This window comes from Silene latifolia, chromosome Y, assembly GCF_048544455.1.
Source record: "Silene latifolia isolate original U9 population chromosome Y, ASM4854445v1, whole genome shotgun sequence".
Classification (NCBI taxonomy): domain Eukaryota; kingdom Viridiplantae; phylum Streptophyta; class Magnoliopsida; order Caryophyllales; family Caryophyllaceae; genus Silene; species Silene latifolia.
Genome location: NC_133538.1, coordinates 260,847,740 through 260,919,828, shown reverse-complemented (window position 1 = coordinate 260,919,828; position 72,089 = coordinate 260,847,740). Strand labels below are relative to the sequence as shown.

Below are 72,089 nucleotides of genomic sequence, written 5' to 3'. Positions count from 1 at the left end.
TAGAAGGATACCAATAAATCACCTCCAAGTTGTGTCAAGCTAGGGTACATTTGTCCTCAATCGTTAAATGTTTTTGTCAAGAATAGACTCCCTATGGTGTTAGAAATACTGGAGGATCGCGGAATTCCCCTTCTTGCCTAGACAAGAAGAAGGGTGGTCCCCTCTCTACCATGCACAAAAGTGGATACGATGGAAAAGGGATCAATAGTATTTGAGTTTTACATGGGAGTTTGCTTTTGTTGTTGTTTTTCCCCCCAATTTCTTGTGGCATTTTAACATTTGAGAACACTTTCTTTTTGCCATTTCTTTTGATGTTTGACATTTCAATACTTGACAACTTTCAACTTTTTGCATTTTTTTTGAACATTTTCAAAGCTACCTCATTTGTAGTGAGGATGCTTATATTTGGAGCATAGGAGTTTTCATTTTTGTTACTCCTCTTTTCTTTTGATGCAATTGCAAAAATTTTCATTTTCTTTTCAATTCTTGAACTCAAATATTGAACAATTTTTGTACCCATTCCTTTTTTGATGACAAAAATATGGTAGAACATGGATGATGGTTGCATGGTTTCAAGGGTCACCTTGGAATAAACAGTAGCCAAGAAGTTATCACACCACAAGGTACTCTTGACTAGGATTTAATCCATGGGTCAAAGGATACTAGTATGACATATCCTAGGGTGTTTTACAAGTATTCTTATAAGCAAATTCTTAAGAAGAAAAAGTATCTACAAGGGCCTATATACACTTGTCAAGCTTCCCAAATAGATGCTTTCACAAAATTTTTTCTAAATGCAACTAACATTTATACAACTTAATGCATATGCTTCTTTCAACTAGTATGTCATATAATCTAAATGCAATCCTATAATCACATTGTTTATACCGCATCAATTAAAATAAAGCCACATAGTCATTAACATAAAGAGAAAAAAGGAGATTGGAAAGATCATACCATGCGGTCTTCAATATCCTCATGTCTCGGATTTGGCGTAGTCGATCAATGTGAAAAAGGATAGACAAACAAACAAGTATATATAATATATACAATACTACACTGTAACACCCCCCACATACCGAGGAGCCTTAACCAGACCTTCCTTAGCATATAAGGGCATTACCATCTCGGTTGCCCGAGGTAAGTAATCATCAAAAGTCGATAAAAGAACAGTTATAGTTAAATTTACAAGTGTTACAACCAATTAACAAAACAAAGATACAACTCGTCAGCTATACACTGTCTCTATCAGAACTCGTGACGACTCAGCCCTGCCAGGACTCCAGCTATCAACCACATAAACACCTGCTAAGACTGACTGCTCACCATAAGGGATCACGGCAGACACATAAACAAACAAGACAACCACACCAGGTCAGCAACTGAGGTAAGACACAACACAAACCAACAACACACGTCAATGCAAAACTAAACACAACCAGTCACACGCAATCATACCCACTCCAATCAATCTCCGTCACCGACTGTCCACTGGACCAACCCTGCCAGTGGGTGACCGCAGCCGTTCCCACCTAAGCCCCGCTCATCATACCGAGCGATAACCCTATCCCATTAATGTGCACATCCCCTCCCATGGCAGGTTCCACGGAGGGCAAAACTAGGGCGTGAAGCCACTCCCGCAAGTGACTCCACTCAGCCGAGGACGCACCTCGAGAACCGGAGACAATCAATTACAGACAGCTGCAATACAACAACAACTAATAAACTGTAGACACCAACCGACTACTGCATATACTCTGCCACACAGACACAACAACAACACAACAACCACGACTCAACAACCGACACGCTAGAACATCCACAGAAACTGAGTAGGCGAACTTACCTTTAAGCGACTGCAACGATTCCATGCCCATACACGCAATACCCAGCAATCAACCAACACCTATATACACAACACAACCATCTATCACTACCAAACTAACCCTAACTGAAAAGACAAAGATACGGATGATGATGACGACATACCTACAAGAGGAAATCTGGCAAAGAACCGCTACCCGAGTCAAGCTATGCACTCCTAAGGCACAAGGACCTTCAAAGGCTCCCATGGAAGGTATATGGTGAAGGGAAGGGAAGGAGGCGACCTAAGGATCTGAAGAAATGAGGCGGAAATGATTTGCGGTTTTAACAAAACACGATTATAAACCCTCGCCGAAAAGACGCTACTCGATCGAGTGGCCCACCTACTCGATCGAGTGGCCCCTACTCGATCGAGTATCCAAGCTACTCGATCGAGTAGCCTCTACTCTATCGAGTAGCACCCACAACTCAAAACACAGGATAACTTTGGTACGCACTTCTAAGGACTATTACTGCTCCCAAGGTCGGTCAAAGCTGGTCAACGGGTCTCTAAAAGGGCGGGTATTACAGTCTCCCCCCCCCCCCCCTTAAAAAGAACTTCGTCCCCGAAGTTCAACTCACCTATCCTAAAGCACAAGGTACGGAAACAAAATGACATCACTACTCTTCCGACATAGATCACTACTCCTCGGAAATGTTATCCTCCATTTCATCATCATCAACTGTCTAACGCTCCATATAGCTCGACCTATACAACCTACTACTTGAAATACTAACCTCGCCACATGGACCAACACAACCAACGACTACACTGCTACTCACAACTCTTAGCCACGCACTACGAGATTACACGTTCACTAATAACAACCATTAACACGAAACATGTCACATTAATACAACTATGTTATCCAACGATAAGATTCTATTCCCAACACATGACATCATAACTATCTTTCTATGACCGTCTCTTCATAACAAACTATTCAACCTTTACTTCAACATACAAATTACTCAGCGAACACGTGAGAACAATTATAGTTTCGTACAAGAAATGTAACCGAAGTAATAGAAAACATCATAAACGAACAACAAAAGATTGCAATATCGGCTTTTTTATTTTGCGACATTACTCTTCCCCTCTAAAAAGGAACTTCGTCCCCGTAGTTCACCACCGAATTACTACACATATTACTTAAAACTTACCTCTTGACATGTACCCAACACATGTGATTCGTTATTGACATTACTCATTACTCATACAACTATTAATTCATAAAAGCATGTGCAACTTTATTCGAATAACTAGCCACAGTCACGAATGCATGTATATATCATTTGTATATGTATATGAAAGGACACAACTCCGATGAAATATAATTAGTAGACATTACGGATGTAAAATGAATGCAATAAGAACCAACTACTACTTGCACTGTTCGTTACGAATACGCATCCAAAACACAAACACGACTCCCACATATGAAATTAACGGTTCAAACATGTTACTAATCATAAACAACCCTATTAAACCTCAAAACATGTAACGATATTAACATTAAAACGATTTTAAATAACGAAATGTTCCTGTAACAGTGCTACTCGATCGAGTATATAGGGTACTCGATCGAGTGCTCGCTACTCGATCGAGTGCCCGCTACTCGATCGAGTGTCTTGGCTACTCGATCGAGTAGCCCAAGATCAGAATACTCCCTCCTCGTTACACCTGCAGCTACTCGACCTAGTGAGGGGCACTCTGTCGAGTGGCCACAGGTCAAAACCTTCGAGATATTCCCATCATAACAATATATATATATATATATATATATAAGATGTCAGATAAACGCGAGTCGGGATGACAACCCGACCCCTCAAAATCCTGCAACCAAGTTAAAGCTAAGCAATTTCGGCCTTATGGCCATCCATACACACCAAGCCTAAAAAAAATAACTAAAAATGACTACTATCATCCAACACAACCGAATCATAAACCAAGAGAAAGAAAAAGAGTATCACTCCTGCTGTTGCTGCTCATCCATCATCTCATGTCCACCACCATCCCCTCCCGAGGTGCCTGCTACTGATGACCCAAGACCCGCATCGACCCCTGCTCCAGCGCCTGGACTCTCATACCATGGGGTCAAACCACCAAAGGCAAAGGACTGAGGTGTCCCCCATGCCGCCATGTCCACTCCATAGGAGTGGAAAACCCCACTACAGTCCCCAACCCCGCTCCACCACACCGGATGTGGTCCCTCGGTCCCAATACCCTGAGCATACGCCATCTCGTGCATGTTCCGGAGTGTCAAAGTAGATGACACTCTCTCTGCCAAGTAGCTTGAACGCGTCTCTGGGATATCAAGGTAGGGGTAACAAGGAAAAGGGTGTTGCTATGGTGCTGCTGGCTGTGATCTGGTCTCTGTTGTCCTCTCCCTTACACGACGAGGTCCTCTCCCTAACACGACGAGGTCCTCTCCCCAACCTGGGCCTATCCGGCGCCGCTCTCACGTTCTCCCCCTTCTTCGGCTCAGCACCACCCGAAGGATCGTGTCGTTAATGAGGTATGTTTGTATCTATCGAGGTGCATCCTTATCCTCCTCATCAGAATCAGCCCCATCCAAAGGCTCAGTCGGTGGAAGGTGCTCAGGAGCCGGTATCCTCATCCAGCTCATACCCCACACCCTCCATGCCAGGCTACCATCCACCAAGGTTCTCAACCATTTCAAGTCGAGGTAGTAGTCTCTGTCCATGGTAGGCACCAGTGTGGCTAGGGGAACGTACTCAGTAGAAGCCTCAAAGGAGGCTAGCTTTTTAGCTAACCGCGTGGCAAGAGCACCACAACTCAAGTACCGAGTGGTAGAAGTAGCCATCAAAGCAAGGCTAGCACATACCATGGCAGAAGCGTTGAAGACCACCCTCTCAGTCTGCTCCGTGTTAAGGTAAGACATCAAAAGCAACAACTCGTGATTGTTCAGCTTACTCATATCCGGCCTCTCATAAAGAAGATTTGATATAGAACGAAGGAAGACCCTCAAAGTGACATGTTGAACATCGTTAATCAACATGTTACTGGCGGTGGGAGCTGACTTCCCCGACAAACAAGGCATAAGGCGGCAAACCCCGCACTCATATGGAATCTCACTGATGGAATCCTTGGGAGGCTTAGCCAAACCAAGGTGAGAAGCAAAGAGGTCCATGGTCAACACAAAACTCGTGTTCATAAGACGGAACTCAACATACTGTTGAGCTGGCTCGTATTTAAACGAGCTCATGAATTCCAAAGTCTGAAAAGGATAGGTATGCTTCCTCAAGCGATACAACCCCGTGAACCCCAAGGTCTCAAAAATATGACGGACATCCGTCTCAATCCCCAGGTCATCAAGAAAGGTGGTATCCACACAACGGGTGGGTCTCATTTTGCGTTTCTGTAACGCTACAAACCTCTCCCTATGTTTGAAGTCCACGAAGAATACCGAAGGATACTCGGGTACAAATGATACGACCCGTCCGCTACCCTCCCCAATTTCGGGCTGAGAAGCCCTCCCCCTCTTGCTTTGGCGGGTCCCCAGGTTTAGTCTCGGCATCTGTTTCAGCATACAATTTACACATACTTGCATAGGCACTTAAAACATTTAATTTACACAAATTGAACATTGAATAATCATCTATGTACACAATTTCACCAACCAATTCCCAAATTATATATATAAATTCAGTTCATAGCATTTCAGACGAACTCTATAGCTATGAAAATTTTAGCATGGATAACATGATTTACTCGACTACTTCAACTGTCAAGACATGGCTCAAATATTACTCCATATATACTTGAAAACAGGCGAAACATTCATGTATGCTCATAGAAAGGCAACTAAGTACACACCATCACCGACATTCAACATTATGAACAAGCTGCTCAATTCAAATAGTCAGACGGTCTCTACAGCTATAAGAATTGTGACATATTTAGCAAGAATTGACGTCATCACTACTATATTAAAGGTTTAACTCTTACATACATCTTCGTATTCAACACAAAATCCCAATTATAGAGAACGAATTCCAATTTGGGGCACTTTTAAGACAGAGTTTTAAGGCAAATTTTAAGGTGAGAATCACAAAAATCATCTTCCTACATGATATAGGCAATATATACTACTCAATTTCATCACTCAACCATGTATAAGACACCCAAAAATCAATTTTATTTCACTAACCCTAGAAAATTCGACCCAAATTTGCAATTTCTATTCTATTTTAGGCACAATAATCATCAACAATCATGGAAGGGAAGCATGTGGATCATATCACAACAATTACAAGCAATTTTTCATCCAGATATATCGAAATTTCAGATTATTCTAGCATTCCAATAGATTCTAACTGATGAAAACGTGAAATTAGGAAAGAAATTCATGCCTTTATCAAATAGTAGGTGAAAGAACGAGATCAAACAAAGAAAAGTACCCAAATTAATCACCACAACCACAAAGATATAAGAGTTTTTGAGAGGTTTGAGAGGTTAGGGTTTTGAAATAGGAAGAAAGAATAAGAAGAATGAGAAGGAATAAGGGTTTTAAGAAACCCGTAAAAGCCACTGTACTGTAGCCTACTCGATTGAGCGCTTAGGGTACTCGATCGAGTGCCCTCTACTCGATCGAGTAGGCACTATCGTCGAGTATCCGCAGAAAATTCCTACATCTCGACGTCATAGCTTCCTAACTAGATCGAGTGAGGTCTACTCGGTCTAGTAAGCACTCGCACTCGTCAAGTAAGGTTGAGTACACGGTCAGAATTACAAAATTAGCTGAAGATTCCAGCAAAACAACATTACGTGTCGATTCCAAACCAAGTTCGGAAATCGTCACTGGTTATCGTACTCACTCATATATTATCATTACTACTCAACTATATCACACGGTCTCATCAGATAAGATTCATATTATGTTTCGCTACAGCAAACTTCACACAACATGGTTTACCTGCTACTGAGTCATCCGTATACGCAATTATGTCTTTGTATCATGTCTAAACTCGTCTTACCACATTGCTAGCAAACTTATACTTACGTTAATCAAAACACATAATTAACGATAAATTTTCCATATGTCATCCAAGTGCTTTACCATCATGTTCAAGTTTCAACATAAACAAATTATTCTACACAAATTAATCACCACACAGCGAAAACTTTCAATCATTAAACATTGCATATACCCACTACTATCTTGATGTTTCTCATACTATATCTTAACACTTCTTTAGTTATCATTATTATTGCTACGGTAAAACTTATAAACTCATATAGGACCACCATCACCAACGACCTGAAACAAACACCAAAATTACCACATTTCATACTACAGCATACACTTCTACACTTTTCACGCACTTCTATCACATAAAACCTTATACGTTCCTCATTATCGTCACATACGCTCCTCCACTCCATCACCAATTCACCATACACGATTCTAACGTAACTATTATAACAATATCAATTTCAACAAAGACTCAACCACAAACAATTTCCAACATAATCAACATACACGTTAAGTACATACTTACTGACTCCATATTCCCATACCCAGTGACTGGCTTAAGCACAATGAGGCCAAGATTTTGAAATGAGGGCGCCTACTCATCCAAAATCTAGCATCAGCTGGGGCTCCCATTACACATACACCAGGTTCATTTTATTAGACTCGCTACGTTCATTAGGCTCATTGGTTACAGGTTCCAAAATCGTCTCTCTGATACCACTTTGTAACACCCCCACATACCGAGGAGCCTTAACCAGACCTTCCTTAGCATATAAGGGCATTACCATCTCGGTTGCCCGAGGTAAGTAATCATCAAAAGTCGATAAAAGAACAGTTATAGTTAAATTTAGAAGTGTTACAACCAACTAACAAAACAAAGATACAACTCGTCAACTATACACTGTCTCTATCAGAACTCGTGACGACTCGGCCACCGCCAGACTCCACTATCAACCACATCAACACCTGCTAAGACTGACTGCTCACCATAAGGGATCACGGAAGACACATAAACAAACAAGACAACCACACCAGGTCAGCAACTGAGGTAAGACACAACACAAACCAACAACACACGTCAACACAAACCAACAACACACGTCAACGCAAAACAAAACACAACCAGTCACACACAATCATACCCACTCCAATCAATCTCCGTCACCGACTGTTCACTGGACCAGCCCTACCAGTGGGGGACCGCAGCCGTTCCCACCTAAGCATCGCTCATCATACCGAGCGATAATCCTGTCCCATTAATGTGCACATCCCCTCCAGTGGCGGGTTCCACGGAGGGCAAAACTAGGGCGTGAAGCCAGTCCCGCAAGTGACTCCACTCAGCCGAGGACGCACCTCGAGAACCAGAGACAATCAATCACAGATAGCTGCAATACAACAACAACCAATAAACTGTATACACCAACCGACTACCGCATATACTCTGCCACATAGACACAACAACAACATAACAACCACGACTCAACAACCGACACGCTAGACCATCCACAGAAACTGAGTAGGCGAACCTACCTTTAAGCGACTGCAACGATTCCATGCCCATACACGCAATACCCCACAATCAAGCAACACCTATATAGACAACACAACCATCTATCACTACTAAACTAACCCTAACTGAAAAGAAAAAGATACGGATGATGATGACGACATACCTATAAGAGGAAACCTGCCAAAGAACCGCTACCCGACTCAAGCTATGCACTCCTAAGGCACAAGGACCTTCAAAGGCTCCCATGGAAGGTATATGGTGAAGGGAAGGGAAGGAGGTGACCTAAGGATCGGAAGAAATGAGGCGAAAATGATTTGCGGTTTTACCAAAACATGATTATAAACCCTCGCCGAAAAGACGCTACTCGATCGAGTGGCCCACCTACTCGATCGAGTGGCCTACCTACTCGATCGAGTGGCCCCTACTCGATCGAGTATCCAAGCTACTCGATCGAGTAGCCTCTACTCTATCGAGTATCACCCACAACTCAAAACACAGGATAACTATGGTACGCACTTCTAAGGACTATTACTGCTCCCAAGGTCGGTCAAAGCTGGTCAATGGGTCTCTAAAAGGGCGAGTATTACATACATTATAAAGGAATGAACATGTTTTTGGTTTTTTCAATTTTTCAAATTTTTATGTTTTTTTATTTTATGAAATAAAAAGACATGTTTTTGTATTTTTCAAAAAATTTCAACTTTTATCATTTTGTAATATAAATTCCCATCCCCCACTTTATTTTAGACATTGTCCTCAATGTACATGTAGGAGTAGGAATGAAAAAGAAAGTACATGTTTTTTGGATTTTTGAATAAATGCAATGATATGAATGAATGCATGCTCTAACTAAATGCAATTTTATATGAGATATATAACAAATGAATGCAATCTAAACTATATTATATGATGCATGTTCTCACCTATGATCAAACCTCCCCAAACCGATTTAAGCATTATTTCTAGTGTAGGAGAAATGAGGTTGGGTCATTAGTGACTATGTATGAATGCAATTAACTATATGAGTCATGTGAGATATATATTACAATGCAAACTATACTATATGAACCAACTAATATAATTGCAATATGGAATATAATGCAAATGCAAGTGAAGCGTAAACTAAATGCAATGCAACTATACATAAGAGGTAGGGAGATAAGAGTATCATACAATTGGAGATGGTGTGGTAGGCATCTCTCATTCGTCATCATCACCATCATCGAGGTATTCATACCTGCTAGAACCTCCTTGGTCATACCCTCCTCCTTGACCATAGGATCCTCCACCTTGACCGTATAATCCTCCACCTTGACCGCTAAAGCTCCCGCCTTGCTTCCCTTGATTAGGGAACAAAAGGTGCGGTTGAGCCCAAGATGGACGAGGGCCATTGGGGTCTATATACCCTTGTTGTGCCATTTGGTAGTATTAGGGATAGAGGGCCAAATAATTGTCTTCTTGCCCTCTGTGTACCCCGAGATCGACCCGTTGCATAAGGCTCATCAAATCATTCACATCCGGAGCATTGGGGACTTGTGGTCTAAATTGCACATACGGAGTGGGGTATGATGGGATGGGTACATAAGATGGTGGTGCAATACCCCTTACCGGCATCGCACGAGGTTGTTGAGGTTGGCGAGGTGCTTCTTCTCTTTGAGGTGAGCTGGGGTAGATCTCAATATCGAGGAGGTAGCTCAGAGCAGGTGAGTACCATATCAATCTCAGGTCGGTAGCGGGTATATTCCACCCCATAAGAACAATATAAGAACACCCTTTTGTAAACCACTCCACACTCCCGGTTTGAGTGTAGGTACACCACCGGTGGTGATTGAAGATGGCATCCTCATCAATTAAAGTGCTACCCTCAAGTTTCACATAAGCCCCATGAAAGTTAAACCCGGGACAAAGATCGTTAGCCAACATTGTAATTAGACCTCCCATCACGAAGGTCTTGATTTGGGAACTCCCTTGAGCAAAGTCGAAGAATCTTTTGAGCATCTCAAGGGGGGTGTTGAAATTATAAGGCCGCGTCCCTCGAACATTTAGATAGGACTCTAAAAAGGTCAAATCAAGGAGAGTGCACCTATATTGCTCAAATCTCCCATTAATAGTGCCGGCAATGAAGCTCTTGGTGATTCGAATCAACAGATGTTGAATTGCGAAGGTATAGCATTGATTCAAATGTATGAAATCCCTCCGAGAGATAGCCCTCCAAACACCGCCAACATCAAAGTCGGCGGGTTTGTCGGTGTTTTCTGTTGGCACAATAAGACCAAAAATATTCGCAAATTGATCGAGGGTTAGTCTATGGTCGTGATTGCACAATCGGAATTCCATACAAACGGTTCTTTACGTGTTTGTGACGATGCAGAGGCTACTCAAGAATTCTAGGGTAAGGCTAAGGTAGGTCTCTTCGTGGGCATAGAATATTTTTCCAAGCCCCAAACCATCAAAGAACATTTCAGTATGGTACCTTGTGCCTAGGACCTCTAACACTTTGGTATCAATGAATTGAGTTGGCTCAAAATGCTTACCTAGCAATGTGACGAAATTTTTGTGGTGCTCATTTGTTGTGAAGATCACTTCCGGGAGGTAATAAAGTTGCTCCACCCCTCACATCATCACATTGCGATGGCCTCTTACCGGCATCCCTCCTTGGGCGGATGAAGAAGTGCCATTGCGATGGCCTCTTAACGATTTTCTTGGCTTTTCCCTTTAGGTTGATCATTTTTTAAGTGAAAGAGTTAGGGTTTTGGGGATTGATTTTTGGGATGGAGTGTTTGGGAGATGAAGATGTGAGTTTTAGGGTTGATAAGGTAAAGAAATGAGGGATGGTGGGGGTGTTTATATAGAAAAAGGGGTGAGGGACGAGCGGCTGAGGGTCGGGCTCGGGCGGATTTCACGAGGTTTCAAAGGAATCCGAGCGTCCTGATGTCGGGACGAGCATCTCGCAGGGGGAATCTGAGCGTCTTGGTGAGAATCCGCTGGGATTCTTAGTCAGTGATTTTGGCTCTTCAGAGATCGGCTGAGGACGAGCGTCTTGTTGTTGAGACGATGGTCTTGTGCAGGATGAACGTCTTAATTAGAATCCGCTCGGATTCTTTCCCAATCTAAAATTATTTTCATGCTGCTACACGGGACGAGCGTCTCTCCTCTGGTACGAGCGTCTTCTTTTAGGACGAGCGTCTTTCTTGTAACCCGCTCGGATTTCAGGTCAGGACCAAACAGTACCCATAAAGAGGTTCTGGATGAGCGTCTTTCCCTTGGGACTAGCGTCTCGTGCCGTCTTTCTCACTCCTTTATTCTTTTCTTCCAAAAATCATTCCCTTGCACCCTTTTGTGATTCCTTCTTATCTTTTTCTGAAATTATGCTCAACAAATGGGTAAGAAAACCCTCTCTCACTACTCTAATGAAAGAAATACGAAATTATATGCAATATTATACAATTTTATACAATGCAAATATTATGGGGAGGGATATCTAACAATTGGTGGTTTAAGATAGGACTCCACCAAACTAGTTCAAATTGTCGAAATTCTTTGTCCATAGAGCTCAAGGCTCTTAGAAGGAGATCAAAGGCTTGAGAACAAGCCCCGAATAAGCATAAGTAAGGTTTGCTCAACTTCAAAGCAAAGCTTGGCCAAAGGAGTTTGTCATTCATTTTCTTTTTCACCTATTTCTTAGCACTTGAGTATTTACGATGCTTCAAACCAACAAGCCCATGATTATTGTCAACATAAGGTATGAAGTATGGTTTATACTTGTCCGGAGACTTCCACTTACTGTAATACTATGGTTTTATGAGTCTATAGGTACTCAATCGAGTGGGGCTTACTCTGTCGAGTAAGTTGTTTTTGACGCAAAATAGTAGTCTGGTTGTAGGGTACTCGATCGAGTAAGTTGGGTACTCGATCGAGTAGGGGGCACTCGATCGAGTAAGTACCTTACTCGATCGAGTAAGTGAGTTTACGGGCTGAGTTTTGACATGTTTTGTTAATGATGCGAGATTGATATATAATGAGTTTCGTCACTTTTCTTAAATCGTTTTATCATTCTAAAAACCTAAATTGAGAAAAGGAAGTTACGTAAGTTGATTCATCGCATCATTAGCAAATCCCCAAGGCTAGGAGAGTCGGATCATCTTGTTCTTTACGCCGCTGTGATCATCGTGTCAAGGGTAAGTTCCTTGTATAATTTTTATAGCATTTGGTTGAGTTTCTTTAAAACCCTAATTGGGTGATTTTGAGGATTTTGGGTGATTTGCATGTGTGTGGTAGTAATTGAGTGTATACATGTTATAGGAGGAGGATTCGTAGAGGAGAATTCTGATTAGCTGCTAGATCGCCTGTGGTGGTTGCTTCTCCAGGTAGGGTTTCCCTACTCGGTATTAATTACATAATGAGTGGTGATTCTGTTGTAGTTAGTGTTGGTGATTGATTCAGACGGTTGTGATTTCGTATTGTTGATTGATTCAGACGGTTGTGATTATTGTTAAAGTATACTGCTGGTGTTTATGACGGTTGTTGATTAATATCGTTGATTGTTGTTGTATCTGTCTGTTATCTTCGGGGTGCGTCCCTGGCTGAGTGGAGTCACTTGCGGGAGTGGCTTCACGCCCTTGATTCGCCTCCTGTAGAACCCGCCACAGGAAGGATGTGCACATTAATGAACATGGGTTTATCGTTCGATGGAGATAAGCGGGGCTTAGGTGGGAACGGCTGCGGTCCCCCACTGGCGGTGTGGAGTATCTGTTGCGATGGGTATTCTGGCAGGGCTATACACTTTAGTGTGTAGTCAGTTGTGTGGAGATTTGAGATGGAGACTGGGGTTTGTTGAGCTGTTTGTGTTGTTTGTGATATTGTTCCTTTATAGAATTTGTTTTTGTGTAATTAGTAATGACCCCGTTTAAATGTTTTAAAAACTGTGGTGATCCATTCGGGGGTGGTGAGCAGTTATTGAGCAGGTTTGGTTGATGCGCAGGGAATAGCTGGGTTGAGTCATCACGAGCTATTTTAGAAGTCTTCCGCTGTGTCGAACGTTGTTCTTTAGCTAGTTAGTTTAACATTTGAGAACATTTGTATTTTCTTTCAACAGTTTTGGAGTTTAGTTGTATCACTTAAACTTTGTAATCATTTAAGTACATTTCGTTATTGTCTATTTGATTATCATTGCCTCGGGTAACCGAGATGGTGGCGTTCTCATACCTTTAGTGGTCCTGGTAAGGCACTTGGAGTATGGGGGTGTCACAAAGTGGTATCAGAGCGACGATCTTGAAACCTGTATCCAATGAACCTAATAAATATAGAGAGTCAAAATAAAATGAACCTGGGTAGAAGTTGTAGGAGCTAATGCAAAGACTTGGGAGACGTCCTAAAGTCGCGAACTCGCCCTACAATTTTGAACCGGTCACCATGGGATATGAGTCGGGATCGCTATTTGTTTATTTTATGAATTGTGTACCTATATAGTGATGTGTGGCATGAATCGGTGTGATTTTGTATGTTGTTGGTTGAAAGCATGTTGAATAATAGTTGGTTTATAATGTTGGTTGGAGTCGTCGGAAAAGTATGTGAGAATGATGAATAATGTGGTGGAAAAAGGAAGTACGAACATATATGATAATATGTGATGAATAATGATGTTGCAGGATGAATGATTTATAATGTGTCTATACTAGCAACATGTGATTAAGGGATGTCTTATGATTTTACATAATTTTGTTTGCGTACACTTAAGTAATAAGTTCATATACTTGTCTACTGTTGTGTTATATGCACTTGTTAGATGAAGAATGTGGTATGATGGATGAATTGGTGAAAAAAGATGAATAATCGTTGCATGATAATATGATTTATGATTAAGCATGTTGTATGGTGAAAGTGATTTTAAGATGTTGTTATGCTAGTAACATGTAAAAAGGGGACTTGATGTCATGTATTTGTGATTTTGTTTACCTAAAGTTGTAGAATAAAAATATGCGAGTAATATATGATGGGTAAGTTGAATGATATATGTGCATTGAGTTGTTTGTTACTTGGCTTTTGAAGATAGTAACATGTGGTTAGGGATACTGATTTTACGAGTATTGAGTTGTTTTTGTCTACCTTGTTGTTGTTTAAGTTGATTGAAAGAGAAAATCGATAGTTATGTCGTCTGATTACAGCGAAGTTGTCTTTAAACTATTATAACTTGAGATGCATAAATTATTTTAATGTGATTCCAATTGGAGGTGATAGCTTCTTTTGTTACGATTCTAACGATAGGTCACACACCCAAAACGACCCAAAAACGAGTGAGTTATGACCGTTTTACAAAAATTGGACAGTGCTGAGAAATGCGTAGGGTACTCGATCGAGTGGACCTCACTCGATCGAGTGCACCTCTTGTTACTCGATCGAGTAACCCTTACTCGATCGAGTAGCCCTAGTAATTTGTTTTACGTGCTTCTGACCTTCACCTACTCGATCGAGTAAGTCACTCACTCGATCGAGTGACCTGTACTCGATCTAGTGACCCCTGTTTTGGGTCATATGCTTATCTTTTGACTTGGTTGCCTATTATGTTTAATTCAAAGGTGTTCTTTTGCTTCCTTATGCTTTGCTTTACATGTGTGTCGGTCTTGATGCGTAAGTTATCCAATCTTATGATGTAAGGAGTGGCACCTGTGGTGAGTATGAGTTCGGTGGGGAGGACATAAGTTATATGCGGTTGTGATAGGTAGTGGAAAAGAAAAGGAAGATTGATAAGACTTATTAAGGCATGGAGCATGTTTTGTGAGATGAGATGAGTGATATGGTTGTGTGTTGAGTAACGTAAAAGTAAGTGAATGTGGGCAAGGGATGATGTGAGTCTAAGGAACGTGAGAATGAAAAGATTGAAAGGAAGAATGTGGATAGTGGCAACTTGAGATGTGTAAAGAATTATGGAGGGAGATGGTTATGAATCGTGTGGGTTAAGAATATATGTAGTGAAAGGTCGTTTTAGAGGGATGGAAAAGAGTGGTATATAGTGAATTGAATGGAGACATGTCGCGACGTGGATTTGCAGATAGTGAGTGAGTTTAGGAATTTGCATTATCAAGAAGTAATATTATGAAAGGGAGAGATTGGAGATCAGTGTGAGTAATAGCATGAGATGGTCTGGGCTGATTTATGTTAAGTGTGAGTAATAGCAGGATAAGAAAAGATCGATGGTAAGAAAGATTGAGATGGTACTAATATGAAATAATGGAATTTGAGTTTTGGAGCAACGAAAGGGTAACTGGATTACTAAAGAGTTAGGTAGAAGGAATAAGGAGTTGAACTATTAATTGGTATTGTTGAGTGTAAAGAGAAAAAAAGGATAAAAGTAAGTTGAGAAAAATGTTGACCAGAGTTATGTGATATAGAAGTAAGGAATCGTCGAGATTTATGATACTATCATGAGGATGTTAGTTAAGAGTTATATAGGAGTTTCAGGACAACATGATTAGTCATGAGTTTCGGGGAATTAAGGAAAGTAAGAAGCCGGGTAACGAATTTACATGATATGAGACCTTGGTGGTGAGTTGGGTGACGATGCAATTAAGGATGGAATTGGGAACAGTGTTGGGGTAATTTTGTTAATGGATTTGATGTTCGTTATATGGGATGTTAACCAAAGGTAGGAAAGAAACTGTGATGTTTAGAGATGAGTGTAAAAGGGTTGTTATACGAGCAGTGGGGGTATTGTGGTGTTGTCACTAGTGGTTAAGGGTGATAGTCAATTAGAAATATATCAATTCTAAAGAGGTTGATTTGGTAGAGGACGGATTGATATGTACATTTGTGGGGAAGTATAAGATGTGGTCTTAGGAGGCGGTTGCTAGTGGTTGAGTATTAGCTGTCTGGTTATATTTGGCAGGGGATGATGGTTACGCGAATGGATGATTGTGTTATGGGCGAGAGGTAATCTTTATCAGGTGGTAACTTATGTGATCAGGATTGACTAGTTAGATGTGATTACGGGTCTATGATGTGTATAAATGTTTGTGTGAGGTTCTGACCTCACGGGAGATGGTATGGTGTGATAGTTATAAAGTTGTTATATACGAATGTTTTGTGATATATGTTGGATACGGTAAACTAATGGTATGATGTTCAAAAGTGATAGTTTGGGTGATCTGGCATGGCTAGTTATACTTGTATGTGTATTCCTGATATATGTTTATTCCATAAAAAGGTATGGATGATATTCATGAGATTCTTGTCTGTTTATTCCGTATAATATGTTGTGTTATGAGCCAGTAAAGCAGTTCTGAGTAAGCTTTCTTGCCCGGAAAGTTATACTGAGTCAGTGTTTATGGGAATTTTATGTGGTTGTGATATCTATCGACGTGGTTGTTGTGCCTCGGATGGTGATCCGGGCACGGTACTTCGTGTTGTGATGCATGTATTTTCGCGCTGCGGTGCAGCTGTTGGTGGCGGTGTTGCGATGCCGTCACTGGTTGTGGTGGAGTAGGCGGGATGATTACGATTCGAGTTTTGAAAGTACATACCAGATATACATAGATTTTTATTTTGTTTGATGTTGCTTTCTGTGAGTTTCGGGTTGTACATATAGACGATTGTTTTGTTTATTAATGTTTCTTACCAGTTTTAGTTTGGGAGTAAGGGTAGAGTATGTTATGGAAGAGAGTTGTGCATGTTTTCGTTGTTGTCATGGTATAGTGACATCCTGTTGACGGGACACAGTTGCGAGAGGTTGTTGGAATACTTGTGATGTTCTTTTAGAGGAGGCGTTGGTAGACTTAGTAATGGCAAGTGAATGGTGGGACATGTGTTGTACTGATCTGAAAACTGCAAGTGGTTCATAATCTTTTATTGGGACAGTGAGTATAGTGTTGGAAATTAGTATCATGGTAAGTTATGGATGAGTTTTGCGGTAGTGAAAGAAAAGAACTTGAGGATCTAGTGTGAGTGTGTGTAATAATTGTGGATCATGAGTTATGAGTATGGAGATAGATGCATGTATAGAGGACTGTGTCGTTTTGGCGGTAATAGGGAACAGTTAACGTTTTGGTTAAGCTAAAGATTTTGTGGTATAGGTTAGGTGGTGTGCCGAGTGAATTGAGGTATGAGAACTGTTTAAGTAAGAGAGCCTTGGATATAGGAATGGTGAGTGTTTAGAGTATAGGCGGTTATCTTTGATATGCAGTGGTGATGAGGATAATGAGAAGATATAGCTAGGATTTAGTATAGTGAGTTACGAGGACGTAACATTTATCTTAAGAGGAGTAGGATGAGATACAAGAGAGTTTGTTGGTTGTGCATGTTGTAGTACAATTGGAAGTAGAGTCTTGATGTAGCATAATGAATGGACTTGTATATATTGTGGTTGATATTGTTAAAAGGGCCATGGCCGTGCTTGTAGTAGTGTGATGCTTAGGAGTGTGAGAATATGTCAGTAGTGTTGATAGTTAGATGATGATGATTATGAGTTCCATAGTTTTGGCAGTTGGATGATGATGTTTATAAGTGTGAGTAAACTTCGAGGACGAAGTTCCTTTTAAGGGTTGTAGAATGTAACATTCCGTTTGATGTTTATGAGTGTCTTGATATTGGATTTTCTATTGGATAATATGTTAGTGAAACGGAGCTAGCAGCGTTTGTGGAGGGTAGTTACTAATGTATGGAATTAGTGTCGAGAGAGGCTATAATGTGGTGGATATGATATCGTGGGTCATGTTGTGGGGGTAGACATAGTTGGTGGAGTTGGTGTTGGGAGTCCATGTTTGATGGGTTGGAGTTTTGTTTTGAGTTCTTATTTGCGTTGTTATGTCTTGATCGAGTTAGTATGTTTTGTTTTTATTTATGGGTTGAACTTCGGGGATGAAGTTCTTTTTAAGGAGGGAAGACTGTAATACTACGGTTTTATGAGTCTATGGGTACTCTATCGAGTGGGGCTTACTCTGTCAAATAAGTAGTTTTTGACGCAAAATAGTAGTCTGGCTGTAGGGTACTCGATCGAGTAAGTTGGGTACTCGATCGAGTAGGGGGCACTCGATCGAGAAAGTGCCTTACTCAATCGAGTAAGTGAGTTTACGGGCTGAGTTTTGACCGGTTTTGTTAATGATGCGAGATTAATATATAATGAGTTCCGTCACTTTTCTTAAATCGTTTTATCATTCTAAAAACCTAAATTGAGAGAAGGAAGTTACGTAAGTTGATTCATCGCATCATTAGCAAATCCCCAAGGCTAGGAGAGTCGGATCATCTTGTTCTTTACGCCGCTGTGATCATCGTGTCAAGGGTAAGTTCCTTGTATAATTTTTATAGCATTTGGTTGAGTTTCTTTAAAACCCTAATTGGGTGATTTTGAGGATTTTGGGTGATTTGCATGTGTGTGGTAGTAATTGAGTGTATACATGTTATAGGAGGAGGATTCGTAGAGGAGAATTCTGATTAGCTGCTAGATCGCCTGTGGTGGTTGCTTCTCCAGGTAAGGTTTCCCTACTCGGTATTAATTACATAATGTGTGATGATTCTGCTGTAGTTAGTGATTGGTGATTGATTCAGACGGTTGTGATTTCGTATTGTTGATTGATTCAGACGGTTGTGATTATTGTTAAAGTATACTGTTGGTGTTTGTGACGGTTGTTGATTAATATCGTTGATTGTTGTTGTATCTGTCTGTGATCTTCGGGGTGCGTCCCTGGCTGAGTGGAGTCACTTGCGGGAGTGGCTTTATGCCCTTGATTCGCCTCCTGTAGAACCCGCCACAGGAGGGATATGCACATTAATGAACATGGGTTTATCGCTCAATGGAGATGAGTGGGGCTTAGGTGTGAACGGCTGGGTCCCCCACTGGCGGTGTGGAGTATCTGTTGCGATGGGTACTCTGGCAGGGCTATACACTTTAGTGTGTAGTCAGTTGTGTGGAGATTTGAGATGGAGACTGGGGTTTGTTGAGCTGTTTGTGATATTGTTCTTTTACAGTATTTGTTTTTGTGTAATTAGTACTAACCCCGTTTAAATGTTTTAAAAACTGTGGTGATCCATTCTGGGGTGGTGAGCAGTTATTGAGCAGGTTTGGTTGATGCGCATGGAATAGCTGGGTTGAGTCATCACGAGCTGTTTTAGAAGTCTTCCGCTGTGTCGAACGTTGTTCTTTAGCTAGTTGGTTTAACATTTGAGAACATTTGTATTTTCTTTTTAACAGTTTTGGAGTTTAGTTGTATCACTTAAACTTTGTAATCATTTGAGTACGTTTCTTTATTGTCTATTTGATTATCATTGCCTCGGATAACCGAGATGGTGGCGTTCTCATACCTTTAGTGGTCCTGGTAAGGCACTTGGAGTATGGGGGTGTCACACTTACCATCTTCCTCTTCAATTTTGGTGATGATGATCGCATTTTGATTACTCAATACTTTCAAGGTAGAAAGAGAATTCTTATGGCATTGATGATCGGGTTCTTTAGAAGTCGAAATTGTGGATGCCAAATTTCCACAAGCAAGTTCATTTGCAAGTTTCTTCTTGAGCTTTTTCACCAAGTACCCTTTATATGATGTTTTGACCTTTTGGAGAAGGTCCACCATATCATCTCCAATAATCATAGGTTCCATGATGGGTGCGAAAACGTCTTCATGGTCAATAGGAAAGAGACATTCATCTTCCTCGTGGAAGCATACCTCAAATTTCTCAAGGATAGGCTCCTCAAGTAGAGTGATCTCACAAACTTCCCTTTCCTTACTCCATGAGTTCTTGCAAAACACGATCTTGTCATCATGGCTATCTTCATAGGAATCATAATTGGGGGCTTCATCTTTCTTCAATAATACCTCCTCCACCATCTTAATGTTCACATCAAAAGACACACCCTCATACTCACAAAGGCTAAGAGGATTTGGCTTACTCAACCTCATGTCTTCTTCATCAAATACCACACTTTCATACTCACAAGAGCTCACGGAGATTGGCTCTTCCCACTTCACATATTCTTCATCAAAGGTCATTACCTCAAATTCACATTCATGGTCAATGCTCAATAATTCGTGAGGAGTGGTTGCTTGGGTTGCCTTTATTTGGGCAATTCGAATTTCCAACTCCTCACCTTGGGTAACAATGCCTTGAAGAACATTGTCCCTATTTTGGCTCTCCTCTATCATTTGTTTGAAGAAATTTTGTTGATCTCCCATCATTTGGAGAATCACATTTTGAATGGGTTCATCTTCTTGTTGTGGGTGGGTGTGAAAGTGGTTGTATTGTGGCAATTGAAATTCATTATGAAGTGGATATTGGATGTGGTGATTTTGGTGGGAAAATTTGGGGTAGTAGTTAGGATTTTCATTGTATGAATCGTAAGGTAGGTTTGTGTTGACTTGTTCCTCAAACTCCTCATACCAATAGTTATACTCAAAAGATCCACCCCATACTCCATATGTCAAGTCTTGAGCCATCATCATAGCTAAGACAAGGAAACAACTACAAAAATGGAAACTACAACAAAACGGTGAGAACGATCCTTGAGGAACAAGTTCCTCAAGGTTAGAGCAAAAATTAAAATAGACAAACAAGTAAGAACTTAATCATATAACACCGTCCCCGGTAACGGCGCCATTTTGACCGGTGAGATTGTCGTCGGGTCTCCCAATCAAACACATTTACATTTCTCAACAAACAACTAGTTAGTGGTTAAGTCGAGGTCAATCCATGGGCAGTGTGTTTTGGGTTCTAAGTCTATCTATCTCAATTTATGCTAGTGTCACAATTGATTTGGGTTTGTAGTTGTGTTCTAGACTATTGAAAGAAATAAAGTAAATAGAGGTGTAAACAAGTATTAAAGAGTACTAGGATATCATGGGGTCATAGGAGATTCATGGTATTGATCATACAAACATGTTTACAAAGTTTCAAGCAATTAATGTTGTGGAGGAACCGAGTTGGTTTATGTCTTACGATTCATAGGAAGAGTTGGGTCCCGGAGCCGAATCGATTAGATTGTACAACACCTACAAGTCGACTTACTCTCCTCCTATCCACTTCTATGCATGGTCTAACAAGACTCGAGTTGGTTTATATCTTATGAATCTTGTTGAATAGATAAGAGATGGGTAAAATGCAAGGATTCATAGGCTTAGCATTTCATCAAACATAACATGTGCATAGGTTGACATCACAACAAGCAAGCAAATTAATTATGATAACATATTAAATTAAGCATGATAAATCCCCATGTTTATTTCCCTTAATTACCCACTAATCCTAGCTAAGGAAACTGCTCACTTATTATCATGGAAAATATATCATCAATGGTGTCAATCATTACAAGAAGTATATACATGATAAGAGCTTAAGGAAATAAACAATAAAGAGTAAAGAGTAAAGGAATTATACCAAACTTGAGATGATCCAAATAATAAAGAAAAGAATAAAATAAGAGAACTTGATTGATTGATGGAAAGTTGTCAATTCTGCAATAATAACCCAATAATCTTCAATTACCCAAAAGTAATAAACTTGAACAATAATTAAAGAAAGATTAATGTGTGATTTTTAGAAAGATTAAAGAGTAATCTATTCTAATCAAACACCTAATCTAATCTAAGAGAACTTCCTACTATGGGAACTTCCTTCATAATCCCCTTTCATTATTACAAAATGGGGTATTTATAGTAGTGCATTACTAGGTTAAGTAAGCATAAATTAGTAATTAACAATGCCAAATTCTAAATTAGGGAAATGCAAGTCTCTTCAAGGAGATGAGCATATTGTGCTAGAGTCATCATTATCTGCTCGGACCAAGGAGGGAGACGCTCAGACTGTGGGTTGCGACGACGAGCGGTTGATGGTTGGGACGCTCGGATGAAGAGACGGGAAGACGAGCGTCGCCTGCTCGGGAGGCTCGGATTCTGGGCAGGGGAGACGAGCGTCTTCTTTGTAGTCCGCTCGGATTGTTCCTCAAAATGGTCCTTGCATTTCCTTCTCTTGCATGCTCTTTATTCATGTGTTGTTGGTCTTCGTTCTTGCCTCCTCTTTCACACTAGTTCATCCATTATCATCAATAAGCTTCCAAACGTGCACGGGAGGCGGGAATTCCCGCCTAACTGTCTTCTTTCCTACAAAACATACGAAATGCACTAGGAAAGCAAAATAGAAAGCATTTAACGGATAAAATGGCTATGGAATGTTATAATATTATGCAAAATAGGCTCAATTAGGGGACTAAATGTGCGCTATTATGAGTCACATTATGTACATAATATGTTTCATGTGTCTCAACTACGAAAGTACGTGAGTGATCCTTCTCATGTGTTAGAGGTTGAGAACATTGAGTTATATGAATCTTTGTCCTACCTTCAGGTGCCAAAAGAGATCCTAGATCGCAAAGTTCGCAAGATTAGAACTGGGGAGACGGTGTTGCTTAAGGTTTTATGATCCAATCACAACATTGAGGAAGCAACTTGGGAGGCAGAAGAATCTATGAAGGAACTCTATCCATTTCTTTTTGATCATGTATGTGTGGTTACGGGGACGTAACCATGTTTCTTTAAAAGGAGGGGGGTAGGAGATGATCGCATAAGGTTTTGATACGGTTTTTGGTCAGTTTTGGTAAAGTTTAGTGTTTGTTTTGCGTTATAATGAGTTGTGTTTAAGTTTTGTGTGACACCCCCATATACCAAGGAGCCATAACAAGACCTTCCCTAGCATATAAGGGCATCGCCACCTCGGTTGCCTGAGGACAGTAATAATCAAATGTCGATAAAAGAATAATTAAGTTACATTACAGCAATTAACAAACTAAGATATACAAAGATACAACTCGGACTACTATCAACTATGTGATCTACACTTCTGTCATGATTCGTGAAAGACTCATCCCGCCAAGTATCCAGCTATCATCCAAGACATCACCTGCTAAGACTGATTGCTCACCATAAGGGATCACGACAGACACAACAGAAACAAACAAGAAGACAAAACCACACAAGGTCAGTAACTGAAGAGACACTAACCACTAACATAACAATGTAGACATAATAGCACACACACCATCCATATCTCCACCAATAAATCATCGTCACCGACTGTCCACTGGACCAGTCCTGCCAGTGGGGGACCACAGTCGTTCCCACCTAAGCCCCGCTAATCATACTGAGCGATAACCCTGTCCCATTAATGTGAACATCCCCTCCCGTGGCGAGTTACAAGGAGGGTGAAACTAGGGCATGAAGCCACTCCCGCAAGTGACCTCACTCAGCCGAGGACACACCTCGAGAACCAGAGACAAACAACCACAAACTGTTATACCACTACAATGATAAACAACACAACGTAACTGGTCGGACTATTATTTTAGGTTACTTGTCGTTAGGAGTACCTAGACCAAAACAATATTTATAACTTCACAAACTACTCTACTATTAGTAAAGAGGTAAGTAAAGGTCGGATCCCAAGGGACGGGTATTGATGTAGGATTTTCGATTGCAAATGGTCGTGTCTAAGGGTGTCACAATTTGGGTTGAGATAAGAGATCACTAAACTAAATAACAATGTAAATAAACAAGCAAGATGATTAAAATGAGATGTAGACAATTGATTAAAAGCACTAGGGTGTCATGAGTTCATAGGGGATTCATGGGAATTGATCATACAAACATATTCTCAAATTATAAGCAAGCAATTATTGTTGTGATAGGATCGAGTTGGTTTATATCTTACAATCCTAGGATGGTTTGGGTCCCGGAGCCGAATCGATTAGATTGTACAACACCTACAAGTCGACTTAATCCTCCATACTCAACTATATGCATGGTCTAATGAGACTCGAGTTGGTTTATGTCTTACAAGTCTCATTGAATAGGTAAGTGATGGGTAAAAAATGCAAGGATTCATAGGCTCGCATTTCATCAAACATAACATGTGCATAAGTTGAGATCACAACAAGCAAGCAAATAAATTATGTGAACATATTAGATTAAGCATGAATCATTCCCCATGTTGGTTTCCCCTAATTCCCCATTACCCTAGTTAAGAGACTACTCACTCATTATCAAGTTTAACATGCTAACAAGGTTGTCGATCATATTAATAAGGCAAAACATGATGAGTGAATGGAAATGATTAACAATAATTAAAACAAGAATTAAGATAAGAATAATAGAAGTACTTGATGATTGATGGAAGGTTGTCAATCTCCCAATAATACCCAAATAATCTTCAATTACCCAAAATAAATGATGAACAATAGAGAAATTAAGGAAATGAGATTTGTATTAATGCTTAATTAAGAGTTGATTACAAGATTAAGATTAGATTAGAATAACATAAAAAGAGTATATGAAGGACATGATAATCTAATTAGTACAATGGACTAAGGATTAGGTACATAAATTAGGGTTATTAAGGGCTTAAATGACGATTAAGACCCTTAAGAAAAGTTGAGGAAGTCCTTCTCTCGAGGGAGATGTGCATATCCGTTTTGGTGGTCTTCATGGAGCACGCTCGTCCCGAGCGGCTTGGCTGAGGGACGGTCTGCACTGGAGACGAATCCGAGCGGATTGGTGAAGGCGACGCTCAGAATGAGAGGGACCAGGACGAGCGGATTGGCCACGGGACGCTCAGATTGTAGCAGGCCATGACGCTCGTCCCGTGCACTGTGACGCCCGAATTGTTAACCAGTCAGCTTCTCTTCTTTTCTTTCTCCAACAATCCTCAAGGATCTTGTTGGAGATGCAAGGATCATCTCATCAATGCCCATTTATTTCATTATTTACATAGGCCTTTTAGTCTTATCTTCACTTTGATGATTGGTCATTATATTCGATCAATTTAACTCCATTTTGCCATGAAAATGCAAGGTTCTTACTCCTTTCCTACCAAGGGATCAAAACCTCAAATAATATGCAAAACGAAAGACTAAAGATAGTAAATGACCCAATTATGCACTAAAAAGCATTGGAACGAGGCTAATTCGGGGACTAAATATGCTCTAAAATGAGTCACATCAAATATCCCCAAACCGAACCTTTGCTCATCCCGAGTAAAGAGGTGACAAAAACTAGGACCCTTATTTAAACTATCCTACTAATATAGCTGATATGAGACAATTAGCGGGTCTCACTCCACCCCTTCAACTCACAACAAGACAACCTTGAGGTAGGATGCCTTCTTGCAAGGCAAGGTGGGTCTTACCAAAATGGCGACACATCCAAACATTAAAGCACACAAAATCAAGTAATGGATGCATCTACAAAAATGAATAGCCACTTTCCTCATCTAAGTGGCAGAAATTATCTAAAGGGGAAGCAATCTATGGGTACACATTCCATCACAGATATGGTTTATTCAAACAACTAAGCCTAGAAGGATACCAATAAATCACCTCCAAGTTGTGTCAAGCTAGGTTACCTTTGTCCTCAATCGCTAAATGCTTTTGTCAAGAATAGACTCCCTATGGTGTTAGAAACACTGGAGGATCGCGGAATTCCCCTTCTTGCCTAGACAAGAAGAAGGGTCGTCCCCTCTCTACCATGCACAAAAGTGGATACGATGGATAAGGGATCAATAGTATTTGAGTTTCATTTTGGGAGTTTGCTTTTGTTGTTGTTTTTCCCCCCAATTTCTTGTGGCATTTGACATTTGAGAACACTTTTCTTTTTGCTATTTCTTTTGATGTTTGGCATTTTCAACACATGACAATTTTAACTTTTCTTTGCATTTCTTTTTGAACGTTTTCAAAGTCACCCCAATTAGTAACGAGGGTGCCTTATATTTGAAGCATAGGAGTTTTTATTTTTGTTACTCCTATTTTCTTTTGATGCAATTGCAAACTTTTTCTTTTCTTTTCATTTCTTGAACTCAAATTTTTGAACAATTTTTGTGCCCATTCCCTTTGATGACAAAATGTGGTAGAACATAGATGATGGTTGCATGGTTTCAAGGGTCACCTTGGAATAAAAGGTAGCCTAGGAGTTATCACACGACAAGGTACTCTTGACTAGGCCTTAATCCATGGGTCAAAGGATACTAGCATGACACATCCTAGAGTGTTTTACAAGTATTCTAGCAAGCAAAGTCTTAAGAAGAAAAAGTATCCACAAGGGCCTATATACACTTGTCAAGTTTCCCAAATAGATGTTTTCACAAAAAATTTCCTAAATGCAACTATATGGCATGATGCAACTAACATTTATACAACCTAATGCATATGCTTCTACCAACTAGTATGCCATGAAATCCTATAATCACATTGTTTATACCGGCATCAATCAAAATAAAGCCACATAGTCATTAACATAAAGAGGAGAAAGGAGATTGGAAAGATCATACCATGCGGTCTTCAAAATCCTCATGTCTCGGATGTGGCGTAGTCGATCAATGTGAAAAAGGGTGAACAAACACAATATATACAAACTAATATATACAAGACTACACTACAAAGGAAATGAACATGTTTTTGAATTCTTACACCATAAAGGAGGTGTAAGAATGTAGGATCCTCCCAAGAGTTTGCTAGTCCTCGCCCATTGCATCATCACCATCATCATCAACCTCCTCACTTGAGGCATCATCAACCTCCATGGATGTGGAGTCATCACCACTCTCACTTGCACTTCCCTCCTCTTCTTCATTCTCTTCTTATTCTTCACCTTCTTGCTCACCACTCTCATCAACAACCATCTCCTCTTCACCCGATCTACCACCTCTAGAAGTGCTAGGAAAGAAGACCTCCTTATCCGCCCAACTAGGCAAAGGACAAGATGGATCGAGAAGTCCTTGCCTATCTTCATAAGCTTGTTTATGCATTTCCTTCATTAATAGAGCCAAGAAGTCGTTTCCCGCCTTAGCATTTTCGGGTTTAAGTTCATGGTAGGTGAATGGGTAAGGTGGGGTGATAAAGGAGGAGGAGGGCTCGGCAACTTCTTCTCCTTTGTGTTGAATAATATATTCGGCTTCCTCGAAGAGTGGGAGAAGGTAATTCGGCCTATGAACATTCAAGCGGCAAATTTTGCTAGGCAACATGAAGGATTTAGCTTCATTTGTCAACCACCCAAATTTGTTATCAAGTGTATCATTCTTGACCCATTTGAACTTTTGGACCATGGTGTGTAAATCTATAATATGGCCTCCCTTTACCGGTGTATATGTGTCATTCTTGTTGAAATCTCGGTTAAAGTGATTAGCAAAATAAGTCACTAATCCTTCATTGACAATAAAGGTCGTGCCTTCTTTGCCACAAAAAACATTGAGCCATCTTTCAATCAAAAGTCGTAAAGCATTGTATGGCTTTGTGAACTCTCTTCCAATGTTCAAAGTCGACTCAATAAGAATAAAGTCAAGTTCGGTGAAATGGTTTGTACCTTTTCTAGCAATCAAAGTATGCCCAATAACCTTATGCCATACTCTTATGCCCGGATGATGGACTAAGAGAGCACGACAATCATGATAAGATGTAAATTCTTTTCCGGTAATGGCCTTCCATAAGGGAGCGGGGTCATACTTGGCAGGCTTCTTTGTATAAGTCAGCTCACCACCTTGGTGACTTTCAAAGAGCTCAAAAACTCTAAGGTGAGGGAAGAGTAGGTTAACTCTTGCATTTCAAACAATGTACTCAATCCCATAGACTCGAAAAAGGTCTTTATTTGCTCTAGGACACCCAATTTCGACAAAGTGTCTTGACAAATGAACTTGGTGGGCAAGATAGTTTTCTTAGCAAAGGAAATAAATTTCTTCCTATGGGATTCGGAAGTGAAAATTACCTCCGGATAATCGGTTAGTTGTTCACTAACCGGAGTAGTAGAAGTAGTAGCTTCCATAGGAGGATCTTGCTCTTGAATTTCCATCCTTGCATTATGAACTACCAATGCCTTTGATGCTTGAATAGCTTGAAGAGCTTGTTATCTCTTAGAAAGGTTCTTCTTTTGGGGTGCCTTACTTTCGCCTTTTGTTCTTGCCATGCTCCTTTACTTAGTAACACCAAAGAAAGCTGGAGATCTTCAATTTCTAGTAATACCCAAATCGATTTAGGATATTTGAATATTGCCTTGTATCCCAAAAATCGACTCAAACCTTGAAGATGTTGGTGTTTTAATCACTTGTTGTTGGTAAAGGAGTGATTTAATTTTGTTTTGAGGAAGTTTGGATTTGATTTGGTTTATTTTGGTTGAGAAATTTGTTGTTGGTTGATGGAGAGAATGAGGGTTTTAGGGTTTTGGGGTGTTTATGTTTGAATGAATGAAAATGAATTGGGTAAAGGGGGTTTTTAAGACCCGTTGGATTTGAAAACCAGAGGGGAGACGAGCGGCCTGGCGTCGGGACGAGCGTCTTTTGCTGCAAAATTGGTTCAGAAAAATGCGCTGGGGAAGAGCGTCTTATCAGCAAGACGAGCGGATTCTTGAGTTGGGACGAGCATCCTAAGTTGGAGACGCTCGGATTCCTTTCCAGAGAGAAATCCCAAAAATTGCCAGTGAAAAGACGAGCGGATTTCCTCTAGGACGACCGTCCAGGCTGAGACGAGCGGATTCTTTGGTAGGACGCTCGGATTCTCAGTCAGACCCAAAAGTTGCTTTTCCCAGCTTCTCAAGATGAGCGTCTTTGGCCCTGGACGCTCGGGTTCTCTTCAGGACGAGCGGATCCTCGTCAGGTCGCTCGGATTGTCCCTCTGCCACAGGGATTCAGGTCTATCTGTGGGTGCTTCGTAACCCGTGTCATTTTTACCCTTCATTTCTTGTGGTCTTCATTGTGGGGGGTACTACAAAGGCTTGGATAGCCTAGGCAAATGCTATCCCCACACTAAAGCAAAACACTACACATCAATAAACAATTGAGTCCCTCCCTCACTTCTCTCAAAATGATGAAAATCTTGATCAAGGCATAAAAATGTAAATCCAAAATTGACAAAAAATGCAATACAATAATTAAAATGCAAGTTAGGGAGTTAGAATATTTACAAGTGGTGATTTAGGGAGGACTCCACCAAACTCTCATCCAATAATGAGATGTCAAGGGGACATGTTCAAGGTGTTGTTGATGTTGCTCAACACCTTGAAAAAGTAGTCGAAAGCTTGTTCATTGTAATGATAAAGATCTTCAATAGACCTTTGCACTTGTTATTCTTCATGGTGGTCTTAGGTCATAGCATTACCGATATAGGGATTGAATATCCCTTCAAACTCATCATCTCAAAGACCGCATACTTCGTCTACTTGATCACTAAAAATGTCATGAGTTGATGAAGACAACTCTCCTTCTTTCTTATCTTGGCCAATGAGGCCTTCTTCTTCACTTGTCATGGGTGAGCTTTTCAAGCTCTTTTTGTTGAGATTTCCTTGCTCTTTGGATGGAGCATCATCCACTTTCTTTTTCCATTGAAATGCCAACTTCTTCCTATCATCTTGCCGGCTATAGTGATCAACCATAAAACATAGCTCATGTAATCGGGGAGCTCTCATTGTCTTGTCAAGATTGAAAGTGATGGTTTCATCTCCCACTTCAAGGGTGAGCTCTTCATGTTTTACATCGATCACCGCTCTTGCGGTGTGCAAGAAAGGTCTTCCTAAGATAATAGGAATGTTGGAATCTTCTTCCACGTCAACAATAACGGAATCCACCGGGATGAAGAATTTGCCAATTCTTACCGGCACATCTTCCCATACCCCTAAAGGTGTCTTTGTTGATCTATCCGCTATTTGAAGTGTGATATTAGTGCACTTGAGCTCTCCCATTCCTAGTCTCTTGCTTACCGAATATGGCATGACACTCACACTTGCCCCAAGGTCACATAAAGCTTTGTTGATCGTAGTGTCGCCAATAGTACATGGAATGGAGAAACTTCCCGGATCCTTTAGTTTTGGAGGTGAACTTCCTTGTAGGATGGCACTACTCACTTTAGTGAAAGAAATAGTCTCAAGCTTCCGGATGGATTTCTTCTTTGTAAGAATGTCTTTCATATACTTTGCATAGGCCGGAACGTGATTGATTAATTCCGTAAATGGAATCGAGACTTCCAAATTCTTCACAATCTCCATAAATTTTCCAAGTTGGTCATCAAACTTAGGCTTAGCTTGACGACTTGGAAAAGGGAGTCTAATCACAATAGGTTCCTTCTCTTTGGCCTTTTCTTCATCCTTCTTTGAAGCTTCTTGAATGGTGGGTTCTTCTTCCCTAGAGTTTTGCACAACACTTTCCTTGTCACTAGTCTCCACAATGTCATCCTCAACTTGCTTCTTTGGCTCTTCATATCTTGTACTACTCCTCAAATGGATGGCACTCACCGATTCTAGTCTTTGGGGATTACCTTGAGGTGGTAATTGCCCCTTTTGTCTTTGTGAACTTGAAGATGCTAATTGAGACATTTGGGTCTCCAACATCTTTGTGTGAGCTAGTATGTTGTTAATGGTGATGTCTTTTGCTTGGCTATCCTTTTGCATTTGAGTGAAAAACTCTTGTTGGTTCTTTTGCATTTGAAGGAATGCTTTTTGAACATCAAAACCTTGGTCATTTGTTTGATTGTATGGAGTTTGATTTTGGTGACCTTGGTTTTGGTTGTAAAAGGGTCTTTGATTTTGGTTTCTCATTGGAGGTGGGGTGTATGTTGTTTGAGGGTTTTGAACATTTTGGCTCTTGTATGGGAGGTTGGGATGGAATTTGGTGTTTTCATTGTAATAATTGGAATAAGGGGTACCACTCTTGTATGTTTGGAAAGCATTCACTTATTCACTTGTTCCCCTACATTCACTTTGGTCATGTCCCAAAGTTCCACAACTCTCACATATTCCACTTGGAATTGATAAAGATGCCACCATGGTATTAACATGTTGCTTAGGTGATTTGGAGGCTTCTTCAAGTTTAGCCATAGCCTTCTCAAACTTCAAGTTGATGGTATCAATATGAGCACTAAGTTGAGCACCCAATTGAGTAATAGAGTCCACTTCATGCTTTCCTCCTCTAGAAGCCTTCCGAGGTCTACTATATTGTGAGTTATGGATCGCCATTTCCTCAATCTTGTTCCATGTTTGATTATCGTCAACTTTGGTGAACATACCATTTGATCCTATGTTGAGAATGTTTCGGGAGTCTTCATAAAGACCATTAGAAAATTGTTGTACCAAGAACCACTCGCTAAGTCCGTGATGAGGACATGAGCGACAAGTTCCTTTGAATCGCTCCCAAGCTTCATACAAAGATTCTTCGTCCCTTTGTTTGAATCCCGTGATTTGGGCTCTTAGCATGCTAGTCTTTTCCGGAGGGTATAATTTCTTGTAGAAAGCAAGTTCCAATTTCTTCCAAGAGTCAATACCAAGAGTAGTCTTATCAAGGCTCTTTAACCATTGCTTCGCGGTACCAATCAAAGAAAAAGGAAATAAAACCCATCGAATTTGGTCTTGAGTCACTCCGGTTTGAGAAATCGCATCACAATAGTCACAAAAAGTCTCCATGTGAGAATGAGGGTCTTCACTAGGCATCCCCCCTAATTGGCTTCTTTCGACTAATTGGATAAATGCGGATTTTGCAATGAAATTACCGGTCAAATGTTATGGTGTGGGAGTACCATTTGGTAGGTTCTCCTCGGTTGGTACGGAATGTGATGAAAATTTAGGCATTGTGGGTTGATTTTGTGTTGGGTTCTCCTCTCTTTCCCTTGCAAAAGGGTTGATGAACTCAATAGTATTTGGTTGAATATTCACAACCTCACCAATACCTCTCAAAGTATTTCTAGCAAGTCTTCTATTGTTGGTCAAAGTTCTTTCAATTTCGTGATCAATGGGTAACAAGTTACCTTGTGATCTTCTAGACATGCAAAATATCAAACAACTAGAAAATAAATAGAACAAACCTTGAGGAGTTTTACTTCCCCAAGGCAAAGAAAGAAACAACCAAGAACAATCAAATAAAATCAAATCAAGTTAACACCGTCCCCGGCAATGGCGCCATTTTTGGTCGGACTATCGTTTTCGGTTACTTGTCGTTAGGAGTACCTAGACCAAAACAATATTTATAACTTCACAAAATACTCTACTATTAGTAAAGAGGTAAGTAAAGGTCGGATCCCAAGGGACGGGTACTGATGTAGGATTTTCGATTGCAAATGGTCGTGTCTAAGGGTGTCACAATTTGGGTTGAGATAAGAGATCACTAAACTAAATAACAATGTAAATAAACAAGAAAGATGATTAAAATGAGATGTAGACAATTGATTAAAAGCACTAGGGTGTCATGAGTTCATAGGGGATTCATGGAAATTGATCATACAAACATATTCTCAAATTATAAGCAAGCAATTATTGTTGTGATAGGATCGAGTTCGTTTATATCTTACAATCCTCCCTACTCAACTATATGCATGGTCTAATGAGACTCGACTTGGTTTATGTCTTACAAGTCTCATTTAATAGATAAGTGATGGGTAAAAAATGCAAGGATTCATAGGCTCGCATTTCATCAAACATAACATGTGCATAAGTTGAGATCACAACAAGCAAGCAAATAAATTATGTGAACATATTAGATTAAGCATGAATCATTCCCCATATTGGTTTCCCCTAATTCCCTTTAACCCTAGTTAAGAGACTACTCACTCATTATCAAGTTTAACATGCTAACAAGGTTGTTGATCATATTAATAAGGCAAAACATGATGAGTTAATGGAAATGATTAACAATAATTAAAACAAGGATTAAGAGAGAATTTATACCTAATGATGATTCCAAAATAATAAGCAAAGAATAATAGAAGTACTTGATGATTGATGGAAGGTTGTCAATCTCCCAATAATACCCAAATAATCTTCAATTACCCAAAATAAATGATGAACAATAGAGATATTAAGGAAATGAGATTTGTATTAATGCTTAATTAAGAGTTGATTAAAAGATTAAGATGAGATTAGAATAACATAAAAACAGTATATGAAGGACATGATAATCTAATTAGTACAATGGGGTATTTATACTAAGGATTAGGTACATAAATTAGGGTTACTAAGGGCTTAAATGACGATTAAGACCCTTAAGAAAAGTTGAGGAAGTGCTCCTCTCGAGGGAGATGCGCATATCTATTTTGGTGGTCTTCATGGAGTACGCTCGTCCCGAGCGGCTTGGCTGAGGGACGGTCTGCACTGGAGAGGAATCCGAGCGGATTGGTGAGGGCGACGCTCGGATTGAGAGGGACCAGGACGAGCGGATTGGCCACGGAACGCTCGGATTGTAGCAGGCCAGGACGCTCATCCCGTGCACTGCGACGCCCGGATTGTTAGCCAGTCAGCTTCTCTTCTTTTCTTTCTCCAACAATCCTCAAGGATCTTGTTGGAGATGCAAGGATCTCATCATTGCCCATTTACTTCATTATTTACATAGGCCTTCTAGTCTTGTCTTCACTTTGATGCTTGGTCATTAGATTCGATCAATTTAGTTCCATTTTGCCATGAAAATGTAAGGTTCTTACTCCTTTCCTACCAAGGGATCAAAACCTCAAAGAATATGCAAAACGAAAGACTAAAGATAGTAAAGGACCCAATTATGCACTAAAAAACAGAGGAACGAGGCTAATTTGGGGACTAAATATGCTCTAAAATGAGTCACATCAGTAACACAAACCAATTACCACAACCGATCAGCCATAACGACACAACAATAACCAAATCACGTTAAAAGACACTCTAACAACCAACAGTACTGAGTAGGCGAACCTACCTTTAGCGCACCGCAGCGATTCCACCTCCGACCACAAGATGTCAAACAACCATGCAACACACCTATACAAACAGTACAATCATCTATCACAACCACAACCCAAACTGAAAACAACAACGACAATGATGATGACGATGACATACCTACGCATAGCTATCCGGCGTCAAGACCTCTACCTGACTCAAGCAACCTATCCCCATGGCATAAGCATCCTCAAGGACCACAAAGAAATGAACTATGGTGAAAGGAAGAAGAAGAGGCGACATCTAAGTTTAGAGGAAAGAGGCGGAAATGATTTGCGGTCATGCGAAACACGATATATAACTCCTCGCTGTAAACACGCTACTCGATAGAGTAAATAACTTACTCGATCGAGTGGCCTCTACTCTATCGAGACTCCCAGCTACTCGATCGAGTAGCCCCGACTAGATCGAGTATCACTCACCCAAAGCTTACCACTTCACAAGTCATCGCTCGCAAGGTTTCCAAAGGTCAAGATATGCCACTAAGGTCGGTCAATGTCAGTCAACGGGTCCCTAAAAGGACGGGTATTACAGTCTTCCCCTCTTAAAAAGAACTTTGTCCCCGAAGTTCGACTCATTTTCTCCCGCACGGCAGGACAAAGAAACCAAGGTTGACACCACCATTACCCAACACAGGTCAACATAACTGTTTAGAAATGCTATCCCACTACGTATGTCCATCAATCATCATTATCCACCTTAGCACACAACACACACACACGATCCTCAACGAATCACTAACTTCCTTTTTGAGTTACTGAACGCATACCAACCATAAAGACGACCAACTCGACTATCACTTATACTACTACACCATATTATTCAAACATGCACCAACACGATCACGAGACTATACTTTCATTCAACACCCGCCAACAACTACCACTTACAAAACACACAACACAACGGTCTTATCACAGATTCACAACAACACATGTTCCTGACTTACACCACATATGTTTCATTATACTCGATTACTTTGACCGCACAATACCATTCTGCTAATAACATTGAATTCTCAAGTCATCATAACGAATAACTACTGAAATAAAGTATACAACATGCTATTTCATTCAACAATTGTAAATTCTTACCCAATACTTTAAAATACCACAAAAATACTACAAAGATTGTTATAATTGCATCATTTTCCTTTTGCGACATTACTCTTCCCCTCTTAAAAGGAACTTCGTCCCCGAAGTTCACTGTCAAGCAACTTCCCTGCCCCTCAAACCGATACAGATGATATTAGTTGACATTACTCATAAACTACGAAACGACATTGACTCACCCTGCCATAACCCACTTTTGACATTACATGATTACAACTCATACAAACCTAAGACCACCGAAATTATGTAGTACCCCGCAAGATCTATTATTACAAACTAGCAGCAAGGTCCCGATTATTTGTTATATGATCATACCGGACATGCAACAGGATTTTTCTAGTTCAACTCGATATAGACTACAAGTCATACAAATACCACCGAAAACTGTTTGAATAGACTAAAATGCATATTCGCCTCATGACAGCAACGACACTTTATTGACATTACTTAAACATGACCCACATGATAGATATATATATATATATATATATATATATATATATATATATATATATATATATATATATATATATATATATATATATATATATATATATATATATATATATATATATATATATATATATATATATATATATAAGCGGGATCTCGTGAGTTTGGTTCTTACGGTGAGTTGTGAGTTTGTATGCTCACAAATCTCAGCCATTGAATAAAGGGAAATAGATGGCTAAGATTGAATCTTATAAAAATTGTAATAATAAAAAAAAAAAAAAAAAAAAAAACAACGCTGAAAACAAACTAACGACCCAGACTGTTACTACTCTTCGTCTCCAATTTCTTCGATTCAATATTCAATATCGCAGATCTCAAAACGTAAATCTCTCTTTCTCTTCCTCTAATCTTGATTCGTTGCGACAAAAATGGAGAACTTGATATCGCTAGTTAATAAGATTCAATGAGCATGTACAGCTCTCGGTGATCATGGCGACGAAAGGGGTCTTCCTACTATTGATTAATTGATTAACACCAATTAATCAATGAAGAATCAAGATGAACTCCCTTCTATTGCCGTTGGTGGTGGTCAGGTACCAGATTTAGTTTCAGATTTATTTTGATTTTCTGTTGTTTAATTTTTCTTAATTGATTTTCTGGGGTTTGTTGATTTTTTTTATTCTTGATGTGATTGTTCTTAACTCTGGTGGGCTGCTGGAAATGAGATCGATAACGACGGGTTTCGCCTGTGTTCATCCGGAAGTTGACGGCGGTTAGCAAAAACACAGATATTGGTGGCTATCTGAGATGGAATTGGTATGGTGGACTTGGAATTGCAGGTTGGTGGCTTATCGATGAAATCGTCGGAGACGTGTACTGGTGTTGTGCAATGATGACGAGGTGATGAGGAGTTCTGGTCCTCGTTTTCCTGGTCACCACGAGGAGTCGAGAGAGATATGAATTAATTGAATCAAGGCGAACTGCTGGTGATGTGTTTGGTGGTGTCGGTGCAGCGTCAATGCTACTGGCTCGCCACTCGCCTGATGTTGGCCAAGGCATAGTGGCTTGTGTGCGGTTTTACGATGCTAGCAGCAGTTACGTGACGAGAGGTAATGTTGGTGGTTTCGGGCAGCCTAGTTGGGCTCTGTTAGAGGTGTCCGTGACCATTGTTTGCCTCCTGCTCACCAACAAATCTGTCTTCCGGGGAACTTTCTTTTAGCCAATGAAGTGAGACTTGAGAGTATTCAGGCCCTGCCAATGAGAAAACCCCTTACATGATGTTAATGGTACTCATCTATGTGTTAATGGTATCTTTTACTCAATTACATTGAAAAAATACCCATGCTCATTAGAATCAACATTTATGAATAGAGGCAGCAGTTACTTTAACTAACCCTGCGCACAAAGCAGTACAGAAGTTCACAGTTCTTCTAGCTTTTCCGGTGAGCACATGTGTACATACACTCCCATCAGCAGCAACAGATCCGATCCACCAAGGTCTACTATCGTCTGTAGCCAGTTTACCAGATTTTGTGAGCAATGCAGATTACTTAGACTACCAGTTTACGAGACTAAGTGGAGAGACACATAAGGACGATCGATCTACTCGTAGTATTAGTGTATAAAAATCATCATGGAACAATTCTAAGTGCCGACAATTGTTTTAAGAGTATTATCATTTGGTTTTAGCAATTTAAAGTTTGCGGTATTATCATGTGGTAAAAAAAAACAAAAAAAGTAAAAAAATCAAAGTAGTAAAAAAAATCAAAGTGACACCGGAATAACATCACAATAACACCAGAATAACAGCACAATAACATGCGGTAAAAAAAGAGTTAAAAAGTCAAAGTAGTAAAAAAAAATTCAAAGTTACACCGGAATAACATCACAATAACAGCAGAATAACATCACAATAACACGCGGTAAAAAAAAAAGAGAAAAAAAATCAGTCGTAAAAAAAATCAAAGTGACAGCATAATAACAACACAATAACAGCGGAATAATAGTAGAATAACAGCACAATAACATGCGGTAAAAAAAAGAGTAAAAAAATCAAAGTAGTAAAAAAAATCAAAGTGACACCAGCATAACATCAAAATAACAGCAGAATAATAGTAGAATAACAGCACAATAACATGTGGTATAAAAAAAAGAAAAAAAAATCAAAGTCGTAAAGAAAATTAAAGTGACACCGGAATAACATCACAATAACACCAGAATAACAGCACAATAACATGCGGTAAAAAAAAAGTAAAAAAAATCAAAGTAGTAAAAAAATCAAAAGTGAAACCGTAATAACATCACAATAGTAGCAGAATAATAGTAGAATAACAGCACAATAACACGTGGTAAAAAAAAAAAGAAAAAAAAATCAAATTCGTAAAAAAAATTAAAGTGACAGCAGAATAACATCACAATAACAGCGGAGTAACAATAACAGCACAATAACACGTGGTAAAAAAAAGAAAAAAAAATCAAAGTCGTAAAAAAAATCAAAGTAACAGCAGAATAACAACACAATAACAGCGGAATAACAATAACAGCACAATAACATGTGGTAAAAAAAAGAGAAAAAAAAAATCAAAGTCGTTAAAAAATCAAGTTAAAAAAAACACAATAATAGCATAATAACACGAGGTAAAAAAAATAAGAGTGAAAAAAAATTCAAGCAAAAAAAAATTTGGTACAAAAAGAAAAAGAAAAAAACGTAACATAATGAGAAAATTAGAGAAAAACATAAGAGAAAAAAAATCAAAGTTGTAAAAAAAAGCATAATAACACGAGGTAAAAAAAACAGAGATAAAAAAATTAAAGTAAAAAAAAAAAAAAAAAAAAAAAAAGTAGCATTAGAAAAAAGAGAAAATAAACTAAATAACAATGCTTTTATATGACAACTAAGATTAATCTTGGCCACTCATCTCTAATGTAATCTAATGGTTGAGATTCCCCCAACTCACAACTCACCATAAGAACCAAAATCACCAAATCCAATCTCTCTCTCTCTCTCTCTCTCTCTCTCTCTCTCTCTCTCTCTCTATATATATATATATATATATATATATATATATATATATATATATATATATATATGATTATCAACTTTGAACAATACCACCGCACATTATGTTCCTGCAACAATTTGTTTTATCGTTCTGACCTATATACATAATATCGAAAACTATACTTATAAGGCGACCACACGCAATTACAAAATCAACGGTGAAGCTAAACAATGTTACTAAATAGCCACAATAAAGATTAACCTAATAACATTCAAAGATATGATGATTCAAACAAATCTCAACTCGAAAAGTTACTGTAACAGTGACACTCGATCGTGTTGGTCAGGCACTTAATCGAGCTGGCCTTACTCGATCGAGCTCATCAGCTACTCGATCGAGTAAGCCGGGGTCAGACTACTTCTTCTAAGGTCATACATGTACATACTCGATCGAGTGAGGGGTACTCGATCGAGTTGCCACAGGTCCAAAAGTCCTCTAAATGCCAAGTTAAACCAAACGAACATAGATACATGAGTCGGGATGCTCTCCCGACCCTAAAATCCTGCATAACATGTCTAAAACTACTCAAGTACAGCCTTATGGCCAACCATACAAACCAAAGATCCATAAAAGTACCTACCGAAAACCAAAATAATATCCACTACAACCATGAAATAAAAGAAGAAAGAAAATGGAGTATATCACTCCTCTTGCTGCTCCTCCATGACCTCATCATCACCGCCACCACCAGAAGTGCCTGCTCCTTCCGCATCATGACCTGCACCACCACCAACACCAGCATCTGCTCCCATGCGCCAAGGGGCCAACCAACCATATGGATAGGACTGAGGCTCTCCCCAAGTAGACCTATCCACACCATAAGAATGGAAGACCCCGCTGTCGTCCCCGGCACCTCTCCACCACACCGGCTGAGCTCCCATGGTCCCAATACCCTGTACATAAGCCATCTCATGAAGGTTCCGGAGTGTCAAGGTAGATGACACCCTCTCCGTGAGGTCGCTCACTCGTGTCTCCGGGCTATAAAAAGGATGGTAACCGGGATACTGGTACTGTGGCGGCACAGGCTGCTCCGGCTGCGCTGGCTGAGTCTCAGCCACCCTCTCCCTCACTCGGCGTGGCCCCCTCCCCACTCTAGGTCGGTCATCCTCAGCTCTCACATTCTCCCCCTTCCTCGGCTCGGGCATCACCTGTAGGATCTCTGGGTCAATGAGGTACATTTGCCCCGCAGGGCGCTCCTCCTCCTCCTCCTCCTCGTCAGAATCGGCAGACACCACTGCCGGTGGTAAAGGCTCTGTAGCGGAAGGTGCTCAGGAGCTCGTATCCGCATCCAACTCATACCCCACACTCTCCATTCCAAACTACCATCCCCCAAGGTTCTCAACCATTTCTGGTCGAGGAATAGTCTCGGTCCAAGGTAGGCACCGCGGTGGTCAAAGGGGTGTAGGCCAAGGAGGCTTCAAAGGAAGTCAGTCTCTCTGCCAACCGAGTGGCAATGGCACCACAACTCAGAAAACGGGTATCGGAACAAGACATCAGGGCTAGACTGGCACACACTATAGCAGGGGCACTAAAGGTCACTCTCTGAGACCGGGTGGGGTTAAGGTACGCCATCAGCAGCATCAACTCATGTGAGTTTAACTTACTCACATCATTCCTCTCGTAAAGCAGACATGTCAAAGCACGAAGGAAAATCTTCAAAGTGACATGTTGAACATCATTGATCAACATGTTACTCGAAGTAGGAGCTGATTTACCGGTAAGACAAGGCATGAGGCTACTAACCCCACACTCAGACGGTATATCCCTAAGAGCTCCCTTGGCGGGTTTAGCAAGGCCAAGGTGAGAAGCAAACATATCCATGGTAAGAAGAAAACTTGTGTTCATAAGGCGAAACTCCACAGTTTGTTCCACCGCATCGTACTTAAACGAACTCATAAACTCAAGGGTCAAGAAAGCATAGGAGTGCTTACGGAGGTGATACAACCCAGTCATCCCCAAGGTCTCGAAAATATGCCTAACATCGGTCTCAATCCCCAAATCAGTCAGAAGGGTCGTGTCTATGCAACGGGTAGGTCTCATCCTTCGTTTCTACAAGGCCACAAAATTACCCATTTGGGTAAAGTCCACAAAGACTACTGACGGGTACTCCGGTACTGCGGGGACCGTAGGTCCACTCCCCTCTCCTACCTCGGGCTCAGAAGCCCTCCCCCTCTTGCTCTGACGGGTTCCCACGGTTGGTCTCGGCATCTGTTTTAACATATGGCTTAAATACACAAACCACATATACTTGAAAAAAAAACATGTAAGGCGTTCATGTATAATCATAGAAAGGAGCAACTAAGTACACACTTTCACCAACAATCCACAATTATAAGTATAACTCTCAATTCTAATCATCAGACGGTCTCTACAGTTGTAAAGATTTTGACATTTTTGGTACCAATTATCATCATCACTATCACTTCTGAAAATCATACTTTCAAAATAACTTCATAAATAACCAAATTTCACAACAATACAAAACGAATTTCAGTTTGGGGCACTTTTAAGACGGAGTTTTAAGGCAAAATTTTTGAGGGAAAATCATCAAAATCGGCTCTAAACATGATATGTATAACATGTATTACCCAATTTTCATCCTTTTACATGCAAAAGACAACCAGAATTCAATTCAAAATCGCAAACCCTAGAAATTTCGAGTCACATAGATCCCTAATTTGATTCGATTTTTGCATTGTTAACAACAATAAACGATAAATTAAAGCAATTAGATCATATTACAACAATTATAAGGGAGATTTAGCCCACATAGATCGAATTTCCAGCAATTTCCAACACCATACATGCTTCTAATTAATTAAAAACATCAAAATAGGTTAGACATTCATACCTTGATTGATTAGTAAGCAAGAGAACGAATTAAGCAAAGAAATCACAAAGGTTCAAACACAAAATCAACAAGAACAAGGGTACTTTGAGAGAGATTTGGGATTAGGGTTTGCGGAAAGGAAGAAATAAAAGAAAGATTTTAGGAAAAAGGGTTTAATATCCCGTGTTTCAGCGGCACTGTAGCAGCTTACTCGATCGAGTATGTTACTCGATCGAGTGGACTCCACTCGATCGAGTTGGAGCTACTCGGTCGAATTTTCACAGGAAATTCCAACTTTCTCGACATAATAGCTTCCTAACTAGATCGAATGAGGTCTACTCGATTTAGTAGGCACTCGTACTCGGTCAAGAAAGGCTAGGTACATGGTCGGAAATATAAGATTAACTAAATATTCCTGCAAAACAGCAACGCGTGTCAATTCCAAAATGAATTCGGATATCGGCACAGATTATTATACTCATTCACGATGAATTACTATCACACAAATACAACATATCGATCTAACAACCCTATCACTTGTGCAACCCGTTTAACTTCATTCTATGACAACATTACGCAACCAACTGACTGTACTATTAGCTTTCTCATGTATACATCCAACACGCTTCATTTCACTTATGATCATGCAATCGTGACTACGACAAAATAACTTCTATTCATGTCACTCTAAACATACGTCTAACATGTACCATTCCTTATCATTCAAGCGTACTAACAGTTTAACCATGACGCACAACAATTATCAAGTAGCTTACACAACTTAATTACACCACATTGCAGAAGCATTTAACCATTCATCTATCACATCCTCCAAGTACTACTTGGACAACTGCTACGACTCATTCAAAACTTGCTATTTACCATCATTACCACATACCATATTCACAATCTCTTCCATCTCAAGTACTAATACCAACCATTTGGAACAAACATTACCACCACCACATCATACACATTGTCACGTATTACAAACGTATCACCACTTCCATTACTACTCAACTATAGATTATCACAGTTCCAATTACAACTATACACACTAGCATCCATAAAGAATCCACCACAAACATCCCTACATCACTATTATACACACTAGGCACATAATTCCCGACTCGATATCCCCATAACCGGTGACTGGCTTAAGCATAATGGGACCATGATTTTGAAATGAGGGCGCCTACTCACCCAAAATCTAGCATCAGCTGGGGCTCCCAATACACATACACCAGATTCATTTTATTAGACTCACTACGTTCATTAGGCTCATTTGTTACAGGTTCCAAAATCGTCGCTCTGATACCACTTTGTGACACCCCCATATACCATGGAGCCTTAACAAGACCTTCCCTAGCATATAAGGGCATCACCACCTCGGTTGCCCGAGGACAGTAATAATCAAATGTCGATAAAAGAACAATTAAGTTACATTACAGCAATTAACAAACTAAGATATACAAAGATACAACTCGGACTACTATCAACTATATGATCTACACTTCTGTCATGACTCGTGAAAGACTCATACCGCCAAGTATCCAGCTATCATCCAAGACATCACCTGCTAAGACTGACTGCTCACCATAATGGATCACGGTAGACACAACAGAAACAAACAAGAAGACAAAACCACACAAGGTCAGTAACTGAAGAGACACTAACCACTGATATAATAATGCAGACATAACAGCACACACACCAGCCACATCTCCACCAATCAATCATCGTCACCGACTATCGACTGCACCAGCCCTACCAGTGGGGGACCGTAGTCGTTCCCACCTTAGCCCCGCTCATCATACCGAGAGATAACCTTGTCCCATTAATGTGCACATCCCCTCCCGTGGCGGGTTCCACGGAGGGCAAAACTAGGGCGTGAAGCCACTCCCGCAAGTGACCCCACTCAGCCGAGGACGCACCTCGAGAACCAGAGACAAACAACCACAAACAGCTGTACCACTACAACGATAAACAACACAACGTAACACCAACCAATTACCACAACCAATCAGCCATAGCGACACAACAAAGACCAAATCACATTAAAAGACACTCTAACAACCAACAGTACTGAGTAGGCAAACCTACCTTTAGCGCACCGCAGCGATTCCACCTCCGACCACAAGATGTCAAACAACCATGTAACACACCTATACAAACAGTACAATCATCTATCACAACCACTACAACCCTAACTGAAAACAACAACGACAATGATGATGATGATGACATACCTACGCATAGCTATCCGGCGTCAAGACCGCTACCCGACTCAAGCAACCTATCCCCATGGCATAAGCATCCTCAAGGACCTCAAAGGAAGGAACTATGGTGAAAGGGAGAAGAAGAGGCGACATCTAGGTTTAGAGGAAAGAGGCGGAAATGATTTGCGGTCATGCGAAACACGATATATAACTCCTCGCTGTAAACACGCTACTCGATCGAGTAACTAACTTACTCGATCGAGTGGCCTCTACTAAATCGAGCCTCCCAGCTACTCGATTGAGTAGCCCCGACTAGATCGAGTACCACTCACCCAAAGCTTACCACTTCACAAGTCATCGCTCGCAAGGTTTCCAAAGGTCAAGACATGCCACTAAGGTCGGTCAATGTCAGTCAACGTGTCCCTAAAAGGACGGGTATTACATTTTGTTCTTGAGTTTCAGTGGTGTTGTAGCGTTATAGCTAAGTATAGTGAGTTTGTTTTTCAGTATGGGTTTGAACTTCGGGGACTAAGTTCATTTTTAAGGAGGGAAGACTATAATACCTCAGATATTTAAGCTTTTGGATACTCTATTGAGTAGGGCTTACTCTGTCGAGTAAGTCTGTGACGCGTTCTGGACAATGTTCTGTTCTGTAATTACTCGATCGAGTAAGGGCAACTCGATCGAGTAGCGGGTACTCGGTCGAGTACGTTAGTTACTCGATCGAGTATGTCGGGTTTTACGGTTTTCATCCGGGTTTGATAGTAACGCGTGAAGAGTTATATAGTGATTTCGACAGTTTACTTTTACTTTTTACTTTATTCTCTTAAACTTTTCACAAAAGAAAAACAACGACGTTCTTCTCTTCATTCTTTTCTATCAAATCAAGGGCTAGTATTGTCGGATTTCTGAGTTCATCGTACCTTTGTGATCGTCGTATTGTGGGTAAGATTCCGATATTGTTTTTATGTCAGATAGTTAATGTTGTTTAAACCCTAATTGGGTGATTGGGGGTTTTGGGGATTGATTATGTGATAGATTGTGATTATGTGATTAATTGTTTATAGAAGGTGATTTCGTAGAAGAAGGTTTTTAATCCGCTGCTTTTGGTTGATTGTTGGTGATTCCGTCTCAGGTAGGGTTTCTCTTATCAGTTGACTGTGTAAATATTATAAGATGGCATGATTGGTTGATTGGCATGTTTATTGTTATCGTTAATTGGAATTGGCATTGTTTTACTGGTATTGTGGATTGGTAGTTGTTTGTCTGTGGTTCGCGAGGTGCGCCCTCAGCTGAGTTGAGCGGGGATTAGGTGGTATGGCATCGATCCCCACTGGCGGCGAGGAATATCTGTTGCGATGGGTATTCTGGAAAAGCTACACACTTTAGTGTGTAGTCAGATGATTGGTGAGGAGATGAAGTTGGAGTAATGTGATTGTGTAATTGGATGTTTTTGGTTTCTTATTTTGTTTATGCAGTAACTGACCCCGTTTAAATGTTTTAAAAACTGTGGTGATCCATTCGGGATGGTGAGCAGTTGATTAGCAGGTATTTCTTCGTAACGCGCGGGATCTAGTTGGGGATGGAGTCACGACGTGTCAAGTCTTAGTCTTCCGCTGTGTTTTTGTTAAGACAGTTCTACTTTAGTTGGTTTGCAGTTTTGAGACGGTTGTATTTTACATTTCAATTTTGTTTTTTTTTGTACTCACATTAAACTTATTTACTTAAAGTACGTTTCTTTATGGTCTACTTTGATTACTATGCCTCGGGTAACCGAGATGGTAGCATCTCCATATGCTAGGGTGGTCTTGGTAAAGCACCTTGGTGTATGGGGGTGTTACATGCAATGGCCACTAACCTATACTTATACTTCCTTCATTCAACTACACCAAACTACCAACTGCTCTCAAACCATTAATGTAACACCCGCGAACTTCCCGTTTTAGAATTTATATTTCAATTAGCTATTTTATTATTCTATTTATATTTTAAACCCATTTTAATAATAATAATAATAATAATAATAATAATAATAATAATAATAATAATAATAATAATAATAATGATCATGATCATGATCATGATCATGATATAATAATAATAATAATAATAATAATAATAATAATAATAATAATAATAATAATAATAATAATAATAATAATAATAATAATAATAACCGTCTTAGGCGTGTAGTAGGATTTGAGACGTGTTTTTAGTGAAAATCCACTCAACTAGTGTTTTTGGGCGTAGTATGCCTTATGGGCCTTCTCTCCTTCTCTTTTCTCTTCTTAATAACCCACCACAAAACCCTCACAACTTCATCTCCCTCGTTTTTCTGAAATTTTCCACCAACAACGAACACCATCATTACACCTTTTCATTCTTACCTAATTTCATCGTAACTTGTTCATTCCTTCACCGATTCAATCCATTTTCGCGCCATTCTCTCCCTCTCCTCGCCAACCACCCCCCCCCCCCCCTTCTTTTTATGTAAGAAAGACACCATCTTTTTTTAGATTTCTACAAATTCGTCTTTCTAGGGTTAGAATTTTTCACTCTTTTCCTTGGGGTTTTTGTTGGGGACAAGCTTAGAGGACTCGGGCATGGCTATTTGACGATTTGGAGTACTAAAAGGTAACGGTGATAGGTTGCTCGATATTATGTCAAACTTATGTGCTTAATTGTTGTAGTTTACTCTTATGTTTGCTAAACATTGAATCTTTACATGTTTTACATGTTCATTGTTGAAAAAGTTGGTGTGTGAAACCTTCTTATGGTTTTTTGAGAAATTTCTAGTCTTTTGGTTACATGACTGTTTACATGGATGAATTGGGTTAGTTACATGGATGAATTAGTAAGTAAACCATCTTGTTCATACTTAATATTTGTGTTTAATTATGTCATGAAATTGTTAGTTTGTAAACTATTGATTTGAGAACAATTGGATAAAGTTGGTTGCTTGGATGTCTAAACTATTGATTTTCTTCTCAAGTATACATATGAAATTCCTTGTTAACTACATGTTCTTATTCAATTAGGATTGTAATGATAAGATAAAATTTATTTGGGGATAAAGATTTAGCTTGTATGTGTCGTGGGAAGCAGCCCATTGTCGTAGGATGCGGCCACCACCGCAGGCTACGGTTTCAACCTGACCAGTTTTCGTAGAGTGGCCATAACTCCTTCGTTACTAGACTGTTTTTGGCTTATGACCTACCGTTAGAAACGTAAGAGGATAAGATATTACTTCCAAATGGTTTCACCTCATTCTTGTGTCTATAACTTGAGTTATGATCATTTGAAGTCGACCCTTATTGTAGTCGAGTTCTAAACGTGTCGTTTAGATTTAGGGTTTAGGTTTCTTGTTGGTTATGCTTATCAACCTTGGTTCTAATGATTGTGTATGGTGTGTTGACATTTTTTTATCATTTCAACCTATGTCTCATTCACATGTTAGACGTCGATTTTGGTTGTTACGCTTAAATGTGACTCGGGTTTTGGTTTGTTTATGTTCTGCCTCATGTTTCGTATTACTTAATTTATTTGTTATCATTTGTTTATACTATGCTTAAATAACATGAAAATGTGAAATATAATGTTTATTCATGTAATAAAAGTAGGAAATGATGTTGTGAAATTCGTAATCAAAATCTTACTTATTCATTATCGATTGTTTATCAATTGTCAAAGGTGAAACGCTTATCTTGAATGATTACTTATGTTGGATCGTTTATCATGGAAATGTTATTATGCTATTCATTTGTAACATGGCTTCTTATGCATTGGATTTCATTCACTCATATGTCAAATGATGCAGTATACTTCACACTCGAGTTGTTACTTGTTCATTGCCGATTCTTTATCATGTTTCGATTGTGAAATACCTATCTTGAGTAGCCACATCCCGTATATTGTATGTTAAAATGCTTTCAAAGGGAATGGCTACGGCGTTCACTCACATGTACTATATTGTTACCCTCTTGTTTATCCATGTTATATAAGTTTACTTATTGTTCACTCTTTTTTTCATATATCAAGCTATTCATGTTGTCATCTATGTTCACCATTCATTCTTGTTTTCTTATATCAAGCTACTCATGTTGACTTATGTTTATCGTTCATTCTTACCTTACCTATCAAGTTATCCTTGTTAACATGTATGATATATGCATATCCTTGTTTTCTCTTGTCATGTTAATTATATCTTTGTATTCAGTATGCTTTGTCTTAATTATGTTCTTATCTATGTTTGTTTTGATATAATATGGCTGGGAGAACCTTGAGTTACTCCCCACTGACTGTGGCATTCATGTTTACATGAATGACAGGTGATAGTATTGCTTCTTGGAGGGTGAAGACGTGTGAGCTAGCGAGCGTTGTACTTACAACGAATGACCTTCCTCGTTGTAGTTTAGGATCGTACTTAGTCTTTATAATTTGTGTTTTATTTAGGGGCTAAGATCCCGCACTCTAGCTAAGTTGTATTTTGTATAAAGGCTTTATTAAACTAAACTTTTTGGTTATATAGTGACTCCGCGGTTTTCAATACCAAAGTTTTTTTTAAACATCGCTTTTTCCGCTGCAAAGTTTACATTTACCTTTTCGTAGAAATTCCGGGGTGTCACAATTAAGGTACATTCATCATTGAGCTAACAAGACCAACTCTCAGGCCTATTTGGCCTCATCATTGAGTTGTGTCAAGTTGTCAAGCCTCCTACACACACACACAATGAAGGTAGACCATGCTCAATACATTAATATCAGTAATGAGTTAGGCAACAATAATGAGTAAAGCTCTTAAACCATTAAGGAATAGTAATCACTGAGCTCTCAAACTGGTATTGAAATATTTGAGCACATATACCCATTCATTGGTAGACCATGTGATGGCTTAACCACATATACTTAAAGGCCACTTACCAACACAAATACACACAAATACTAACTGCTCTCAAACCTTTAAGGTACATTCATCATTGAGCTTCATTAACCTTCTACTAGCTTACCACAAACTACAAGAAGACCCTCTCAGTCCACGAAGGACCTTCATTGAGGTTCATGCAAAAAACAATAACAGTAACAATTAAACCATCAAATCCAGAGAAATCCTCAATTAAATCCCACCACCATTTAAAAAACCCAAAAATAAATTCAGAAATCTCAACAAAAATGGCTAACAGCAACCATTTGAACATCAAACAAACAACAAATCCAAAGAAATCGTCAATTACATCCCACCACTATTAAAAAACCCAAAAATAAATTCAGCAATCTCAACAAGAATGGCTAACGGAAACCATTTGAACATCAAACCAACAACAAATCCAAAGAAATCCTCAGTTATATCCCACCACCATTAATAACACCCAACAATAAATTCAAAACCATATCTAAAAAAAATGCCTAACAGCAACCATATGAACATCAAACCAACAACGCTGAACCATAAACAATAACATTAACTTTAAACCAATAATTATAAACTAATAAGACCACTAATCAAATCCTATCAATAGAAATCCTAACAGCAGAGACTAGTCGTCAGAAATACACAGAAATATTAAACCAAATATTTCAACCAACGTCAAACCCAAATCGTCACAAAACACAGAAATCCTACCAATAAATCCTAACAACAGTTACATCCCAGCAGCAGTTAAAATAATTGTTCAAACAAGATATAAATAAATTAATAAAAAAAAACAAAAAGAGCATTAGATTTAGGAATTATGCCAACAACTTTGAGTAATTAATGCTTAGATAAGAATTTATCCATATAAGCCTTGAATCTCTTTGAGCTTGGTGATGGAGAATCACACTTCAGGTATTCAACAGGCCCAGATTTTTTCTCAGGCATTTTTGGACGCTTATCAGACATCCTCTTCGGATAAGCATTTAAATACTTTGTGCAGGGTAATTCAGGCGCGGTAGATCTACAACCCGCTTCAACAACAGGACGGATATCAGGAGATTTAGGACGGTCATCGTTCTCAGGGGACTTACGAATACATACATAACCATCATCGAACTCCGTCTCCTCAACCTGAGACCCCAAATCTTCAGGATCTAAGGAATCAGGTACAATAGTGTTTGGAGGAGGTGATTTAGGCGCAGATTCCTCAAGTTCATCATCTAGTTTTTCTTCTAATGAACCAAGGCGATACCAATCAAGTACACACTGCAAACATTTCTTACCACAGTTTGCATGTGAAGGATTCATGATGTTAATTGAAAGAATAATGAGAAAAGATGAAGAGTGATATATATTTTTTGAAAGATGATGAAGATACACAACAAATGACAATAAAAATGACGAGATTTAGGGTTTCAGTAACAAGGTGAACTTTTGAGAGGGGAGAATAATGGAGGCGGCGTTAGAGAGAGGGAGAAGAGAGTTCGGGTATGGGATTTTTCTGGAACATTTAAGAGAGAAATGGGATATGGGTAGTTGGGTGAATGGAGTAAATGGGAAAGGAATATGTGACGACTTTTTTTGAATGGATTTGGGGAGTTTATTGGGTTGGGTTACGAAATTTTGGAGGGAAGGATTAGTGAATTGGGTTGGATTAGGGATACTAATTGGGCCAGAATTAGATTAGGGTGGATTTTGTTGGTAAATTTGTGTGGGCCTTTTAATGGCAATTTGTGTAAATATTATGTTGTCATTAGAACAAAAGGGTCATTTGGCTTTTTTTTTTTTTGGAAGTTGTAGAGTGGAGTTGAATAGATGAAAGAGGAAATATGGTAGAGTTTAGTTGAATGGAGGAAGTATATTTTATAATTATAAACGTTTGATTTTATTGTTGTAAAAGTATTTGATATTAAATTTAAATAAGTGAAGGTAAAACTTGCCTATATAACTCATTTTTATTTACCATCCAAACGCATCTTCTAATCAATCTTTTTCGACAACTCATTTCTCGTTTAATGAACATTATTCGCCCCAAATGATGTCCAAATGTCATGGACATGCGTCGGACACGACCCAAATACCATGGACACGCGTCGGACACGTGCCCGAATAAATGTAGAAAGTTAGACACGGCTTTATAGATGTCCGACACGTTTCGGCGTGTGTCTGAAAAGTGTCGGTGTCGGACACGGGACAGCTGATTAGGAGAAGTGTCCGTGCTACCTAGTTTACTCATCATCCGTTTACAAATGGGATTTTCCCATCCAGAAATCCTATTTTCCATCGCTTTATACTTCTTTCATCCTAATTCCTAATTATATTGTCGACATTATGAGGAGTTAGACGGAGATGTGGCTCACTGAATTAAAGCGGGATGGTTGAAATGGAAGAGTGTTTTAGGGTTTTTATGCGATAAAGATATGCCCCAAAGATTAAAGGGAAAATTATATCGCACGTTAATTAGGTCTGCCTTACTTTACGGCTCCAAGTGTTGGGCCGTGAAACATTGTCACATTCAAAAGATGAGTGTTGTGGAGATGCGTATGTTGAGGTGGATGTGCGGCCATACAAGGAAAGATCGATTAAGGAATGAGGTGATTAGGGAAAAGGCGAAAGTGGCGCCAATAGAGGACAAGATGATGGAAAATCGACTAAGATGGTTTGGCCATGTGAGAAGGAGACCTATCGACGCAACAGTTAGGAGGCTGGAGACCTGAGGAACAGAAAAGGTTGCTAGGGGTAGAGGGTGACCAAAACAGACATGGCTGAGAGCGATAGAGCGCGATATGAGATTTCTCGGGCTTGATGAGGGAATGGTGACGGAGAGGGCGCAATGTAGGGAAAATATACATGTGAATTTTTAGTATTTGGCGTTATTTGAAATATTTAATGTTTTTAATTTAATTTTTAAAACTGTATTTGTTCTTTTTGGTTTTATTACAACTTTTTACCAATATCTTTTTTATATATTAATACTTGGTTCACTTTTAATGTTTTCCGGACCCTTATGTTTTACTTCGATTTTCAAAATCGTTTTAACCTATATTCTCGATTTAAATTCTAAGTTTTATAAAAGAAATCCGCACTTCGATTTTAACACCTTAAGTTCTTTTGTATATGTTTCACTCCCCTTTTGTTTTTCACGTTTTCTTTTCTATATTTTCGCATTTTGAGGTGTGCGTTCACCCATAGACGATTTTAAAGGATATTCATGTCAGCCAACCCCAAATCATTTTGGGATTAAGACTCTGATGTTGTTGTATTGTCGACATTCCCCTTTTTACCTTGCCACACAATAATTAACCCTGTATCGCTAATTATAGGAAAGCACTGATAGTGAATCACACTTGTATTGTCTTAATTTCCTTCAGATCAATCACAAGGTGAATACCAAAAGACAAAAGGGAGCTCAGCAAGTACAACACCATAAGCAAAAAACTGAACAAAACACCAAACTGAGACAACTTGGAATGCTTTGCTTGTTAAGGAAGAAAAGAGAGTCGCAGTATTGCACCGTTAGTCGGCATTCGGTCTGGTTATTCAGGAACACAATTAGGTTACATTTAGTTTTGCACAACTTCAAGTTGATTCAAATAAATTCAGAAGTTAACTTTGTGAGTCTAAGAGCATGTACAATAAAGACTACATTACCATCCTCTAATTTTTTCTTTTACCCTCATTTTTTGATACATCATTTTCTCTATGATCTACATTCATTTCCACCATATTCATCCTCTTCTTATAATTTTTGTTCACAATAGAGAGGATTCTCTTATCCATCCTCCAACATTTTAATTATATTTTAGCTTTTATTAAGATGAAAAAATAAAATATAAATATTAAAAATAGAAAAATATGATTGGATAGTTGGCACAATGGCCAATGTTCCAAATCCTCTAATTTTCGAGGAAGTAGAGAATGCATTCTCTACAATAGAGAGGAGCTCCCCTTAGATGAAAGAGTGTGCTAAGAGGAGAATTCATCCTCTAAATTATACATGTTCTTGGCTCGTAAATAAATGAATTTGACAAAGAAATGAGACTGAAATAACCTGGTAATACCAAATTTAGGAAGCCTGAGTCCAAAAACTCTAATATCGCATACACATACTTCTACTACCAGTACATGATCAAAACTTGAAAGACGGTTTCTGAAATAAACTTAATATCTCAAAAGAAATAAAGACAGGAACCAAATGTGATTACATGGCAGTGAAAGCCTTCTTTCCACCAGAAGCAGACCCAGCTGGAATGACCTTCAAGACATTAAATCTGACTGTCTTTGACAAAGGCCTGTATAGTAAAAGAGCAAAGGAATATCAGATCTCGATTCTAATTAAAGAAATTTCCGGGAGAAAAAAAGGTCGAGCAAAGTAAATAACGAGCTGACCTGCACTGTCCAATGATAACATGGTCTCCCTCCTTAACACGGAAGCAAGGAGAAACATGTGCTGCAATGTTGGAGTGCCTTTTCTCATATCTGCAAGCAAGATAATAACTGTTCAGTAAGTACACAACAGCGAATTCACGTTCACAGAAGATAGAAAAGGATCTGAGAAGCCAGTGTGAGCTAGTTTAGCTGGTTAATTGACGGATGATACTCGTGATATGTTTGAAAGTCGTCACACTTAGAAGCCAATATGAAAATGACTTTGGGATTACAAACCTTTGGTACTTCTTAATGTAGTGAAGGTAGTTACGGCGAACAATGATAGTCCTTTGCATCTTGGCACTATGACAAGTACCGACAAGGATACGTCCACGGATTGAAACATTGCCAGTGAAGGGGCATTTCTTATCAATGTAAGTTCCTACAATAAGGTGGTTTACGAAAAGAATTAGACAATATTAACTAACAATCCAACTACATGCATAAATCACTTGTTACAGAAGCACATTTAAGCTAATCACAATAGATCAGCAGTGCGTTAGCAAATGAAACGAAGGAATGCATTTACTTGGCTTGGATATGTAACTGATTGTGAATAGATTACAACAAAGCTTTTCCATACTCCGATCAAGTGCATGGATAAACAAGCCCAACTAGTACTCCGTATTTGTTTTTCAGATAAACAATCCACACAAATCAAAACCAATATAGTGTCTGTAGAAAAAGACAAATTAGCTACAAAAATTCTTGTGTACAACTGGTGTACCAAAGTCATTGAACACCCTAACCAATGAGAAACCTCTCAATCTCTCATATTACTCTGTTTGCATTTTACCCCGTATTTTGTTATTTACCTTAATTCTATTCTTTTATTGAAGGGTTTAGGGTGAGATGGTAGATTCGGTCTACTAAGAATTTCTTACAAAATAGATGTACAAAATAGTGTAACTGTGTAAGGTTAACATGCTTGATGGTTAAAACACTGCAATGTTGACTAGAAAGTTCAAGTTTTCAGATTCGATACATTTAACAGCAAGGCAATCACTTATTGACTGCTGAACGCTGTAACACCAAGCAGTGGCTATAGTCAGTAAACAACATATGTGCTTTCGGATCGGGTTATGCAGGGGATGGTTGTCAAACTAAAAACAGCTTCATGAAACAAACCCTTACACAGCATTTCATCCTTACCAAACTAATCTTCATCGAAAACTCCAGATGAGACAAGCAGATCGCACAACGTAAACAAACCAAATGAATACATCGACAAGTCAACAACAATTAACAAAACTTGGCTTTCCTGAACAAATCCAGCAGACAGAACTACTACAGCTACATCTAACAAATTTATTATTGTGCAACAAATCCATCAAACAGAAATACTACAAACAGTAGTCCACAACACAAACATTCTCTGTAACGAATCATAAAATTCCGCATTACGCAACATACAAATTTTCCGTATTCAATCCATCGGAATCATTTATTTACTTTTTTATTCTTCGCAATTAGTATATTAATCAAAGGTAAACAAATGATGGAGACAGCGAATACAAATGAACAAGGAAGAAAACACAAACCTTCAACTGCTTCACGAGGAGTCTTGAATCCCAAACCAATACTCTTAAAGAACCTGTTTCCTCCCTTTCCTGGCCTCTTACCTTTGCCTGTGTTCTTCGACCTGTTTTCCACCCAGTAGACCACAATTAACATCAAAATAATTCATTTCAAATAAATAATCAAATTAAAAAGTGAAAATAATCAAATAAATCGAGAAGAAATGAAGAGAGAGAGATAAATGACTTACGAGATTCCAACCTTGGGTTGTTTGAGGAAGGCCTTCTCAGTCTACAATAATCATAAAAATGAAGGATTAAACATTAAACATTAGTGTTAACTGAAATGACTTCGTATATGAGATAGATTGAAGGAGGGAGATACCTGTTCCGCCATTGTTGAAGCTTGAGAAATGTTTGGAGTTGAGAGAGAAGTAAGAAGTTTCGGCAGAGATGAAAAACCCTAATTCAGAAAGTTGTGAGGTGTGAGGTGTGAGGTGTGAGGTGTGAAAGGAATGCACCATTATATTATAGCTTTTCATGGGTCATTCCGCCTATAGGCTCGTCCCGTCCAGCCCGCTTATTATGTGGGCTTGGATAAACCTGGTAAAACGGGTCACTCGGGTTGGGTGCGGGTCGGGTCATTTTGGGTCTGTCACATGTTTCGGGTCGGGTCATTTTCGAGTTTCGGGTCAATTTCGGGTGATCTGCTGTCGGGTCATTTCGGGTCGGGCCATTTTCGGGTATAGGTCATATTGGGTCGGGTTGCTTTTGAGTTAATGGCTAAACATACAATTTTGATTAAGAAATACTATTTTGCAAATTTAACTATTTATTAGGGATTATTGTAACCAATAAACTTTATTTTGATATATATATAGTATTAATATGAGTTAGTACTAGTCGTTTCGAGTCATTTTGGGTCACTTAAAGTCATTTGGGATCATGTTAGTTATGAGTCGGGTCTTTTCGGATTGGGTCACCTCGGGTCGGGTCAACATTGGGTCAGACAATGTTCGGGTCGGGTCTGGGTCGGGTCGGGTCAATTCGGGTTTCGGGTCATATTCGGGTCAAGCAAGTTCGGGTCATTTTCGGGTCTCGGGTCAGCCTTTTCGGGTCGGGTCATTCGGGTCTGACCCATTTTGCCAGGTCTAGGCTTGGACAGGTATTTTTTACTACTCGAAAATTAAGAGGGCGGGCCATCCCCAGCACGCCAAGTTAAATGGGCTGCTATGAACAACAACAAAATCCCGTGAGCCGGCCTATTAGGCTCGTTTACTATTTAAATCCTTTACTTTTATTCTTAAAAAAAAAAAAAAGACATTTTCAAAGATAATTGTATCAATTTTATAGGGATATAAAACACTAAAATAATACGTAAATTATAAAGCTTAAAATATAACGAAAATATTTATATATTCGGTACCCTTATATATTTTAATTAATAAAACATCTAAATTGAAGTTTTGTGTTACGGCCCATTAACCCATGGGCCGCCCGACTTTTGACTAAAGGGCGGGCAAGGGCAAGGATAATTGGCCCGTAATTAAGGCCCAGCCCACCCACGAAGGTCTTAAAAGGCAACTTTTTCTGTAATACTACGGTTTTATGACCCTCTGGATACTCTATCGAGTTGGCCTTACTCTGTCGAGTAGGGGTGTTTTGCATTTTTTTTAAAATAGTTTATGACCTGTAGGGTACTCGATCAAGTAGCCGAGGTACTCGATCGAGTAGGCGGCACTCGATCGAGTACGTCAGTTACTCGATCGAGTGGCTCAGTTTGCGGGTAATGTTTTGTCGGGCTTTGTTAATGATGCGAGATAAGTATAAAAGGTTGTCCGTCACTTTTCTTAATTTCTTTTATCTATTCTAAAACCTAAGTGAGGAGAAAAAGAGTTACGTAGTTTGTCTGTCATCGCATCATTAGCAAATCCCGGAGCTAGAGGTGTCGGATTTCATCGTTCTTTACACCGTTGTGATCCTTGTGTCGAGGGTAAGTTTTACATATAATTTTTATACTGTTTTGTTAAAGTTGGTTAAACCCTAATTTTGGGGTTTGGGGTTTTCTATGTTTTGTTGATGTTAGATTGTGATTGTATGATTATGTGTATAGGAGGAGGGTTCATAGAAGAAAGATTTTGAGACAGCTGCTAGATCGTCTGAATAGTGATTGCGTTCCAGGTAGGGTTTCCCTACTCAGTATTAGTCCCACAGAAGGGATGTGCACATTAATGGATTTGGGTTTATCGCTCGACAGAGATGAGCGGGGATTAGGTGGGAACGGCTGCGGTCCCCCACTGGCGGCGTGGAGTGACCTGTTGCGATGGGCACTGGCGGGGTTACACACTTTAGTGTGTAGTCGATGATTGTGGAGTTGGTGATGGAGTTCGGAGTATATCCGTGACGATTGAGTGTGTTGTTTGTTGTGTTATTGGATTATATAAATTGTGTGATTAGTACGACCCCGTTTAAATGTTTTAAAAACTCGTGGTGATCCATTCGGGGTGGTGAGCGATTATTGAGCGGTATGATATGACTCGTATGGGATAACCGGGATGAGTCATCACGTGGCGGTTAGAAGTCTTCTCCCGTGTCGACGATGTTTTATAGCTTTGATAGTTTTAGCAATGAGACCGTCGAGAATCTTGTAATTCGATTTCTGATTTTGGTTTTGATCATGTAATCACTTTAAACTATATTGTTATTTAAATTATGTTTCTTCATTGTCATTGATTATCATTGCCTCGGGTAACCGAGATGGTAGTGCTTCCATGCCTTAAGTGGTCCTGGTAAGACACTTGGAGTATGAGGGTGTTACAAAATGGTATCAGAGCGACGATCCTGAAACCTGTAACCAATGAATCCAATAAACATAGGGAGTCAAATAAAATGAACTCGGGGTAGAAGTTGTAGGAGCTAATGCAATGACTTGGGAGACGTCCTAAAGTCGCGAACTCGCCCTACAATTTTGAACCGGTCACCATGGGATATGTGTCGGGATCGTTATGTGATTATTGTGTGCTTTGTGTATCTATATAGTAGTATGTTGTATGAATCGATGGATGCATGCATGTGAAGGATGGGAGATCTGAGTGGAAAGATGATGATGACGTGAATTGTATGTTGGTTGATTGTAAAGCATGAAAGTATAATGATTGATACATATAATTTGGCATGTTATAATTATGAAAGGAAAAGTGTTTTGTTTATATATATATAAAGCGATGCGTAAGTATATATGTTGTTGTAGTCGTTTTGAGTAAGAGTATAGAAAGTTGGGAGTGTGAATTGAACATGTGTTGGGTGAATATGTTGAACGAATATGGTGGATAAATATGTGGCACGATGGATGAATTAGTGGAAAAAGATGAATAATCGTTGTATGATAATATGATTTATGATTAATAATGTTATATAATGGAAGTTATTTTATAATGTTGTTATGCTAGTAACATGTGAATAGGGGACTTGATGTCATGTATTTGTGATTTTATTTACGAAAAGTGATAGAATAAAAGCATGTGGGCAAGTCATGATTGGCAAGTTAAATAAATTATGTGCATGATGAATATTGTTGCTTTGCTTTCGAAAATAGTAACATGTGATTGGGACTACTGGTTTTATGAGTATTGGGTTGTTTTTGTTTACCTCGTTGCCGTTTAAGTTGTTTGGAAGTAAAATCAAGTAGTTGTGTTTTTCGATTACAAAAAGGTTGTCTTTAAACTGTTATAACTTGAGATTTATAAATGATTTTAATGTGATTCCAATTGGAGGTGATAGCTTGTTCTTTTACGATTCTAACGATAGGTCACACGCCCAAAACGACCAAGAAACGAGTGAGTTATGACCGTTTTACGAAAACTGGACAGTGTTGAGAAATGCAGGTACTCGATCGAGTGGCCCACACTCGAACGAGTGCACCTTGGTACTCGATCGAGTAGCCCCGGATAATTTGTTAAATGTGTCTCTGACCTTCGCTTACTCGATCGAGTAAGTCATTTACTCGATCGAGTGGCCTGTACTCGATCTAGTGACCCCTATTTTGGGTCATATGCTTATCTTTTGACTTCGTTGCATATTATGTTTAATTCAAAGGTGTTATTTTGCTTCTTTATGCATTGTTTTACATGTATGTTGGTCCTAATGCGTAAGTTACCCAATCTTATGATGTAAAGAGTGGCACCTGTGGTGAGTATGAATTCGTTGGGAGGACATGAGTTATATGTGGTTGCGATAGATAGTGGAAAAAGAAAAGGAAGATCGTTATGGCTTAATTGAGACATAGAGCATGTTTTCTGAGATGAGATGAGATGAGTGATATGATTGTGTGTTGAGTAACGTAAAAGTAAGTGAATATGGGCAAGGGGTGATGTGAGTCTAAGGAACGTGAGAATGAAAGGATTGAGAGTAAGGATGTGGATAGTGGCAACTTGAGATGTGTGAAGAATTATGGAGGGAGATGGTTAGGAGTCGTGTGGGTTAAGAATATACATAGTGAAAGTTCGTTTTAAAGGGGTTGAGAAGAGTGGTATATAGTGAACTTTGTGGAGACATGTCGCGAGGTGGATTTGTAGACAGTGAGTGAGTTTGGGAGATTTGGTTTATTAAGAGGTGAAACTACTGTGGGATTTCCTTGGACAATTAACGGTATGAAAGGAATTTTGATTTCTAGAGATGTACAAAGGAGATGCAATTGTTTGAACAGTGAACGTTGATTTTATGGATAGATTAGAGGCAAGTGTGAGTGATAGCATAATAAGAGAAGATCCGTGGTAAGAAAGAGTGAGATGATATCGATATGAAATAATGGGATTTGAGTTTTGGAGCGATGAGAAGGTAATTGGAGCACTAAAGGGTTAGATAGAAGTAATAAGGAGTTGAGCTATTAAATGGTATTGTTGAGTATAAAGGGAAAAGAAGGATAAAAGTAAGCTGAGAAAAATGTTCAACGGAGTTATGTGACATAAAAGTAAGGAATCGTCGAAATGTATGATACTATCAAGAGTAAGTAAGTTAATGGTTATACAGAAGTTTCAGGACAACATGATTAATCATGAGTTTTGAGGAATTAAGGGAGTATGAAGTTGGTGGAGTATTTGCACGATATGAGATTTTTGGTGGAGAGTTAGATAATGATACAATTAAGGATAGTATTGAGAAGAATGTTGAGGTAATTGTTGATGGATTCGATGTTTGTTATTTGGGATGTTAACCAAAGATAGGAAAGAAATCGTGATGTTTAGAGATGAGTGTAAGAGGTTTGATGTCCCGGCAGTGGTAATGTTATGGTTTGTGACTAGTGGTTAAGGGTGATGGTATATTAGAAAGGTAGCAATTCTAAAGAGATTGATTTTGTAGAGACCAGATTGATATGTATAGTTGTGAGAGAGTATAAGATGTTGTTATATGAGGCGGTTGTTAGTAGTTGAGTATTAATGGCATGGTTACAATTGGCAGGGGGTGATAGATATGCGAATGGGAGAATATGTTATGAGGGGTATACGAGTTAAGCTCGGGTGAGAGGTAAATTTTATCAGGTGGTAACTTACGTGATTAGGATTGACTAATTGGATGTGATTATATGTCTATGATGTGTATAAATGTTTATGTGGGGTTCTGACCTCACGGGAAGTGGTATGGTGTGATAGTTATAAAGCTGTTATCTGAATGTTCTGTAATATATGTTGGATACGGTAACCTAGTGGAATGATGATTAAAAAGGTAATAATTTGAGTGATCTGGCATGACTGGTTATACTTGTATGTATTCATGATACATGTTAATCTGTGATATGGTAAGGGGATGATATTCATGAGGTTATTATCTGTTTAATTCATATAATATGTTGCGTTATGATTTAGTAAGTGGATTTGAGTAAGTTTTTCTTATCTTAGAAGTTATTCTGAGTTAGTGTTTATGGGAATTGTATGTAGTTGTGATGTCTATCGACGTGGTTGTTGTGCCTCGGGTGGTGATCTGGGCACGGTACTTAGTGTTGTGATACGGATATTTCGCACTGCGGTGTGGTTGTTGGTGACGGTGTTGCGATGCCGTCACCGGTTGTGGCGGAGTAGGCGGGATGATTATGATTCGAGTTTCGAAAGTACATACCAGTCATACATAGATTGTTGTTTTGTTTGATGTTGCTTCTTGTGAGTTTCAGTTTGTACAGATAGACAGTTGTTTTGTTTATTGATGGTTCTTACCAGTTTAAGTTTGAGAATGAGGGTAAAGTATGATATGAAAGAGAGTTGTGTATGTTTTCGTCGTTGTCGTGGTATAGTGATATTCAGTTGATGGGACACAGTTGTGAGAAGTTGTTACAGTACATGTGATCTTGTTGTAGATGAGGCATTGGTGCACATAGACATGGCAAGTGATTTGTGGAACATGTGTTGTACTGATATGGATGCTGCAGAGGGTTTATAATCCGATTTTTGGGACAGTGAGTGTAGGGTGTTTGGAATTAGTGACATGTTAAGTTATGTATGAGTTTTGCGGTAACAAAAGAAAGGAACTTGAGGATCTAGTGTGAGTGTACGTAACAGATGTGGATCGTGAGTTATGCTTTTGGTGATAGGAGTTTTATATAGTTTATATAGAGAGGTATGTCGTGTTGCGGTAATGTGGAAGAGTTAGAGTGAGGGTATAGGCGGTTATCTTTGACATGTGGAAGAGTTAGAGTGTTTCTTATGATCAGGATTTTGTGGTATTGGTTAGATGGCATGCAGAATGAGTTGAGGTATGAGAACTGTTTAAGTATGAGAGCCTTGGAAATAGGAATGGTTATAAGTGTGAGGGTATAGGCGGTTATCTTTGACATGTGGTGGTGATGAAGATAATGAGAGGATATAGCTAAGGATCTGATATTAGTAAGTTACGAGGACGTAACATTTATATTAAGAGCAGTAGGATGCGGCAAGGAGAGTTTGATGGTTGTAGGAGTTGCAGCAGATTTGGAAGTTTGAGTCTTATTGGAGAATATAGGATGGATTTGTGTTATGGTTGTTTTTGTTAAAAAGGTCATGGTCGTGCTTGAAGTAGTTCGATGTTTAGGAATGGGAGAATATTTCAATAGTGTTGAGAGTTGGATGATGGTGTTTATGAGTTCGATAGTGTTGAGAGTTGGATGGTGATGTTATGAGTGTGAGTAAACTTCGAGGACGAAGTTCCTTTTAAGGGTGGTAGAATGTAACATTCCGTTTGATGTTTATGAGTATCTTGATATTGGATTTTCTAGTGGATGATATGTTACGGAGCTAGCAGCGTTGGTGGACGGTAGTTGGTTATGTATGGAGTAGGTGTCGTGAGAGAGATATATTTGGTAGATACGATATCGTGAGTCATGTTGTGGAAGTAAACATAGTTGGTGGAGTGGGTGTTAAGAGTTCATGTTTTATAGGTTGGGTTTTCGATTGAGTTCCTAGCTATGTTGTTGTGTCTTGGTCGAGTTAGTATGTTTGTTTTTATGTATGGGTTGAACTTCGGGGACGAAGTTCTTTTTAAGGAGGGAAGACTGTAATACTACGGTTTTATGAGCCTCTGGGTACTCTATCGAGTGGGCCTTACTCTGTCGAGTAGGGGTGTTTTGCATTTTTAAAAATAGTTTCGACGACTGTAGGGTACTCGATCGAGTAGCCTTGGTACTCGATCGAGTAGGCGGCACTCGATCGAGTACGTCAGTTACTCGATCGAGTGGCTCGGTTTGCGGGTAATGTTTTGTCGGGTTTTGTTAATGATGCGAGATAAGTATAAAAGGTTGTCCGACACTTTTCTTAGTTTCTTTTATCTATTCTAAAACCTAAGGAAGGAGGAAAAGAGTTACGTAGTTTGTCTGTCATCGCATCATTAGCAAATCCCGGAGCTAGAGGTGTCGGATTTCATTGTTCTTTACACCGTTGTGATCCTTGTGTCGAGGGTAAGCTTTACATATAATTTTTATACTGTTTTGTTAAAGTTGGTTAAACCCTAATTTTGGGGTTTGGGGTTTTCTATGTTTTGTTGATGTTAGATTGTGATTGTATGATTATGTGTATAGGAGGAGGGTTCATAGAAGAAAGATTTTGAGACAAATTTGCTAGATCGTCCGAATAGTGATTGCCTTCCGGTAGGGTTTCCTACTCAGTATTAGTCCCATAATGTGTTGGTGGTGATTTGTGTTTGTTGATTGTTATCATACGAGTATTGCGACGGTTGTTGGTTTTGATTGCTGGTTAGTAGTTGTGATTGTTTGTATCTGTCTGTGTTTTTCCGGGCGTGTCCCTGGCTGAGTGGAGTCACTTGCGGGAGTGGTTTCACGCCCATTATTCGCCTTCTGTGGAACCTGCCACAGAAGGGATGTGCACATTAATGGATTTGGGTTTATCGCTCGACGGAGATGAGCGGAGATTAGGTGGGAACGGCAGTGCGGTCCCCCACCGCGCGTGGAGTGACTGTTGCGATGAGCACTCGGCGGGCTACACACTTTAGTGTGTAGTCGATTGTGGAGTTGGTGATGGAGTTCGGAGTATATCTCGTGACGATTAAGTTTGTGTCGTTTGTTGTGTTGTTGGATTATATAAATTGTGTGATTAGTATCGACCCCGTTTAAATGTTTTAAAAACGTAGTGATCCATTCGGGGTGGTGAGCGATTATTGAGCGGTATGTATGACGCGTATGGGATAGCCGGGATGAGTCATCACGTGGCGCTTAGAAGTCTTCCGTTGTCGTGTCGACGATGTTTTATAGCTTTGATAGTTTTAGCAGTAGACCGTCTGAGAATCTTGTAATTCAGTTTTACAGTTTTGGTTTTTGTAACACCCCCATACTCCGAGTGCCTTACCAGGACCACTCAGGTATGAAGACATCACCATCTCGGTTGCCCAAGGTATGATAATCAAATAGACAAAACAGAAACAACATTTATTATAAGTAATTTAATGAATAAGTACAATCCTCGAAACCAAACTCAAGCACAATACATTATTCCAAACTATCTGTTCTCAATCAAATGTAAATAAAACTAAACTACGAGCGAAAGACTCTATCGTCATGTCGTGGCCATCCCAATCCCCAATCATCTCTATACTGTTCAATATCTGCTCACCATCCCCGAATGGATCACCGCAGTTTTACAAAACAACACCGGGGTCAGTACTAATCACACAATCAATAGAGATAACCACAATAAGACAAACAGACAGCTGAACTGTCACACACACACATACATCACCAACTCCCATCATCTCAATACTGACTGTCCACTGGACCAGCCCTGCCAGTGGGGGACCGCAGCCGTTCCCACCTAAGCCCCGCTCATCGTACGAGCGATAACCCTGTCCATTAATGTGCACATCCCCTTTCGTGGCGGGTTCCACGAAGGGCGAAACTAGGGCGTGAGATCACTCCCGCAAGTGACCCCACTCAGCCGAGAACGCATCTCGAGAACCATCAACAAACACAACCACAATCACAATCACAATCACAATCATCATATCAAACAACTAACTACAAAGACGTCACCAATATCCCATTATGGGACTAATACGAGTAGAAATCCTACCTGGAAAGCACAACACGCAGACGGTATCTACAGCTGTCTCAAAACGCCTCTTCTATGAACTCTCCTCCTACCATACAACACATAGATACTACTATTCAATTACTATTCATAAAAACCCCCAATTCCTAAATTAGGGTTTCACTAATCTTAACAAAACATTATATAAATTACATTAAAAGCTTACCCTCGACGCAAGGAATCCAACGACACAAACTACGATGCAAACCGACCGTCTGAACTCCGGGAATTGTCAAGAACGCGATTAGGAAGAAGACAAGTTGCTTTCTCTCTTAAACAGGTTTTAGGTTTTGTAAAAAGTGATTTAGAACAAAGACGAATTGGTTTAAATACCTTAATCGCGTAATTAACAAAACCCGAGAAAACTCCCCGTAAAACCGGACACTCGATCGAGTACCCAAGGTACTCGATCGAGTACCTACTCGATCGAGTGCCCCAGACTCGATCGAGTGCCCAACAGGTCAGAAACTATTTATCTTCGCAACTTGCCCTTACTCGACAGAGTAAGGGCTACTCGATAGAGTACCCCCAAGACATATAAATACGGAGTATTACAGTCTTCCCTCCTTAAAAAGAACTCCGTCCCCGAAGTTCAACCCATACATAAAAACAAACATGCTAACTCGATCAAGACACAATCAACGTAACTAAGAACTCGAAACAAAACTCCAACCCAAACATGAACTCGTAACACCAACTCCACTAACTATTCCTACCTCCACAACATGGCTCACGATATCGTATCAACTCCACATATATATATCTCTCACGACACCAACTCCATACATAACCAACTACCATCCTCTAACGCTGCTAGCTCCATAATATCATCCACTATCAAATCCAAAATCAAGACACTCATAGACATCAAACGGGATGTTACATTCTACCACCCTTAAAAGGAACTTCGTCCTCGAAGTTCACTCACACTCATAATCTCATCATCCAATCACAACACTATCGAAGTATTCTCGCATTCCTAACATCAAACTACTACAAGCACGTCCGTGACCTTTTAACACTATCAACCACAACATATACAAATCCATATCTTATGCTACACCAACACTCTACTTTCAAATATACTACCATATGCACACCCATCAAAATCTCTTTTATCACATCCTACTCCTCTTAAGATAAATGTTACGTCCTAGTAACTCACTAATACTAAATACTAGATACATCTCATTACTCTCTTTACCACCACATGTGTAAGATAACCGCTTATAATCTAAACACTCGCTATGCATATATCCAAGGCTCTCTTACTTAAACATTCCTCATACCTCAACTCATTCGTCACACCATCTAACCTATACCTCAAAACTCGTAGCAAAATCACCATACTAACTCTCCATTATTTCTGCAAAACAACATACCTCTCTATGTAAGGCACTTATCTCCCAGAAGCATAACTCACGATCCACACTCGTTATGTACACGCACACTAGATCATCAAGTTCTTTCTTCCATTACCGCAAAACTCATACACAACTTAACATGACACTAATTCCCAATACCCTACACTCATTGTCTCAACAAAAGATTATGAACCACCTGCATCTTTCGGGTCATTACCACACATGTTCTACGACTCACTTGCCATTACCATGTCTACTAAAGCCTTATCTAGAACAAGATCAAAATTATCAACAACCTCTCACAACCGTGTCCCATCAATAGAACATCACTATACCATGACAACAACGAAAACATATTCAACTCTATTTCATATCATACTCTACCTCATTCTTAACTTAACCTGGTAAAGAAAACATCAATAAGCAAGACAACTGTCTACATGTTCAACCAAAACTCACAAAGAACAACAAAGAAACAAAACAACAATCTATGTATAATGGTATGCACTTTCAAAACTCGTATCATAATCATCCCGCCTACTCCACCACAACCGGTGACGGCATCACAACACCGCCACCAACAACCACACCACAATGCGAAAATACCCGCATCACAATACTAAATACCGTGCTTGATCACCACCCGAAGCACCACAACCACACCGATAGACATCACAACTCGCATACAATTCCCATAAACACCGACTCAAAGATAACTTCTCAGACAAGAAAAACTTACTCAAATCCACTTTATTAAGTCACCACGCAACATATTATATGGATACACAGATAAGCATCTCATGAACATCATTTCTACCATTTCATGGAATACACATGTGTTATTAATACACATAAAATTATAACTAGCCATGTCAATTAATCAAATTATTACCCTTTTGGATATCATTCAATTAAATTACCGTGTCCAACATATATATTACAGAACATTCATAAAACAACTTTATAATTATCACACCATACCACTTCTTGTGAGGTCAGAACCTCACACAAACATTTACACATATCATAGACCCGTAATCACAACCAACTAGTCAATCCAGACCACGTAAGTTACCACTCGATAAAGGTTACCTGTCGCCCGAGTTTAACTCATATGCCCCTCATAACATATTCCCCCATTCGCACAACCATCACTTCCTGCCAAATATAACCATACCTTTACTATTCAACTATTAGCATCCGCCTCGTCTAACCACATCTTATACTCTCTCACAATCATACACAACAATCAGGTCCCTACCAAATCCACCTCTTTAGAATTGCTACCTTTCTAATATACCATCACTCTTAACCACTAGTGACAACACCACAAACGATAACACTACCACCGTCCAACATCAAACCTCTTACACTTATCTCTAAACATCACGATTTCTTTCCTATCTTTGGTTGACATCCCAAATAACAAACATCGAATCCATCAACAAAATTACCTCAATATTCTTCCCAATACTATCCTTAATTGTATCATCATCTAACTCTCCGCCAAAAAATCTCGTATCGTGCAAATATTCTACCAACTTCTTACTTTCCTTAATTCCTCGAAACTCATTACTAATCATGTTGTCCCAAAACTCCTCTATAACCATTAACTAACATCCTCGTGACGCTATCACACATTTCAATGATTCCTTACCTTTATATCACATGACTCCTGAAATATTTTCCTCGACTTACTTTTATCCTTATTTTCTTTTTACACTCAATAATACCAATTAATAGTTCAACTCCTTATTCCTTCTAGCTAACTCTTTAGAAATCCGATTCGTTCTCACGCTCCAAAACTCACATCTAATTATTTCATATCGATATCATCTCACTCTTTCTTACCACAAATATTCTCTTATTATGTCATCAATCACCCTTGCCACTAATCCATCCATAAAATCAACGTTCTTGTTCAACAATTGCATCTTCCTTCTTACATCTCTAGAAATCAAAATTCCTTTCATACCGCTAATTGCCCAAGGAAAACCCACAATAGTTTCATCTCTTAAAAAGCCAAATCACCACCCCCCGACATGTCTCCACAAAGTTCACTATATACCACTCTTCTCAACCCCTTTAAAACGAACTTTCATTATGTATATTCTTAACCCACACGGCTCTTAACTACCTCCCTCCCTAATTCTTTACACATCTCCAGTTGTCACTATCCATATCCTTACTCTCAATCCTTTCATTCTCACGTTCCTTAGACTCACATCATCCTTTGCCCACATTCACTTACTTTTATGTTACTCAACATACAAACATATCACTCATCTCATCTCACAAAACATGCTCTATGTCTCTATACACCATACCAATCTTCCTTTTCTTTTTCCACTATCTATCACAACACATATAACTCATGTCCTCCCACCGAACTCATACTCACCACAAAAGTACTCACTACACCACAAGATTGGGTAACTTACGCGTCAAGACCAATATACATGTAAAACAATGCATAAAAGAGCAAAATAATAACTTTGAATTAAACATAATATGCAACGAATTCAAAAGATAAGCATATGACCCAAAACAAGGGTCACTAGATCGAGTACGGGCCACTCGATCGAGTAAGGGACTTACTCGATCGAGTAGGTCAAGATCCGAAGCACGTAAAACAAATCACCAGGGCTACTCGATCGAGTAATTGAGGTACTCGATCGAGTTCCCCCTTACTCGATCGAGTACCAAGGATACTCGATCGAGTACCTAATTCTCAAGACTGTCCGTTTTTCGTAAAACAGTCATAACTCACTCATTACTTGGTCAATTTGGGCGTGTGACCTATCGTTAGAATCGTAAAAGGACAAGCTATCATCTCCAATTGGAATCACATCAAAATCATTTATGCATCTCAAGTTATAACAGTTTAAAGACAACCTCTTTATAAACGAAAAACACAACTATTGATTTTTACTTCCCAAACGACTTAAACAACAACCAAGCAAACAAAACCAGTCCAAAACTCATAAAACCAGTATTCGTAATCATACGTTACTATTTTCAAAAATCAAGCAACAACATTCATCATGCACATAGGTTATTTAACTTGTCAATCACGATTTACCCACATAAACATGCTCCACCCATGAATTTCATATTCTTATGCAATTACTTACTTAATCTCTTCCAACTAATTCATCAATTACAACTACACACTTCTTACAACATATACCCATGAACAATCGTGGACAAGTACATAAACTTATCATACAACTCTATGCAGACAAAATATACGTGTACAACACAACATTTCTATTCGCATGTTATTATTATGTCACATTATGAATCATCCATCATGTTTCTCATTCCAACCACGATTCTATATATTTCATCAACAAGTTTCCTCATATCACCATTTTCTTTCACATGCTCAACTTTCTACTTCAACATCCAACAATTAACACATTCCATCACATTCATAAACCAGTTAACCAAACACACATACGACTCGACAAACACTTTCCCATGTGACCGGTTCAAAGTTGTAGGGCGACCCCTTGCGGCTTTAGGACGTCTCCCAAGCCTTTGCACTAGCTCCTACAACTTTTACCCGGGTTCATTTTAATTGACTCCCTATGTTCATTAAGTTCATTGGTTACGAGGTTTCGGGATCGTCGCTCCGATACCATTTGTAACACCCCCATACTCCGAGTGCCTTACCAGGACCACTCGGTATGAAGACATCACCATCTCGGTTGCCCGAGGTATGATAATCAAATAGACAAAACAAAAACAACATTTATTATAAGTAATTTAATGAATAAGTACAATCCTCGAAACCAAATCGAAAGCACAATACATTATTCCAAACTATCTGTTCTCAAATCGAAATGTAAATAAAACTAAACTACGAGCGGAAGACTCTATCGTCATGTCGTGGCCATCCCAAACTATCCCAAAGATCATCTCTATCCCTGTTCAATATCTCGCCACCATCCCCGAATGGATCACCGCAGTTTTACAAAACAACACCGGGTCGATTAATCACACAATCAATAGAGATAACCACAATAAGACAAACAGAACCGAATCACACACACACACATACATCACCAACTCCCATCATCTCAATCCGACCGTCCCACCGGACCACCGCCATGGGGGGACCGCAACCGTTCCCACCTAAGCCCCGCTCATCGTACGAGCGATAACCCCGTCCATTAATGTGCACATCCCCTTTCGTGGCGGGTTCCACGAAGGGCGAAACTAGGGCGTGAGATCACTCCCGCAAGTGACCCCACTCGGTAGAAACGCATCTCGAGAACCATCAACAAACACAACCACAATCACAATCACAATCACAATCATCATATCAAACAACTAACTACAAAGACGTCACCAATATCCCATTATGGGACTAATACGAGTAGGAAATCCTACCGGAAAGCACAACACGCAGACGGTATCTACGGTGTCTCAAAACGCCTCTTCCATGAACTCTCCTCCTACCATACAACACATAGATACTACTATTCAATTACTATTCATAAAACCCCCAATTCCTAAATTAGGGTTTCACTAATCTTAACAAAACATTATATAAATTACATTAAAAGCTTACCCTCGACGCAAGGAATCCAACGACACAAACTACGATGCAAACCGACCGTCGAACTCCGGAATTGTCAAGAACGCGATTAGGAAGAAGACAAGTTGCTTTCTCTCTTAAACAGGTTTTAGGTTTTGTAAAAAGTGATTTAGAACAAAGACGAATTGGTTTAAATACCTTAATCGCGTAATTAACAAAACCCGAGAAAACTCCCCGTAAAACCGGACACTCGATCGAGTACCCAAGGTACTCGATCGAGTACCCTACTCGATCGAGTGCCCCACTACTCGATCGAGTGCCCAACAGTCGAAACTATTTATCTTCGCAACTTGCCCTTACTCGACAGAGTAAGGGCTACTCGATAGAGTACCCCAAGACATATAAATACGGAGTATTACAGTCTTCCCTCCTTAAAAAGAACTCCGTCCCCGAAGTTCAACCCATACATAAAAACAAACATGCTAACTCGATCAAGACACAATCAACGTAACTAAGAACTCGAAACAAAACTCCAACCCAAACATGAACTCGTAACACCAACTCCACTAACTATTCCTACCTCCACAACATGGCTCACGATATCGTATCAACTCCACATATATATATCTCTCACGACACCAACTCCATACATAACCAACTACCATCCTCTAACGCTGCTAGCTCCATAATATCATCCACTATCAAATCCAAAATCAAGACACTCATAGACATCAAACGGGATGTTACATTCTACCACCCTTAAAAGGAACTTCGTCCTCGAAGTTCACTCACACTCATAATCTCATCATCCAACTGTCAACACTATCGAAGTATTCTCGCATTCCTAACATCAAACTACTACAAGCACGTCCGTGACCTTTTAACACTATCAACCACAACATATACAAATCCATATCTTATGCTACACCAACACTCTACTTTCAAATATACTACCATATGCACACCCATCAAAATCTCTTTTATCACAGTTTTGATCATGTAATCACTTTAAACTATATTGTTATTTAAATTATGTTTCTTCATTGTCATTTGATTATCATTGCCTCGGGTAACCGAGATGGTAGTGCTTCCATGCCTTAAGTGGTCCTGGTAAGGCACTTGGAGTATGGGGGTGTTACATTTTCTTTCACAGCCCGACTCATGTCCGGCCCAAGCCTGTATTTAAACAGCTCTACATTATATGTAATTCGAGTCCGTTGGACTTCTGAAATGATAACCTTTGTTTTTGGGCTTTGTCATTTGTAATCTTATTTGTCATGGACATATTACTTCGAATAGGACAAATTTAATGTTCGTTGTTCCTCAAAAGTATCTATTGCTCCTCAAAATTTGTGTGATCGCTTTATCTGTCCTGAGAAATCGACCGTATGATTTACGGACATTTTTATTCGGAATAATTGACGAGAATAATCCCACCTTTGTGACATTTTCCAAGAATAATCTCACCTTTTAATAATCCGAAAAGGATTAATTGACAAGAATAATCCAAGTTATTAGCCATCTTCTCGTAACAATCCAAACTTCTGTTTAACTCAAAATAAGCCATATTATTACCCTCATTTTCTCATACTACTCTTAAGCCATTGTCAACCTGTAAAATAAGGTAAATTACCCTTCCTAGCCAGTCATTTCTACATAACCTTGCCTCCATTAACAACACCACTCTAACCAACCATTTCCTTTCATCGCCCATTTATACACACCGTTTACAACACATCAAGATCTCAGCCTCACCGCGTCAGCCTTCAACTTCCTCAGCGTTACCATCGTCTTCCCTAATTCCGTCATCCAAAATCATCAATTTTTTATTTTCTTCCCCAAATCAACAACTGTGAAACCCAGAATCCATGATTGATGATGATTACATACGTATAATAACCTCAATATCAACAATAGATCTCAATCATGAAAATCTCAAGGGTACTTGGTAAAAGAACTCTCTTTTCTCACACAATTATCAATCTTATATCTCGACACTTAACAAATTTTCAGGCACTATTCATAATACTTTTGACG

The 72,089-nt window shown here is 39.4% G+C and overlaps 1 protein-coding gene and 1 non-coding gene across 2 annotated transcripts; one reads left to right on the top strand and one right to left on the bottom strand.

Moving 5' to 3' along the window:
* The first annotated feature begins 31,458 nt into the window (after nt 1-31,458).
* LOC141635168 (small nucleolar RNA R71) lies at nt 31,459-31,565 on the top strand. The gene has a single exon (XR_012539872.1). It is a non-coding gene; the product is annotated as a small nucleolar RNA R71 (small nucleolar RNA).
* A 21,108-nt stretch (nt 31,566-52,673) lies between these two features.
* LOC141634058 (small ribosomal subunit protein uS17-like) lies at nt 52,674-55,089 on the bottom strand. The gene is made up of 6 exons (XM_074446366.1): nt 54,968-55,089; nt 54,834-54,874; nt 54,607-54,707; nt 53,303-53,447; nt 53,027-53,116; nt 52,674-52,929 (listed from the first exon to the last, which is right to left on the bottom strand). The coding sequence occupies exons 1-6, from the start codon at nt 54,977-54,979 to the stop codon at nt 52,839-52,841; spliced, it is 480 nt and encodes a 159-aa protein (XP_074302467.1). The 5' UTR covers nt 54,980-55,089; the 3' UTR covers nt 52,674-52,838.
* Between the last annotated feature and the right edge of the window lie 17,000 nt (nt 55,090-72,089).

What these genes read in the sequence shown, in the direction of transcription:
- LOC141634058 (XM_074446366.1), bottom strand. An exon ending in TCCTCGTGAAGCAGTTGAAG is followed by an intron (nt 53,448 to 54,606) that starts GTTTGTGTTTTC and finishes ACCTTATTGTAG; the next exon opens with GAACTTACATTGATAAGAAA. An exon ending in GTTATCATTGGACAGTGCAG is followed by an intron (nt 52,930 to 53,026) that starts GTCAGCTCGTTA and finishes TTTACTATACAG; the next exon opens with GCCTTTGTCAAAGACAGTCA.